Raw genomic sequence first — 71,067 nt, forward strand, 5'->3', positions numbered from 1 at the left:
TGAGACCTGTTCTCACCTATGACAGCCATGCTTGCCCCACCCCCACCCCAAGCCACTCTTCCCACCACTTGGTGGAACAGTGGGGATCAGCCAAGGCTGTACTGATGTCTTGTGAGTTAGCTGCACGAGAGCTGGGAGGAAGAAGTGAGGTGGAAACTATCTCACTCTGTCCCTTCTGCTCCCCATGGTGGTTGGAGAAACACTAGGCTTTTTCCATGGCGGTTTTGCTAATTATAAGAGGCAGTCATGGTTGGGGGCTTTGGCAGCCTTCACCCTTGAGGCGAGGAGAAGCAATGGTCTGAAGGTCATCCTTCTCTACAATCCCTCCCGATGAGGTCAAGTTGGAGCAAGTTGTATCTGTAGGGACAAAGCTAGACTCCTCCCGGAGTCTGGAAACACACAACTTTCAGTTTCAAACCTTTTGTTGCCTAAACTAGCCAGAGTGTTTCTGATGTCTCCAACCATGATTCTGATTGGCTACACTCATTGGAAACATGTGAACAGGATAAGACAGCTCTGGGTCTGTCCCTGCTGCCAAAAGCACTCCTAGCAGGTGAGTGATGAGCTCTTGAGCATGGCTGTGTCCACAGATCTGTGGCCATCATAGAAAAGTCCAGGACAGAGAGCTCGGCAGGGTGAGGTTGGGGCAGGGTGGTGTCCACAGAACTCAGCATGGAGACCACAGCAAAACCACTCCTTCGGTAAAGAAGGTGTGATAGACCTGTGTCAGCTGAGAGAGCCCCTCAGACAGCACTTGGCAGATCCAGCATCCTTTGTACAGCCTCTCGGCTCTGTCTTCTACTGCTCAGCCTGGAATGGAGGAGGGACCAGAGAGAAGCTTTGCACAGTCTGTAAGGCTTAGGTTTTGTTCAATATTCAGGCAGATGTTCCAATCACAGAAAGAATTATAGCTGTCAGATTGAACTTTTTTGAAATGGGGTCTGGCATATCAAAGATGATCTTGACCGTCTGAATCTTGCCTTTACTTCCTGTGTGCTGGTGTACAAGTAGACACCATCACACCCAGTTTTATACAGTGCTGGAGGAAAAAGAACCTTCTTTGAAAGACTAACATTTTCTCTCATATGGCTCTGCTCTACTAAGGAGGATGGGTAGTGTAAGTGCTGGGGCCTAAGTAGAAACCAGGCCAAGGCTCCCTATCTACTCCCAGTCACATACACACTCTCTTTAAGTTAAAAGAAAAAAAAAAGAAAGAGAAGGAAGGAAGGAATAAAGAGGCCTCCAGGCTTCCTGTGTTTGTGTGTGTGTTGTATATGGTGTGTGCCTTGCGTATATGTGTGTATGTTGCAAGAAGAGAGACACGTGCTAGTTCCCACTGCCCAGAACTGAAATAATCAAACAGAAACTATATTAATTAAATCACTGCTGGATCCATTAGCTCTAGCTTCTTATTGGCTAACTCTTACATATTAACTTAACCCATCTCCATTAATCGGTGTATCACCACACAGCTGTAGCTTACCAGGTAAAGTTCCCAGCGTCTGTCTCCAGAAGGGCTACATGGCTTCTCCCTGACTCCGCCTTCCTTCTACCTTGCTATTAGGCCAAGCTAGTTTCTTTATTCATTAACCAATAAAACCAACACATAGACAGAAGGACCTCCCACACCAGTGTGTAAACATTTGTGTGAGTATATGTGTATGTGTGTGCCTTGTATGCATGTGTGTATATATTTGTGTGTGTGTGTGTATGTGATTGAGGTTTGAACCTAGAACCTTGCACATGCTAGGCAAGCACCCTGTCACTGAGCTGCCACCCTGTTTCAGCTCCACATGGGACTTAGGCTTTCAATCAGGAGTAACCACGAAGCAGGGGCTCTTCCTGAAATGGTGCCCTTAGGATCTTGAAAAGAAGAGGAGACACAGAGTTGTCCTGAGGCAGAGATGGGAGGGACATGCAATTCTCTTTTGGGAGCCCTGGACTCCCACCTTGCTTATGGAGGGTCCTGGCAGGTGAGGGGCTTAGTCTGCCCCAACTGGACATGTCTTTAGGTGATAGGGAAGTGGGTGAGGCTACATGTTTTGTTTTTCAAATCCTGGGAACCTCAGGAGTCATCTGATGTCCCAGTTTTCTGCCTCCGTCTGGGCGAACTGATTATGGGAGGTGTGAGGGCTCTAACTGGCTGCAAAGTGCGATTCAATCAGACAGAAAATAGGTGAGAAATGCATTTTCCTTAATGCTCCAATTATCCCAGTCCCAACAGGACAAAAAATGTGCTTTTGCCTGCTCCCAGGAACACGGTGCTCAGGATCCCTGCCTGTCCTCGTCTGTGACACTTTGTGCTCGGGCCCAGGATGCAGCTGTGGAGAGATCACCCCATCCCTCAGAAGCCGAGGCACTGGAGAGGACTGGCAGGCTCCTTTGTGATACTCCCTGCAGCATCCTGTGTTTCTCCCCACCTTTGCCCCTCCCGAGCCTGTCTGGAATGGGCACTGCACTATGCTCCTGTTTGCCAGTGTTTGTCAGCTGCCTCCTCACTCTCTGCCAGGGTTAAAGCCGGGCTCCTAGGTCTTCCTGCCTCCACTGGGCTCCAGAAAGGTCTTTCTTAAATACCTTCCTCCTATGCTGTGACCCTGGCAACTGCCAAGGGCTCCTACTGCCTGCTGACCACAAATAAACCTATAGAAATCCCACCTTCTATCCCTTTCCCCACCCACAGTCCACTGAAACCTGGTCCAGTTGTCGCCCACATGGCTGCCCTCTCCCCAGTCTCTCCATCCTCATTGACTTCCCCAAACGAGCTCATACTGGAGGCCTCAAGACAACAGAACTGGCAAGTCCTGGGGGCACAGGTCTGTGATTTCAGCTACATGGATGTGGAAGCACGAGGCCCTTGAGATCAAGGCCTCTCTTGGCTACAGACAAGCTCAAGGCCATGCTGGATGATACCAGTTGAGTCCAGTTGAGTACGAGCAGAGTAAGCAGTCTTTGTGGACCTCCATATTAAGGACAAATAAAAAGGGAGCAGCTGGGGTTCCAAGAATACAGATGCTACTCTAACTCCCAAGCTCTTCCCATCCCAGCATATAAGAGGGACTAGGAGACCACAGGAGCAGTTCCAGAGCCCAGCGGAGACCTAACTGGGCTTCGAGGATGTCCAGTTGGTCTTTGCAGCACACCGAGGCGTCTCCTCCACTCCTAGGCGTCTCCTCCAAGAAGTCCTCCATCAACGACTTAAGGCTCTTTGGATCAGCACTGATCCTCTTCTCTTCCACTGCTCTGAGGGGGCCACCAACGTCTGATGGGGGAGGAGAGTGTGGGCTCCACCGGAGTCTAGACAGCAGGTGTCTTCAGCCAGGGTCCCCTGTGACACAGTGCTGCCCCTCAGTTGACATTTCTCTCTCGTTCAAGGGGATTACACAAATCCTAGGTGGTTAAGCTGCCACAGGGCACTCTGGGAACAGCACCTGCTCCGTCCACCCCCTCCTTCCAGCAGGCAATAATGACACCGAGGTGACTTTCCTGGCAAGACTGGTTATGCTAATGTGAGAGCAAGTGCACAATTCGATCTGAACCTGGCTCGTCAGAGGGGAGAAATCAGGTTATTTAGCAGCACAAACTTCAGAGCCGGAGCCATCGTCTTTTCCAGGACCACCAGGGGGACAGGGAGTGTTACAGGGCTGCTGAGTGTCCAATTCTATTCAAAAGATGTTCTGAACACAAATCACAGGCGATTTGCACATTGCCCAACTGCAGCTCATATGTGTATCTAGATATCTATATATCTACTATCTACACATTGGATGTGTATAGTAAAACCAGGTCTTTATTTCTATTATTTAATGTTATTATTTATTGGTTTAGTAATTAATCTGAATAAGTACATGCTCAAGGCACCTGAGTCTAAAGGTGAGGAAGCCTCCCACTCACTGTCTCTGTGTTATTGTCATGTGTCAATGCACACACGTACATGTATGCACACGCTCTTCTTTTCCTACCAAAACTTGCAGTACGTCACTCCACTGCCCACCTCTCCATGAGTCTTGGCTTGTTTCCTGGCTAACATACCCCATGGATGTTCTGCAATTTCTCTCACTAGCTCCCTACTCATGGCTATTTCCATCCCACTCCTTGGCCTGACTCACAGGCCGTAATGACGTCTTTGCATCAGGGAGGACACCCAAGGCCACACTGTCCCAATACAGCAACACCAACTACATAGAGCTATCAGCTAATTCCGATTAAAGAAATTTAAAATTTAGTTTTTTAACCACACTAGCCACATTTAAGAGCCATGTGGGGTATGTGTTCATGCTGACAGAGCAAATACAGAATGCTGCCATCTGGCAGAGTTCAGGGGATAGAACTGTTTACTGGATGGAGTGTTCCTACAAGCAATTATGAAGCCCAAGGCCCTGTGTAAGATACAGCGCCAGACACGGCCAGCCCTCCCTTCCTCTGAAGCAGCTCTGGCTATTTGTGCTGCTTCCGGAAGAGCTGGGGGAGAAGGCGCCCTCTTTTGTTTCCGTATAATCATATGAAATCTTAGAGAGAACAAGGAACGGTCCCTGTGTACCGAGTCCAAGGACATTTTGCTTCTGATTTGTCCACGCTACTCCCAGCAGCATGGCTGTTCCGGGCTTACAATGGGCACACCTGCCCTTGGGGGCTCAGATGACTGTCTGCCCTGGAAGCCTGATCTTCTGCCATTTTGTGGAGATTTGCTTCTTACCTCTAGGCTCCGTGTCCTCTCTGTGCACCACAAACCCATAGTTCACCAAGTCAGAGAGAGAGTACTGGATCCTCAAGATCCCATGACAGCAGACATCTCTTACAGACTCAGCAATCTGGCCTGGGTCTCCTTTCTCCTTCGTTGATGCCTCCCACCCTCTTCCTTTGGTCTCTCATGACCTTCCAGGCTGCTAGAGTTCATCCCACACAGCAGTTGGTTGACCTCTAGGCAGCATTCTGCAAAGGATGTACTGGGCCCCTGTGTCCCAAGAGGCGATGCTCTCCCATCTCTTGTCGCTCTATTCCCACCCCCTCCCTGGCTCACCTACCGCGTTTACAGACCAGGCCATCATCTTTCTTAGTTCTGGGCTTTTCCTTGGGCAGTCTCGTCTTCACTGTGGAAACAGGCATGCAGAAGGAGCTTTGGCTAAAAAGCATTGACTCTTCACTTGGGCTCCCAAGCCACCTTGGATCCCAGGAAGAATAAAACCCCACAGGACAGCTGCTGCACCTCCGAGGAGTTATCCAAGAGGGCGAGGCTAGACCCTGAGAAAAAAAAGCATCATCTTGCAGGGACCAGACAAGGATGCCTTCAAAATTGAGGAATGGATGGAAACTGGAATTGAAAAGACAATGGGTGGAACCGTTAGTCCATGAGACTTGGGCTTGTTTCTTGCTCCGGTTCTTTCTCTACTTAAATCTAAAAAGTCATAGTTTCCCTTGGCTCACATCTCATAATTGCTTTCATTATGACTTAGTTCAACTCTATTTAGACACCACGTATGATAATTGAACTGAGAATGACCCTTATAAGCTCATGTTTGAATACTTGGTCCCCAGTTGGTAGAACTGTTTGGGAAGGACTGGGAGGTGTGTGATGGGGTCAGGCTTTGAGGCTTCCCACCGTCCTCTCTGCCTGCTGCTTTCAGACGAAGATGTGAGCATTCAGCTCTCCCCGCAGCTATGCCTTTGTTCCCTCATCATGGACTCCCAAGTCTTTGAAACTGTCAGCCAAGTGAATACTTTCATCTGTAAGTTGCCTTGGCCATGGTGTTTTGTCACAGCGACTGAAAATTAACTAAGCTGCCATGTAATTAAATGTACCTCCTGTAAAGGGGCTGTCTCTAAGACCTGACACTCAAATTCTCTCCTGGCCATGGCCTTCTACATATGCACCCTTTCTTCATCCCATCAGTGGAGCTTGTCTTTATCCTCGGTATGACAATCAGTTTTTTCAGCCCGTGTTTTCCTTTTGGTCCCTTGTTAAGCAAGCCTCCCTTTCCAGTCTGTTTTCCTAAGCTTTTTAGCCGTTTCTGCTTGAGCCACAACCAGGTACTCCGGGTCTCTTCTCCATTTGAATAAAGGCCAAATCATAGCAAACCACAAAAGAGTGGTTTCCAAAGCCCCATTTTTAAAGTCTGTTTTATTTGAAATCTTTACTTTTATTGTCATCAATAAAAAATTGCTGCAGTTCACTTTCTCTTACCCAGCATATATATATGCATATATATGTGTGTGTACACATACAAATATGTATAGATACACACGTTACGTCAGGTGTGGTGATGCTGTAAATTGAGCACTCAGAAGGTTCAAGGTTAGTCTGAGCTATGTAGTACAATTCTCTAAGAGGCCAAAATGCCAGGTGGTTGTGGTGTACGACTTTAATTCAAGCACTTGGGAGGCAGAGGCAGGTGGATCTCAGTGAGTTCAAGGCCGGCCTGGTCTACAAGAGCTAGTTCCAGGACAGCTAGGGCTGTTACAAAGAGAAACCCTATCTCGAAAAACCAAAATAATAAATAAATAAAAATAAAGGCCCAAATCCTTCTGATGCAGTTTGGACAGTGTTTTGTTGAGATGCTGGTCCTTCTCCCACAGTGCTTTGAACATAAGCAGCCTCCAGCAGGCTTTAGTTACTGGGCTCAGGATACTCCTCACAGGTTCTGCTAAGGATTAAATGGAGTAGGGAGACAGCCCCTCAGAACCTGGGGCTTTGGAGCTGTGCCAATTGGTCTGCAAACATGTAGGTTCTACACCATCACAGTTCTCACTACCCGCACGTCTTTCTGCCAAATCCTGTTTTATACAACTCTACCGGCCTGCTTTCGAGATAACTTCCTTGGGTTTGGGGACTGCCAAAGTTGAGCGAGTATAAAGGATGGACACTCCCAGGAAACCTGAACTTCAGAGAACCCCCCTCACCCCCCTGCTAGGGCTAACTTCAAGCATGCCCACCACCTCTGAAATCTAACAGACTCCAGAGGACGGCAAAGAGCTCTCGCTCACCTGGGTAAATGCCCAGTTGTTGGCTATGACAGGATTTGGACACCCTGGTTAAGAGGCTATGGCAGTGTGAAAAGAAGGGGCACAGTGGATTGTAGCCCATTTTACACTATAGACTTCACGATCTTTCAGAAGTCTAACACCGGGAACAAAACCTGACAGCTACTACGTAGAATAGCCTTTTATTCTGAGAGCACAGCCGCAGCTGTGCCGACGGTTCCCACTCCCCCACGTCCGAGAGGTGAGCACTTCCTGCTCCAACTGCAAGTGGAAGCAATGTTCTCCTGCAGGCTTGAGCGCTGCCGGCCCCAGCAGCTCCCTCAGTGGCCTTAATGCAGGGTGGAGTGGAGACTTTAGGTCGGGTTCAAGTACACGCTTCCTTCCCGTCACAGCCTTCGAGCCTTCCGGGGCCGACAACCGTTGTGTGGGACAGGGGTGTTGTCTGTGACTGAGACCACTTCCAGACCTCCCATGGTCAGACCTTTGATGGCAGACTGGAAGGATCAGAAACAGGAAATTGGTATGGTCTCCAAAATGATGATGACCCAGCATCTTCAGATAGGGCTCGAGGAGGGAGGGAAGCTCATGGATACTACAGTTCCAGTGCCCGCTGCCTCCATCCTGGACTTCACAATCTGGGCACAGGCTAGACCTCTGTGTTCCAGCAACATGAGCATTTTCCTCTCCCAGGACACACACACACTCATGCCCCAAGGCCTCATTCTTGTAAAGCCGGAGAGATGTCACCTCCTAGCCCCACTGGTCTCAGGACCCCCCTGAAGGCCCCCAGCACCTTGGTCTACACTTCTCCACGCACCTACTAGTCTGTGCTGAGGATGTGTTTATGATGGTTCCCCAGAGATTCACTTTTCCATTCCCAGGGCTGGCACAGAGCAAACACTCAAGAAGCTGAGACAAATGACATGATCTAGGCTCGCTCTGAGGGGCTTAGATGATTGTAGGAGTAACCGAGAGGAACTAAGGGGAGCGTTCACTAAGGGAACATTTAAACTCCCCACACCTGGCTCTAAAGAACACTCACGCACACTGTGGAGAACCCTAGTTACTTACCCAGCGTCCTGGCCCCATGCCTTTCACCATAACTCTGATGTGGGTCACTCCCTTTCCTTTGGCTTTCTGGAGAGAAACAAGAGGTCAGTGTCCTAATCTCTGGCTACTGTCTCCAGAACACGCGGGGTAATGGCAGCAGCAGAAGTCAACAGGGAGGCAGAAGACAGAAGGAAGCAAAGCACAGAGGGTGGCAGCGGAGGTGAGCACCCAAAGAAGCTGGCAAACCCAGGCCAAGAACCAAGGCGACGGAGCTGCACTGCCACCTAGTGGACACTCTAGATATTGCCTCATTTCCCTCCAAATGCAGACCTGCCTGTCCACTTCTAAAGTGGGATTTAGCATCTTTAGAGTTAGGTATGTGTCCATATTATAAACACACTCATTATGGGTGCTGGAAAACACCCAGAACTCACTCAAACACTACTGCGCAGAGGTCCCACAAACACTGACTGTGTCTCTTAACTGAATGTCCTGTCTGGTCAGTAATTACATCATTCTGAGTTTTGATCACTACCACACAGCCATCAATAGTTTTCTTATGTCTAGCTGTAAAGGTCCAAGTGTCCCTCCAGGAAGTAGTTCTGTTTGTCAGTGCACACACACTCATGAGGTCTCCACTACAGCAGGAACATGCAGCTCTGATCCCAGGCTAATCTGGCTTCACATCAGGGTGCTGAACTGGCTGCCTGGCTTTGACCAATCCCACACAATCTGATTCTCTTGGAAGAGTAGGTAACAACAGGGTCTTCTGAAGACATGGTAATAATGAACTATCTGAAATGTAGTTATTAATTTGCTTCTAAATAGTCATTCTGGGACTTGTGTTATAAGACATGCTCCCTGAATAAAATGCAACCCCTCACGCTTGGTTCCTAAGCCTTCTTCCTTTTCTCCACTGAAGCTGAGAAAGAAAGCTGGTAACTTTCCCACAACGGCTTCTTTAAGCAGCTCAGAGTCAGGACATCTAAGAGGGGTAGGCAGAGCCCTCAGTGTTTCTAAATCAGGTCTGCTGAGAATTCTCCCCATCAGCCACAGGGAGAGCACAGCACTGTGGTCAGGGACTTACTGCGGCCGCTGCGATGCCGGCTGTCTGTGCTGCGATGCCGGTGCCCTTCTTGGCATTGCGAAAGCCTTCTGTGCCACAGGAGGTACGGGCCAGGGACACGTTAGTGGCAGATACTACCTGGATCTGTGTGCTTGGAAAAGGAGGCGTATAACTCTATTACTGCTCAGGGAAGGAAGGGAGCTTGCTACAGTCCTTAGGAGCCCGAATGAGAAAGAAAAGGTCACCAGCTCCCTCTCTCATGTTAAAGAAAGGCTGCCAAATCATACACTAGAGTACCATCACCCAATGGCAGGAGAGTACCACCAGAAGGACACATGTGTGCCTCAAGACTTTCCCAAGGCGGGGGCTATGTTGGTTTAATATCCTTGTCTAGTGTTCTGTTTAAAAAAAAAAAAAAGGACAACATTGGACAGTTTCAGGTATTTTCCACTATAACAACGAAAACAGCAGTGAGGGATGGCTTGATGGTGACAGGTGGACCCACATGGAGGAAGGAGAGAACTCATCTGTGCAAACTGTTTTCTGACCTCCACATTGTTGTGCACCACCCCCAACAAATAAGCAAGAATATAATAAAGTATTTTTAAAAAGTCTATGAATAAATGCCTGGAGACCTGTCGCCTAGCTTATTCAACAATAAGCAACTCACGTCCATTATAGTGTTGCCTCTAAACCCTGCTCCCATCCCCCCATCAGTGGACTGTTATGAGGTGAACCTAAGACCTATCAGTTCAGTGTCTATCTCTAAAACACAAAGATGCATAAAAAAATCCCACAAAACTATTTATCATGACAATTTATTACAGTGGATAATTTGAATGCTTATGACCACTATTCTGGGATCAAATTTATTTTAAATAACTGAAACTTTTTACTAATTTGGTATTTAAGGGCAAATTATAATTAAGAATGACTTTAAGAAAATCCTAAGGTGTGCATCCTGTCTCCCCTTTGGCTATCATCACCCCACTTTCTGCAGAGCTTTCCGGGCGCTCATGAGAAGGGGAAGTGAAGGGGATGCTATACACACTCTACAAGAGACCTGCTGGGCTAGTACTGGCACCTGCCTGTGGCCTTGTTATGGCTGTCATCCTCTCCAAGGGCCTCTTACATTTCCTACACTGGACAGAAACATTCTGATGCAGGGTGGGCTGAAAAGGCCACAGACACAACAACACAAAGAAAGCAGAGAAGTTGTGTCTGCATTAGTTCAAGAGGAGAAGGGAGCCTCTATGGGCCCTGTAACCTTTGTGCTACACACTGGAGGCCAGGACTATAGTCTCTGGTGCTGTATTCCAACTGTGTGGCAGGCAGGTTGTGACAAAACACAGACCACACTTCCAAGTGGGACTTGGCCTGCAAAGTTGTCACCATCACCTTGTACTTTTGTGGCCGAGAGCCTGCTTGGTACCTGTGTGCACAGCAGACAAGGGCTTTAGTCTTGCTGCTTTTATTCACCATTACACTTAGTCCTGCAAGAGAAGGGGCCGTGCACGGGACATTAGGGAAGAAGGCTGAAGGGTTTGCCCTTGTCTGGAAGTTGATATTCGGGTTGGTTTACTAATAAGTTATGTATTTGTAGATTGCTTCGCTCACAACAGGACCAGCTGCTTCTAATACAGCCCTTCTAACTCTTGCATAGGAATCCCAAGGAAGGCACAAAAATCTTAAAATTACAGTGTAACAAATCTATTTGATATTTTTATGAAACTTAAGTAGTTTCCCCAAACAAGATGAGGCTAGCATCTGGCAACCCGACTTCTACTAGAAGAAGGGCTAAGGCAGAAGCAGCTCACAGGGGACTTGGTCATGCACCCCCTTTCTTACTTGTTGTGGGATGCTTTAATGTGCGCGACTGGAACCTCCTCAAACCTCATCCCTGCCCACCGCAGAGGGCTTTCCTGTCCTGGAGCGGGAGGGTAAATGCTGCAATCAGAAGAAACATTTGGTTAATTTCCCAATTGTTCTTTAAACTAAAACAAACACATACATGCCTAAAAACAAAACAAAACAGGTTGTGTATAGTGAAGCACACTTGTGATCTGAGCATGGGGTAATGGTGGTGGGGGAAGCATACACACTGGGGGGTGGGCAGGATGGGAAAACTGAATCCAAGGCTAACCTGGGATACACACAGCTTAGACTGTAAGACTCTGTCCCTTCCCATAAAGACCTCGTTTGAATGTAATTAGCCCCCATAATTTCACAGGGAGTGGCACTATTAAGAGGTGTCCTTGTTGGAGGGGGTATGACCTTGTTGGAGGAAGGGTGTCACTATGGGGGTGGGTTTTGAGGTTTCCTATGCTCAAGACACCACCCAGTGTCTCTCTCAGTTAACTTCTTGTTGCCTGCAAGATGTAGGACTCTCAGCACCACACCTGCCGGCACGCCGCCGTGTACCCTGTCATGATGATAATGGACTGAGCCTCTGAAACTGTAAGCAAGTCCCCTCAGTTAAATGTTTTCCTTATAAGAGTTGCATGGTCAGGGTGTCTCTTCAGAGCACCAAAACCCCAAAGAGAAACCAGAATGAAAACTAAGAGTCTCTGGTTCCAGAGGGGCTCTCTGTACCTCTTCCCACACCTTCTGGACACCAGTGTTTCAGGGATGGGAACACTGGCCTCGATACTGTGCTGGGCTCGGGATCTTTTAGTCTTAGTCTAATTTGCTTGCTGGGTTTCCCTGGGGCCACAGTCTTCATCTTCAGGTAGAAAATTCAAGTCTGAACAGACACAGGACCAGCAAGAGAGGCCAGGCCAGGCTTTGGACCGAGGAGAGTGGTCTTGTGTCTGAGCTCTGTTCTTTAAAGATTGAAACACACATTTAACTGTCATTCAGCATTTCAGATGGGAGTAAACCTGCTGTTTCACTATGCCTACGCACCTAAATCAGGCGCAGATTTGTCCCCGACACCCACACTATGTTTCTACTATGCTGAAATCCGTTTTAGAAAATACGCTACCATTCAAGCACCCCCGGCTCCATCTGCTTCTTAAGGGTTATTTTCAAAAACTCAGCACAGTGCATTCTTTCCTGGGGGCCTGATTTTAGCGATGATGTGCAGCCAACTGATAGGTGGCTGGCCTATCAGTTTCTGTACTAAGAAGAGAAGTGTCCCAGTCCTGTGGATGACACTATTATTTCAATGATCGTTTTCCCACTGTTTTTTTTTTTTTTTGTTCCCTATACTGACTTGGGAATGAACAAATACAAGTCTACGTCTGAGTGAAACCAATATAACCCCCTTTAGATAGCAAGATTTTGAAACCAGGAGCTTGGGCCATTTACTCTAGGCGATGGCCAAGATCAGGCCTCTAAACTTCCCAGGTTCAGTTGGGCAGGGTAGTGCATGCCTGCCCGTAATCCCAGCCAGGAGGGTCACCTTGAGTTTAAGACCAGCTATGATGACAGTGTTCCTGGTCATCCTAGGCTACATAACAAGAGTCAGCCTCAAAACAGGCTCACTATGTTAGACCAGGCTGTCTTCAACTGCAGGGATCCATCTGCTTCTGCCTGCACGGTACCGGGATCAAAGGTGTGCACCACCAGGCCTGGCTTAATTACATAATCTTTAAAAATGCAAATACAAGCAACTAAAGAATGCCCCCAGGTGGGAGAAACAGAGTGTACAGATGGGCAATCCAATGCCAAGTGGTCAGCTCTGAAGTCAGATGCATACAAGTAACATTACATGGACTGATCAGGTTATATTTATGTAGTTAGGAAAACACTTCCCCAACAATTAAAAAAAAAAAAAGAGGCCTTAAATTTGAGAGAGAAAATGGGGGTATAAGGGAGGGATCAGGAGGAAGAAATGGGAGAGATGATATAATTATATTTTAATTTCAAAAAGTTATTTAAAAATGGAAACAAACTGCAAAAACCATAGCCAGGGCTTGGTGTTCTCTGGCACTACTTCTGTATAACTGCAGATGGGGTCAGCAAGGTCTCCAAAAGCCTGCACTTTAATTTCTAAACCTTGTCTCCTTCAACCACCATCTGTCCTCTGTCCGACCTTGACCCTTGGGGTCACAGCCAGCAGTTATCATTGCCAGCCATGCGTCGCAGCTTGGCTTCAAGCATCCCCTACCACTCTTGATGAGCCCATCAGATGTCTGTCACGCCATATACCTCAGGTACCTCAGCTGGACTAAAGTCTAGTCTCAATTCCCCTCTTACGTCATCACTTTCTCCGGCAAACTCCCAGCCCTTATTAAATCTGAGTCTGTGCAAACACTGCATGGCCGGCTGGGCTCTATACCAGGGCTTTCGACTGACAGCTGGGACAAGACACTGCTGGAGGAGGCTGTCCTGTGATGGCAGGGAGCGTGGTAGCATCCTTGGCTCTAGTCCACTAGATTCTATCTTCTAATTTAGGACCACTAGAGCTTTTAGACACCGCTAAAAGTCCCTACCAAGAACCGCTGCTTCGTTTTAATGACATTCCAGCATCAAGTAGGCTTTTGAGATGCCTGACAACCATTCTCAGTTCAATTATCCCTCCATTCTCCAGGAGGCCTCCTCTACACTTCCTTTTGTCTCCTTAACCACCCAGCTCCTTCTGTTTCCTCAGGGCCAGCTGATGACCTCTACAGAGAAATAGAATCAATTAGACTTTCTTCCAGCTTCCGCCACCAAACATCTGTGCCCAGGGCCGTCGAGGACTCTTCTGCCACAATGTTCCGGTTGCCTATTAGCCCCACAAGGACTCTGTTCCTGCAATGCTCCCACTTCAGCATCAGGCTTTCCCAGAAGCAAAACATACTGTCACGTCATAAACATAAAATCAAAACAAGAAGAACAACAACAACAAAAAAACCCTCCCCCCACTTAAACCCCAAGTTCCCAAGAGCTTCTCTATTCTCCCTTACAGCAAAACCTCCTTAAGAAACGACAATACTTGTTTTTTCTCTTTGAAACCAACCCACTCCAATTAGAAGTTATTTCCACTTCTCCATCAGGAAGGCAGCTGTAGTCAAGGTCACCGACCCACTCAATACTGCTCAATCCAATGAGCAATCATGCTATTTGTCTGCAAACCCAGCTTTTCTGCAGTCAAGGTAACAGGATTATAAATCTGAGCCTAACCTAGGCTGCACAGCAGGGCCATCTTTAAAAAAATAAATAAATTAAATGTCATCAACTCTCCCCAAAGCTGGACAGATGTGGCCCTGCTTGGTTGCCAGCTTGCTGAATAGGGCCTTTACTGTTGGAACTGGGATGTAAGGCTCACAACCCCCAAGTACCTAAGATTGCCTAACTGACTGCAACAGATTGGATTAACTTCTATCAGCAGTCCCTCACCGCCTGCAGAGGGTAAAGTGTAAAAGCGCCAGGGCGACAGGGAAGCCCGATGCCATGTGTCTCCTCCCAGAGGTATCACCCATCATGTTCTCCACAGCTTGATTTTCCAGACGGCTGCCTCTGCCTGGAATGATGCCTTTGGTCTTGTCCAGCTCAATTTCTCTTCCGATCACCTCTGCACTCCAGGGTACCTTAAGTCATGCTTGAGTTCCTCAAGAATGCCTTACTCTTTTAAAGGTCCAACCTGCTCTTACCTCTATTATTCTGATCAGATTAATGGTTAAAACAGATGTGCCTATATCTTTCTGGGAAGTCTGTGAACCACTTCGGGGGTGGAATAAACCTTCTGTATTCCAGTACTTATGGTACTTAAAAGGTATTAGATTTTTTCAGTAACTGTTATTAAATAGATGTGAAGTGAACGTATATGAAGAAGTTACATTTGCGGAAGACAGGATGTCACTTCCCAGGGCTAGGCGCAAAACTAATGCTGAGCCTTTGACCAACTCTAATGCAGTTGGTGTAGTTCCTCAAGTCATTTTGTGCTGGTGCAAGAGAAAGTTGCTTGTCGGACCTAAAGCCTACCTCACAAGGAAAGAAAACTGGTACTATGTATGTACGACGCTCAGTCAACAGTTGCTAATTCAACAGCTACTTTATGCACCTTTAGCTTCACCAACCCCTTTAAGCGTTATCTTCATTTTGAGAAGGATCAAACGCTGCTTTGCATAAACTCCCACAGATGGCAAATGACAGGAATTCACTTTTTCTATGACTCTGGAGGGTGGCGGGCAGAAGTCACAGGATGCAAGTGTCCAGAAGCCTGGACCCACTTAGCCCTCACCTGAAGCGGCTAGGAACCGCTTCCTTTTCAGTTTTCTGCTTAGCAGCCGCGTCTTCTAACCTCGGGGCTCCGGTGTGGATAGTCTGAGCTGGGGCAACCACGACAAGCCTGCAAAGAAGAGCTCGGTGAGGGACTGACTTTAACGGTCCTCTGGGAGGTTCAAGTGGCACATAGGCCTGGGAGGCAGGCGGGAAGGTTCGAGAGTGGCCGTGGGCTCGAAAGGGCAGCCTTTACCTGGTTATCCCATGTCCAGCCCAAGACCGCAGGAGCCACGATCCTGCTTTTCTTACAACCTGCATGATTGAAATTGACTCTCGTCAGCTCCCGTCCGCGGCGCCGGGCCGGGATGGAGTCAGCACCATGAGCATCTGCGGGGGAGCACACAGAAGGGAAATCACCCGATTTCTCTGAAATTCCCCCTTTGAGTATTTTTGTTCAAGTTTAAATGCTCTATAAAATCATTTATATGGGACTCTCTCCCTTTTTAATGGTTTAATCAAGAATTTCACCTCCCTCTCCCAACTGCAATGGTTCTGCCCCTTCGCCGGTCCGCGTTGCCTCATGGGAACGTGGGGTTGGCTGGGAGCCGCGCGGGCAGCCGCGATGCCTTGTGGGAAGGCGGAAAGATGGCGGCGCCCATGGGGCGTACTCTGTTAGGGGTGGCTAGAGGCTGGCGACGTCTCGACAGTCTCTGGGCAAGTAGCCCGCGTTCTCGCCGCCTGTCCCTTGAGGCTGCGCCCTCAGGCAGTCGGTCTCCATGGCGCCTGTTGGGTGCCTTGTGTCTGCAGCGGCCACCGCTGATCACCAAGCCGCTCACCCCATTGCAGCAAGAGATGGCAGATCTACTACAGAAGGTAAGGCGGGCTTCGGGGTGCTTTGCGGGGAAGCAGCAGTTCCAAGCAGGCTTCGATTCCGTGGTGACTCTGGTACTTTGTGTGACCTTGAGCAAATCATTTCACCTTTTGATCTTTAGTGACATCTCCAAGATGGAAGTTAACCTTAGTGAGTTCGGTTAGTTTAGAGCAGGTATGCGACAGAGTTTAATTGAATTGGCTTATTTTTTCCTGGGCACTTTGTGTGGATGGTTTACTTCTTACATTCAACACAGCAGGGAGCCGGTGGTGAACAGGAATCCCTTCCTGTAAATTAGGCGCTGACAGACGACAGCATGGTCTTTTCGAAGTGGCGAGTGTTAGGAAGAAAGCCTTGGAGACAGTGGGCACTCCGTAAGATGCACGTGCTGAAGTTTGCTTTGTTTTTAACCTCAGGGAGCAATTTCTGTGAAGGGCAAGTGAGGAAACATGGGCAAAACCGCAAGTGTCGTTGCTGTCAGGGTGTTGAGTGTCTGTAGATACTGATGAAAGATCTTACCTGTCCCTATACTTCAAGGGGCTTTTGTCTAGGGAATACGAATATAAGCTCTTTTCAGTGCTTTTTGCTCATAGATTTACTCTCTTGACCAGTTAGGGGTGGCCAAGTACCCCACAGGTATTCATAGCTCATACTGTGTGTCACTGTTCGAAGTGATCCATGCGCAGTTATGGATAAGATAGGCACATAGCTATAGGTTCCTCGAGAGTTTCCTGTACTAGAGTTAGGGGTGCAGCCAGTAACTAGGCATATGACTAATTACAGACTTTGGTAAGCGCTATTAAAAAAAAAAGGCCACAGAGTACTGGAAGAGTTTTACACAGAACCACATAGGTTTGATCTTCGTGAGAAGTGTCCAGGACGGCTTGATGAGAAAGCGGTACTTAAGTTGAGAAGGGAAGGATGAGTAGACATCTGGGAGGAATAGTGTGAGGGGGGATATTTGAGGAAGAAGGGCTGTTGTAGTGTCTTCGAGGCAGGAAAGTGCCTGAAGAGATGCTGACCAGAGACCCATAGACCTAGAGTGTGGGGTGGGGTCCACAGTGCCTCGCCACCCCTCTGTTCTTCCTGGCAATCTTGGTCTCTATCACATTCTGACATTTTGGCAAATTTCCCTCAAGCTGATAGTCCAGTGGGCCTTTTTTCTTCTTTGCATCTGTATAGTGTTTTGATTATATTTCTGAGTGTATTAAGTGATGTGCTTCCAAGCCTGCCTAGGATGCGATAGTTTTGTTTTTTTTTTTTTGTTTTTTTTTCTTCTTCTCCTTTTCCTTTTCAACTCTCCAGGTGGAGACAGAGAGAAGCCTGTATTCAGACCACGAGCTTCGTGCTCTGGATGAAGCTAAGCGACTGGCAAAGAAGAAAGCTGACCTTTATGACGATGACCAAGACGAGCAGGGCGTTACACTTGCACAAGACTTAGAAGATGCGTGGGAGCAGGCATTCCTACAATTCAAACCTGGAGCTCGAGTGACAGGTTTGTGACCTAGGCCACCCCAGGAAGGGAAAGTGAGGTATTCTGATTTTCAGGTGAAGGTCAGTCACCTCACTACTGCTTTACATTTTAATAGCAAGTAGCATCAAAAACAAAACAGTTTCCAGGAAAATAACATTTTCCCCCCTATTCCTTATAATCCCCCTAACCCAACATTTAAAAGACTTAAGCTATTTTTAGGGGGAGTAAAGTGTCTTTCTCTTTCTGTTAAAGCTTGCAATTATTGTTTGAATTTTACTTCTGCTCTGGATCAGAGACTGGGAGGAATTAAGTCTTCTCTCTCTAATGCCTGTTTTATAAGAAGTCACTTTGAGCCTCTAGTCCTTGTTTCTAGGACAAGGACTAAAGAACAGAGGCAGTGGGGTAGCAAGATCCCAGTCATGCTGTTAAATCCAATGGGCAGGTTTGCTTGTTTATTTGTTTTGTTTTGTTTCTTGAACTGTGTGTATGTGTTGCTGAGGACTGAACCCAGAGCCTCATGCTTGCAGGGGACGTGCGCTGCCTCTGAGCTGTATTCCAGTGCTTATGTTTGAATTGTTACAGGCATTGCTTCTTTTCCAAAGGCTTCAAGTGCACTGTGCTCATAAGAGAAGTTCAGCTTTGGTTATACTTTGGCTATGAGTTCTTAGAGGACAGGGCTTGAGGAAGTCGAAGGAAGGCTCTAAAACTCAAAATCCTTGGTTTTGGAAGATCAGACTTTTTTATTTTTTGTTTTTCTCTCTCTTCTGATTGTCCCTTTTGTAGAAGCTGATAAAAAAAATGACCGGACCTCGTTGCATCGGAAGCTTGACAGGAACCTTGTCCTCTTAGTCAGAGAGAAGCTTGGGGATCAGGATTTTTGGATGCTCCCTCAAGTACAGTGGCAACCTGGGGAGACCCTTCGAGAGACAGCTGAACGAATCCTGGACAAACTATCAGGTAACTTCTTTAACGTCCAAAGACTCCAGGTTCATTTCAGGTTGACTGTGATTGGACATAAGGATAGAGAGGGAGATGTTTAATGGACACAGATGAGTAAAATTCTCAACACTTCAGAAGCAGAGGTGGGGAATTCCCATGAGTTCAAGGACAGCCAGAGATATGTAGTGAGACCCTGTTTCACCCCCCCCCCCCCCCACAAAAAAAAACAAAAACAAACAAACAAAAAAAAACAAAACCCCAAAAAGCAAACAAACAAAATTCTGGCAAGGATTTTCCTTAGAACCAGTGAGTGCCCTGTGTTAGTGTACTGAGATTTTAGTGCACTGAACACCTTCTTAATTCTCCCCTCCCCTCCTCTTCCTTTCCCTTCCTTTTTCAGTCCCTGTCTTTTTCCTTCTCCTCTTTGTCCTCCTTTTCTTTCTTTTTTTATTGGTAGCCCAGGGTGGATTTGAACTTCCTTTGATGTACTTGAGGATAACCTTGAACTTTTGATCCTCTTGCTCTCACCTCCTGCATGTTGGGATTATATGCTTGAGCCACGACACCCAGTTCTTAGTGGGCAAGTTCATTCCTGTGCTGGGAGATGGATTTCTAGTTCATTGCCTTAACCACTTAGCAATGATTACATTAATCAGAATTATTTCTTTTTCTTCTTTTTATTTATTCTTTGTGTCTTTCATATCATACATCTCTATCTCATTCATTTCCTAATCACTTTGGGTTCACTCTCTGTCCTTGCAACCCCACCCCAATAAAAATAAAATAAAATTTAAGGGAAAAAAGAAAAAAAAAGAGAAGGAAAACCAGTTATTCTCATAATGTCATCATGGAAGCTGCAGTGTAACACAGTGAGTCACAAAGTGAACCCTTTTATTCTTTTATCTTTACTTGTAAGTGTTTATTGCAAAGAGTCATTAGTCTGGTTCAAGGCCTCTGGTTTCTGACATACTAGCGATGCTGGACCCTCACTGGAACTCCTCTTGGTTATCCTGCTGTGTGTTATCCTGCCCTGTGTCATGGAAATCCTGCAGCTTTGGGTCTGCAGGACTGACCCCTTCACATGCTCCAGCAGACCACAGATGGCATGGATGTTGGAGTGGGCCAACACATAACCCTGGTTCTGGGTAGTTGCAGGATTGGTCAGCTTGTCAACTCTCCCTTGTCTGCACCGCCAGGACGAGTTCTTCTGCATTGATATGCAAGGAAGGGGGGGGGCAAATTCTCCAGCTTTCCTGTCTTCAGGGTCGGATCGCTCACACCTACACCTTCAGGGCTGTTAGCAGAGGCTGCTTGTTCATTCATGGCTACCCAGACTAGGAAATAATCACACAGAAACTGTATTATTTAAACCACTGCTAGGCCAATCACTTAAGCATATTGCTAGCTAGCTCTTATCTCTTTGGTTAACCCATTTCTATTATTGGTATTTTGCCACGAGGCTCATGGTTTACTGGCAAGGTTCTGGAGTGTCTGTCCCTGCCTGTGGCTACATGGCTTCTCCCTGACTCCGCCTACTTTCTCTCTATGTATCTCTTCCAGCCTGGCTATATTCTGTTAAACCATTGGCCAAAAGCAGCTTCTTTATTCATTAACCAGTAAAAGCAACATATATACAGAAGGACCTCCCACACTACAGGGGCAGCTCTATTGTGTTGTCCAGGTGTGGCATAGGGGCCGTTCTCTAGTGCTGCAGCTGATGAGGGGCAGGGACAGTTCTCCTGTTCTTACGACCTCAGGGCCAGCTCTCCCACCTGTCTCAGGCATTGCTGGGCGGTGTGTATCTCTCTCCTGCCCATGCCGCCACATGACAGGTTAATTAATGGGTACAGCTATTCTATGCTCAGAATATCGGGGCTGGCTCACCCACGCCTCTGCCAATGGGGTTGGCTCTGTTGTGTTGCCCACTTGAGGTGCAGGGCCTGCTCTCCTGAGTGTTGGCAGTTGGTGGTGGGCAGGGGCGGGTCTCCTATCTGTCTTACCTCAGAGCCAGCTCCCTCACCTGCTTCAGGTATCGATGGGGTGGGCATCTCTCCCCTACCCATGCTGTCACGTGACAGGTGAGTAATGGGGACAGTTCTCCCGTGCTCACAACTTCAGGACTGACTCATCCGCACCTCTGCCTTAGCTCTATTGTGCTGCCCAGGTCAGGTAATCAGAATTCTTACACTCAGGAAATAAAAGTTTTGTTTCTCAGTACTAGAGATTGAGACTATGGGACCGTGGTACCAAGAAGCAGTGTTGGGAATATAGGTCAGTGATATAGTGCTTCTGGGTACCATGGTTTATCCACTGATTCAACTAGAAACCTCAGCATTACCCTGGACCTCATTCTGATGATTATTTCTCTGGGGCTTACCTGGTCTGTTCCAAACCATCCTGTCTTTGTTTTGACAGTTTAGCTGTCATGTCCTTCATGTCTCACCAGATTACAGCACTGTTAGTGTTTGGGGCCAGCTAATTCTTGTGAGAGGCTCTTCTGTATATTGTAAGGGGTTTAGCATCTTTGGCCTCTACTCACTGTTGTCGGTAGCAATATTTCATTCCCACTCCCAACCCTACCCCCAGTGTAACAACTAAAAAAGTGTTCCTACGTATTGCCCAGAGAGCAAAATTAACATGGTTGAGAAACACTGTACTGGGAATGCCAAAAAAAAACAATAAGTTCCTCCTTGCTTTTGTTTTATGTTCTCCACTGCTACCGACATGTGTTTTCTGAATAAAATCTCTTGTTACTTCTTTGCAAAGAATTCTTGTGTTCTCCATAAATATGCCAGTTCCCACACAGTTCTTATTCCGGTCCCAATCTCGGCAGCTTAGTGAATTAATCTATATTCCAAGTTCTAAGGCAGCAGAGCCTTGTGTTTCTTGAATCATTGGTTAGTCCCACATCTCTGCTGTGCACACACCCTCCCTTTAGGAGAGTGCTGTCTCCAGGTCAAGAGCTCCTCCAGCTCTTGCTCGTTTAAGCAGTTTACACAGCATACAGTTTCTGTGCCTGCTGTTTTCCAGGCCTGTCTGGTGATGGACTGGGCGCTCGGCCTGCTCCATGGCTACTTCTGCTGTAGCGGAGACTGTGTTCTTTTACTCATGACACTGCACCTAGTGGTTTATTCTAACACTTCATCCTGGCGAGAATTTTGAATTCCCCAAAGGTCGGGACAGACTCTGTTCCTCTTCATGAGTTTTCATCAGTACCTGGCACATAGTGTACACTGGCTGGTGTTGGATAAGTGGATTTGGTAATAGTGTAGGCACCTAGCCACTTGATTGGCTCTGCCACCAGAATAAGTGCTCCTGGAAAATGTCAAAAGTTTGCATGCTCCTTGGTCCTTTCTCACTGGGGCTGCTTTAGCCAGCAAAAGAGGCAACAGGGTACAGCGGAATGTGGGGCCTTTGTTTCCCTCAGCCTCTCAGTCATCATAAAGGAATTGGCAGTTGTACACACTCTCAGGTTCCCTCTTATGAGTGTGCATGACCAATGCTTGCTCAGCTCTGCCTTCTTTGTGCCTTGTGGAAAGGGTTCTGCCTTGGCACTGTGCTTTCTTTGAACATTCCTATTGAGTAAACGCTAAAGAAAGTAAAAAAGTATATCAATAGGTATGTTTATATTTAATATATAAAACTTATATTAATAGCAAATTTATTGCAAAGTTCCTAAAGTAGCAAATTTAAAATAGAATAGCAAAGAAAGTTTACACAATACATATGTAAGAAAAGTGAAAATACATTCCTTCTCCACTGACTCCACACTTTTTTGCAAGATGGGATTTCTAGAGTGGACTCACCAGGTAAAAGATGTGCACGTGGGAGGACTTGGGAAGTATGTCTGCTCGATTCCATTGTGCAGTGATGACCTCTTCAGGAACTGTTTATAGTGCCTGCTTACCTGGACCTCCCCAGCACATGAAATAGCCCAGTTTTAGTTTGTAGCTGTGCAGTCAGTAGAAATAATCTCTCTTGAATTAGTATTTACCTCTTTGCTATTGAGACTGACTGTCTTTTCATATGCTCAGGGGACTGGCTTATTTTGTGTGTTAACTTGACACAAGCTGGAGTCATCAGAGAGGAAGGAGCCTCAGTTGAGGAAAGGCCTACCTGAGATCCAGCTGTAAGGCTTTTTCTCAACTAGTGATCAATGTGGGAAGGACAGCCATCTTTGGGCTGGCAGTCCTGGGTTCTGTAAGAAACCAGACTGAGCAAGCCTGGGAAGCGAGCCAGTAAGCAGTTCCCCTCCATGGCCTCTGCGTCAGCTCCTGCCTCCAGGTTCCTGCCCTGTTTGAGTTCCTGTCCTCACTTCCTCCAATGAAGGACTATGATCTGGAAGTCTGAGCCACATAAACCTTTTCCTTCCCAGCTTGCTTTTTGGTCGTGGCGTTTCATAGAATCCCTAGCTAAGATACTCAGTGTATATCGTAAGTCTGTGAACTGTCTTGTTTGTAATGAAATGTTTTTATTTTTTGACTTGATAATATTTTAATCTGTGTTTTCCAGATTATAGAAAAATAATACGCTTTTTTTTCAATTAAGTTTGGAGAGTTGAGGAAAGTATAAAGAAATATACCAATATCATCCCACCTCTCCCAGACATTTAGTATAGCATTTAAATGCACATTGTATGTAAATCTATCTGATCTAGTAATGTTTTGCTAAGCTGGAGAACACTAATTCATACATTCGTTTAATGGTTATCAGTATTGAGTAAGTGTGGTACGAGAAGTATGTTTTCCTTCTAAGAGGTAATGCTTACTGACGATTTTTTCCTTGCATTCTTTTAGAAAATTTTCTGTACATGTTCAAGAGCATAACTATTTTTAATTAAAAAACTAAATTGCTTTCATTTGTGTGTGTGTGTGTGTGTGTGTGTGTGTGTGTGTGTGTGTGGTCATGCACATTCTATACTCAGGTCATCCACTTGGTGGCGAATACCTGTCCCCACTGAGTCATCTCCCAAGTCCTTTATTCCATTTTTTTTGAGATAGGACCTCACTGTGTAGCCCAGATTGGCCTTGAACTTACTAAGTAGTCTACTTTGGCCTTGAATTTGCAGTCCTGTTGGCCAATTCTCCACACTGTGGATGATAGGCATGTGCCACAATGCCTGGCTCCCAAGTGCTTCTTGGTACCTGAAGTTATTATTCCTTTGTTGGATGTGCTGAAAATGTTTTTTTGAGTCTGTCTTGCTGTTGTTCTTTGAGACAGGATGGAATGTAGTCCAGGTTGTTCTCAAACTCACTGCATGGCTGAAGATGAGCTCAAACTGCTGGTTCTCTTGCCTCAACCTCCCAGGAGCTGGTTGCTTTGGGAACCTTAGTGTCACTAATGCACACCACTCAAGTTTAAAATTTTGTCCTAGCAGTTTTCTGTGTGCTCTATTTTTTTCTCTGAAAGATATGAATTTTATGTGGGCAAATATAATGTTTTTTAAAAAATGATAATCTTGTTTTTGAAGGTTGGGGCCCCTCTTGAGATGTAAAATACCAACATTGCTTTTTTAGTGAAAAATTTGAAAATATATTGTAATTCAAAAAGTACAAATTGTTCATGAAATCATCATTCAAAGGGAACAAATCTTTTCTAAAGATTCAATTAAGTCTTGGGGCCACAGTGTCAGTGTGAGTTCTGAGGTTGGTCTCCAACTCTGTTTTTCTGTTTAGCTAACTGTTCTTCAGGTTCCATTTGGTAATTCTCTGTTTTGCCATCTTTGAAGTGCTAGATTTGGGTTATTAGCTCCTTCTTGGTTGCGGACCGCAGAAGCCAGATGCCTTCGATCCCAGTACTTGAAACGCTGAGGCAGCGTGATCACCACTCTGTGGCCTGGGCTACGTAGAGGGGCTAAGCTAGCTAAGGATCTTGAAGGAAAACGACTTTACTTCCGGAAGCTCCCTCATTCCCACTCCCCTAAAGGTCGAACTGGAGACCTAGAGGTGACGAGCCCCAACTTTCTCGGTCCTGTTTCAGCAGCTGGTGGCAGGGTTAAAGGCGGAAGCCAGCTGCTATGACTCCTAGATGATGTTAACAGCACGTGGACTTCAGGCCCACAGAGGCAGCCTGGCACCCAGACTAGACAGCATTTGGTTCGAGGGGAGGAGCCTCCTTTCAGGACTGCCACAATCATGGTGACCATCTTTAGCTCTCTTAGAAGTGACTTTTCTGAGTCTCCTGTGATTTGGGTGAAGAAGCAGATGGCTATACCCTAATCTTCCAATTCTTTTCTCTTCAGAAAACAACATGGAAGCCAAGTTCCTAGGAAATGCACCTTGTGGCCACTACAAGTACAAACTCCCCAAGGCAATGCGGACAGAGAGTGACATTGGGGTCAAAGTCTTCTTCTTCAAAGCTCTTCTGCTCACAGGAGACTTCTCACAGACTGGGAAGAAGGCCCGTCATGTGTGGGTCAGTAAGGAGGAGCTGGGCGACTATCTGCAGCCCAAGTACCTGGCTCAGGTCAGGAGATTCCTTTTGGACGTTTGATGGACACAGCTGCCTGTTGATCTGCACATAGTCAAGTGCTGGGACCTCAGGAACAATGCTCATGCCCATTGACGGGGACCATCAAGCACCAAACTAAGTTCTGAGAATTAAATGTGTTTGTCATTGTGTTGGATTTTGATTTGTCCTTGGGGGACAATTGGCTTTGCTATATATCAAGTAAAAGCATTATGTTACAGTGACTTAACAGACCGAGTGGGCCGGGAAGAAAGAACAGAGGAAATGAATTGGCCTAAATTCCCGAGTCCTGAGAACGTTTCTGGGCTCATGAAAAGCCCAGTTCTATAGCTTCTCAGCTGTTTTCCACTTTCCTTTTCCCATTCCACTTGATAGGAAGGATACACCTTCTTTCTCTCCCTCCGTTTCGGAGGCTTTATATTTAGACAGAGATTAATCACTTCTCAACCATTTAGTCATTTGAAAGAGAGTTCCCTTCTCTCCAGCCTACCAGTGGAAGATTCATGGCCAGGCCGTGATGAGCATCAGAGTCGTGGTAGCTGGCCGTGCCCAGGGAGCATGCTCTTTTGCCTCGGGTTGGGGCTTTGGCTAATGAGTGTGGTGTTTGGGTCATCACTCATCCCCAGGAGCCGGCATACAGAGCACAGTTCAGGCGACTCAGAGGCGGTGTCTGCTCCAAGTGGTCAGTCACAGACCTTCCTGGTCGCTGTCACTCTTCCTAGTCTCCTCTCACACAGACTTCTGGGTGAACTGCCTGGCCCTTCTGTGTGAGCCTGTGAAGTGTGATCTGTTTCCACACCAGAAGGCGCCTGCTGTTCTTGTAAAGGGTCAGGAAATTTGCTTTTTCTGATCGAGATTGGGTCCCTAATCCTGTTGCCTTTCCTTGCCTTTTGCCTCTTGATGACTTTTCTGATAACCGATGTCCCCTGGGGAAGGCTGACTCTTAGAATGGGCACAGCCAGAGGGTTGGAGTGCACTTTCAGGATTTACGAATGTGTCGTGTCTGCTCTGCCTGCTCTTAGGACAGTGGGCACCTCTCACCCAGAAGGCTGAGCCACCAGGGTTATTTTCATATACATTCGCAAGGGCCTGTTATATTGTTTCTGTGTTTTTATTTATTACGGTGCTGGGGATCCAACAGCACTTCACACTGCCACATGCTCGGCCTACAGCCATGCTTCTAGGGGTCAATAGCCATGTATGTATGTAAATAGCATGCATGCAGCAAATTGAGAAATGGTGTCGGGATGACCCAACATCTGCAGTCCCTGTGAGATGACCCCCAGAACATCAATATTTTGAGATACTCGGGACAAGATTTAGTACTTTAAGAAAAAGCTGAAGATTTTAGACACATAACAAACAGACTGACTTAGCAAGAATTACTAGTGGCCTTTCTAGGAGGTCAGCTATCTTGGGGAAAAAAGAGAGGAGGGAGTTGTGAGGGTACCTACCCCAACCTGCTCTGCTTGTTTTTAAAAAAAGATGATGAAGTCCCCCTCCCTCGTCAGCCCAAAGAGCAATCAGGGTTCCCTGCCCTGTGGGAAGTCCAAGGACCACCCACCTCCATCCAGGTCTAGTAAGGTGAGCATCCAAACTGCCTAGGCTCCCACAAAACCAATAGGTGCAGTAGGATCAAAAACCCATTGCCATTGTTCTTGGGGTCTCAGTAGTCCTCACTGGGGAGGCGGCGGTGGGGAAGAGACAGAAATCTTTAATTAATTAATTAATTAGTTAATTAATTAAAAATAAATAAATAAAAAAAGAAATCCACACTCGGCGAATAGGCAATTACCATTTGAAAGACTCTTGAAGAATCCACAGCAGAGAAAAGGGTGACAGACTTATTTCTAATATTGCTACCTAAATCTGCAAGAAATTTGTTAATTTACATAAATGACATTTAAAATGAAAAAAAGATGATGAAGATGTTTCCATCCTGGACTATCTGAATTTGCTGGAACTGGTCTCTGAGGATTTGTGTTTTAAAGGGCCTACATCTACTGTATGTGTCTAAGGGCTTGGGGGAGAAAATAGCATGCTCAGGATTCCAGGCTGAAGGTGGAGGAAGTTTAGCTGTGTCCATGTCTGCAGCTCTGGCTGCAGAATTTCATGGGTTTTGGGTAGTCTTCTCCACGGTGTTCTTATTTGTGGAGTGTGATCTTTGCAGGTTGCGAAGATTATCAGCATGGTGGTAGAAATGACTTCTGCCTCGAGCCTGCCTTCCACTGGCTGCCGAATGTGACCAGAAATAGTTTCTTGTGTATTTGTCTTACTATTGCTATGATGAAACACCATGGCCAGAAGCCAGTTGCAGGGGAAAGGCTTTATTTGGTTTATGCTTCCACATTGCTGTTCATCATCAAAGGAGGTCAGGACAGGAACTCAAGCAGGGCTGGAATCCAGGCAGGAGCTGATGCAGAGGCCGTGAAGGGTAGCTGCTGACTGGCTTGCTTCCAGGGCTTAGCTAAGCCTGCTTTCTTATAGGACCATCACCTGCAATGGCCTGGACCCTCCCCCGTTGATCACTAATTGAGAACATGACTTACAGGCTTGCTCAGAGCCTGATCTTAGGGAAGCATAGATGGCCTCAGTTGAGGTTCCCTTCTCTCAAATGACCTTAGTTTGTGTCAAGTGTCAAGTTGACATACAACTATCCAGCATAGTGTCCTGGAGAAGAAGGCGAGTGTCAATTTAGAAGTGATGGTTCTATTTCAGGGGCTGAGTGACTTCAGAGTAGACCATGGGAAAAAGAGAAGGTGCCGTGTGTGATGGTGAGGGGGTGCAACTATCAGGAATGGTGTGTAATTAGGAAGGGTGGGGGTGCACCTACATACGTGTATCTGTGTGTGTGTGTGTGCGCGCGCGCCTCTGTGTAACACATAGAACAGACCTTTGGGCTCCTCAGAAATCTTCAGCGGTATGGACACTTACCTTGTCCCCTACTTGTTCGCTCTGTTTCCCATGGTTCCCAATCTCCTGAGACGACTTTTCCTGGTTTGAAATGAAAACCCTGGCGTGCTTGTGAATTTGCTTTCACAGCCCCCTCCTGTTGGGCCACTTCTGCGCTAGTGTGAGCTGCTGCATGTTAACTCTTTACAGCGGGGCCGGTCAGTCTACGCTTGTATCTAACTGGACTTCAGAAACCATGTCAGGGAATCAGCTCTCTGTACGACACCGGGCTTGGAAACAGCGGGTTTTGAATTTTTGACATGCTTTGGGCATGGTGAAGGAACTCTTGTGAACTGGGAGCAGAATGAAGTTCCTTACCACAGGGTACATTTTATTTAAACCAGCCAAGCCGGCAGGCTTCTTTACCCCTGTTTTATTGACGAGGGAGTAGACTTGAAGAAGTAGTTACCTTACTCGGGGTTGCTTGCTAGGTATTGGGCGGCACTGAAGCTCATCTCTGCAAATAACCCTATCTTGCCTGTAAAACCAAGATGATGTTGCTTCTCACCCGGGTGATGTGCTAATTTATTGAAAGCTCTTTAGCACCCTGCATGGCTTGACGTAAACACGCGGAATTTTTCTCCCTCCATAGGCTCCCAAATGCTCCTTAGAGTAGCTGTGCAGCCCATATCTCGTAGGACTCCCCTCACCTTCCCTATGGTGTGTATTGTGATAGCCAAGTATTCCTGACCTCTTTGGAAAGGGACACGGTAATTTGTACATTACTGGGTTCTGCTCCAAACAGGAGTATGGTGGCTCAGCCCTGTAATTACATCTGGCTGTTAGAATACGTTAGCCTTGCCCCACCTCAGAACAGGGAATCCAGAGTTTCCCCGAGAGCCAATCTTATGGGGGCACTAAAAGCAGAGCAGACCCGGCGACCCATTCTATCATCCTACGGAGGGGAAACATGCCAGCTGAAAGGTCAGGAACCCAATTAGTAAGCGTTCCCAGATTGCCGAGCTCCAGGTACACAAGGTGAGATAAAACCCATTAGCCTGAAGTCTCAGTTCGTCCCAGCCCCCACCCTTCCTAGAGGCGTGGCTGATGGCCAGTCACTTTCACCCGCCTTGGGACTCCAGAGCAAGGGATGGGGCTAGGGAGGAAAAATGTTCATCTCATTTGTCCATTGTGAGTGCTGCCCAGGGCTCATTCTGGATGTCATCCGTGGCTGCCTCAGTTAAGGGGTCAGGCTGGCTGCTCCCCAGGAGGCTAGGGGGGCTTGACTAGTGCAGAAATAGAGAAATAGATGCCTGTATGTATGTACGCACACTTGACGGCATTGCTGGCATAGACAGACATACACCCTTGGTCACTGCAACTGAATCCTCTCTGCTTTAGTCTCCGAAGAAGGAGCTGATTTGGGGGAGGGAAAGTATCTTAGGGTTTCTATTGCTGTGAAGAGATACCATAATGATGAAAACTCTTATAAAGGAAACTACTTTCTTGGGGCTGGCTTGTAGTTCAGGGGTTTTGTTCAGTAGCATCACGGCAGGAAAGCACACAGGCAGACCTGTGCTGGAGAAGGAGGAGTCAAAGGTTCTACATTCCGACCAGCAGGCGGCAGAAAGAGACAGTGAGACACGGGGCCTGGCTTGAGCATCTGAGACCTCAAAGCCTATCCCCAGTGACACACTTCCTCCAACAAGGCTGTGTATCCTATTAGTGCCACTCCCTGTGAACCCATGGGGACCATTTTCATTCAAACCACCACAGAGAGCCCTTTAAGCTGTTCTTTGGCCCAGTAAGGGTAAAATCACCCGAAGTGGTCGGAAGAGGACTCGAACTACGTCCTTTGGGAGTGATGGGTAATAGGCAGAATGCACACACTGGTAGCAGGGGCTTGGGAAAACACTTCCAGAAGATGAAGTCCGGGCTAGATGAGTGGAAAACAGGTGGAGAAGTAGCTCCCAGCTTCTTCACTGGTGGGCGGAGTCATGTACGTAAGGGCCATAGGTGACATAAGTCTGGATGTGATGTGCACTTTTTTTTTCTTGGGTACCAAGGATGTCCCTGAAGACCTTCACCATACCTAGCCTTTCGAGCAGCTCTTGCCGAGTAGAGAGCCCCTTGGTGTCCTGACTTCTGGGCAAAGGGCAACTGGAAGCTGGCATCTTATCAGCCAGGACAGATTCTGGGCTCTCGTGACTATCTCTGGGTATATCACAGGTGGATGCTGTACCTCCAGAAGGAGAGGGGACCCAGACTCTGATGTATTGGGGCTATTTCATACAGCTCAGGGCATGTCTGCATGCCCACATTGTCTGCCTCACTCAGGTCAGCCCCGAGTGGCCAAGTTCTATTCTTGCCATGTGGAGATCAGTAGACACATTTAGGGAGGCAAAGAGACTTGTGGAGGTTTCCTAGGCAACATAGGGGAGGCAGCATTTGAACCCAGGGGTGTATAATTCTGAAGCCACCCATATCCCCTGCTGCCTGGACATGCCCCATTAAATCAGAATTCTTGAGATAGTAAGCAAGGACCAACCCACTGCAGGTTGGCAGAGTCCTGGATAGGTTGAGAGTCTGAGGATTTAGAGTACAGAACTGTGAGGCTGACAGGGCTGAGATTCTCAAACCTGGGGAAGAGAACAGTAAGAGTTGTGGTCTTCTAGTATGTATGACACAGGAGGCCAGCTCATCGTCTGGAGGAAGTAAGCTTAAGACCCAGCAGTAGGAATGCCAAGAAGGCACACAAGAGAATTCCTTCACACATGAGAGTGCATTCTCAAAACATTCCCGTGATCCTTCAATAAATATTTGCAGAGGAGATGTTTCACTGCCAAATGCTGGGGATCAAATGGCGATTAAAATACTGGCTGACTTCCTTGAGATGGTCCAGTTCCGCGGGGCAGGAAACAGACCCATCAACAAGTATAAGGGAGCGTGCGCCTAGCTCCCACCCCTGCCTGGCACAGGGAAGGCCTCCTAGTGAGGGCCGAGTGGAGCTCACGAGAGCCCAAGAATGAGGAGGAGGGAGCCAGGAGAGGACAGAGAAGAAATGGACACGAAGCCATCTACAGACACCCAGAGATTTCTGTGGGGTGTGAGGGCAGCCGGGGGGCAATCCATCTTGGTGACTTTGAGTCTTACAAACAGCTCGATTGTCTGAAGGCAAAGGGATACATTTCTTGATCTCGCATAGAAACATGTTTGGCATGTTGATTGGAATCTAAGTCACAATGCACATCTGTCAGAGTTGGCTGGGGAAACACATCTTAGGTGTCATGGCCAGTGTGTCCTCAAATGATGGGGCCAATCATGCTTATCTGATCGAGCCCAAGTTTAGCCAACTGATTTCTGTTTGGGGTCTGTGATACATAGACTACTAGGATCCCTGTATCTGTCAGTCAGGGTCAACTGACTACAGTTTTGTGTCCCCACATCTAGAAAGCATGGAATTCTGACTCTTTCTGCTCCTTCCTTCCTTCCTTCCTTCCTTCCTTCCTTCCTTCCTTCCTTCCTTCCTTCCTTCCTCCCTCCCTCCCTCCCTCCCTCCCTCCCTCCCTTCCTCCCTTCCTTTCTTTTTTGGTTTTTCAAGACAGGGTTTCTCATGTGTACTTTGAAATTGATTCCTTGGCACGTGTGCACATTCTTGAGCGTTCGCACCATGCATGCGCTCATGAATATTCACGTCACACATCTCAGGTCCTTTGCCTGTTGCTCTCAGATCCTGAGCGCACGTGTGTGTGTGTGTGTGTGTGTGTGTGTGTGTGTGTGTATGATAACCCCTGTAAATACCTCTCTCAAGCTTTCTTACTGACTGGATTCTCACTGGATTTCACCAGTAACATGCAATGGCAGGAGGTTAAAGGGAAGAGAAGCTGAGTATCCTCTCCACTCTGTATTATGCTGCCTGCTCAGTGTCTCTGTGGCCCCAGGTTCAGTTGGCAGCCTTCTTTGTCATCCATGTTCCTTCAGGATGACACGCTCCTGGTAGCATCATTTTCCTCCACTATCCCCGGACCTAGAGGTGATGGTGGTGGCGGCTTTACTCTTGCTACCCTCTGAACTTCCTCTCCACACCCTATTTCATTGTCCAACCCTCTTGACAGCTCTGTAACTCCTTCTCCATATTGAAAACTCTCTTTTGAATTACCTGACATGGGCTGCCTTTTCCAGACTGCATCCTGATTGATGTTGAGCCAACATCATGATAATAACGGACTTCACTGTGACACTTATACATGTATGTAATGTGTCCTGATCATATGACTCCCTCCTCATCCTTTTCTTCTTTCCTTGCAATCTCTCTTCAGTTTTAGGGGGCATCTCAATTATTTCTTTCTCTAGGGTCCATATATAAAAGAACATATGTGGTACTTATTTTCTGAGTCTGACTCATTTCACTTAACATCCATTTCCCTATAAATGACATGGTTTTCTTCTTTGCGGCTGAATAGTGCCCCATTATGTGTACATACTCCACTTTCTATGTTCATATGTTCTATGTTCATATGTGAACGGGCACCGAGGCTGATCCCCCACTTTGGCTGCTGTGAATACTTGGTAATCAACGCCGGTACTTAGGTGTCTCTGACATGTGCTAATTTTGATTCCTCTGCGGCTATACTCAGGAGCGATGTGCACAGGGGAATATTCTCATTCCTAGCCCACAGCCTTTTCTCCACTTGTGGCCAGATCTTGGTTGAACTGAACCCTGGCTCATACTATTCAATACCCACTGGGCGAATGAGTCCAGTGTGCAAGCCCCGACCCCTGCACTGCTCCAGAGTTCTTCTGGGATAAAGCTCAGGGACCTCAAGCCTCAAGGCAGTCCTGATCCTGGATAGAGTCCATTTGGGGAACGGACAGTGCTCGTGTGGAAACTCAGAGGGGCATAGCACAGGACCAGATTTTTGCATCAGTTGGCTAGATGTGGCTTCAGAAGCAAGTGGATCATCACTACCTGGCTCCCCAGGGAAGCATGGGGGTCACTGAATCGAAATCTAAATTCTCAGCTCTGACATGTCCTTGGCCAAACCACACTTTGCTTGTTCTCAAAATTATGAGGTATTGTTGCCAGTCATTTATTACTGTTTTCAAAATGCCAAGGGAACTGTTTAATCTTGAACAAGTTTTATGCCAGCATGTGGGCCTCGTTTTCTTCATTGGCAGCATAAGAAATTTGGATTCATATCCTGGTCGGGGCAGCTGTTGGTTCATGAGCATCTGAGAGCTGGCGGGTCTCTGCAGTACCCGTCATATTCACTGGGAGGCACCACACACAAATGTATTATATCGCCCAGGTACTCCCTGGCCAAAAGCTGGGCTGTAGGTCAGAAAGCCCAGTGGTTTCTTTCTTTTCCCATGTTTTCTACCACATTATTACCGCCAGGTGGCCATCCGAGTCAAGACACCGGTGGCCACTGCAAACACGCAGCTGTTTTGCAAGGAAGAAGTCACCAACCAAATCGTTAATGCATTAGCTTAATGTATTAGAAGGAGCTGACAGACTAAGCTGAGATCACTAAGAGGGTGCGGGCACTCAGGAGGGCTAAAACGTGAAAGGGTAGGAAGAACCGGGAAAAGGGGCCTGGATACCAGCATGCAAGCAGGTTACTGTGTACTTGAATTGACTTCATGTATTTTTCCCTGGGAGGGATGACTCGGTAGATTCACGCTGTGGTCCAGAGTCCCAAATTTCTCTGATACTCACGAGATGCCAGAGGAAAGCAGGTTGAAGAAGCATCTCTGATTGACAGATGAGGGGAGCGTAGGGCCGGGGAGTGAAGTGGTTTTGCTAGCTAGTCATTGGATCTTAAGTCCAGTCCTCAGGTGCCAAGATGCCAGGCTCAATCAGGACACCTACGGTCCTCGAAGCAGTCAGCATAGTGGGGGGTACCCTAGCATGGAGTGGGTTTGGGTGATTCTGTTTGTCACAGCTCCTGACATATGCCAGGGACAGAGTGCTGACCTTGGCTTCAGATGCAGCAGGGAGTGAAGGAAAGCAGAGTGGTATATTATTTGTGTTTTAATAAATAAAGCTTGCCTGAAGATCAGCAAAGCAAAGCAGCTAACCACTGCCTCTTACCTCTACCTTAGACTGAAAAATGGGCAATCTTGCCTCCATGAATCCTCAGATGGAGACTGAGAGAATCCTGTCCCCTTCCGTTTTATATTCCTCTCTAGTGCTGGGATTAAAGGCATGCACCACCACCACCACTGCCTGGTCTCTGTGGCTAACTAGTGTGGCTGCTAGCAATGAGGCTGAGAGAAGGTTAGTCATTCGACAAGGTCTTAGGGTGGAGGCAAAAGCAAGAGACGAGGAATCCTGATTCCCAGGTTTCACTGGGCTTTCACTCAGATGTTCTGTGGGGCCTGCTTGGTTTTAGCCTGGGATCTCTGGTGTTGCTGAGAGCTGATGGGCCTCCTCAATTGCCCTCATAAAGTAGCCTCCTAGGAACCAGGCCTATCCTTTGGCCAGTGTTACCTCCCCTGCTGGCCAAGTTCCTTGGCCTTGGTAAGACCTGTTGGGTAGAGCAGGGGATTACCCAGTATGCCAGGCCTGCGGAGGCCAGAGAACCAGGCTCTTGGCCTTGCACAGCTTTCCCTGGGATTACAAGATAATGCATCTGAAGAAACATTAACCCATCCAAGTTTATGGATTATATGGAAACGAAGTCGTAGTAATCTCCTTAGCCATCTGGTCCTGGATGCCACTTAGCCAGGACCTCCCAGAAACCCCTCTGGCCCCCCATTCTCCTCATCCTTTAAGCCGGGCCAGCATTTGCCAAGGGGCTTGGAAAGGCCAGGAGAGTTTGTGCCTTCAGCATCAGGGAGGTGAGCAGAACAGCTGCAGCGGAGCAGGGACGTGGAAAACCGTTCATTAACCAATCGGGCTGCATATGGGCCGCCGACCTGTTTTGGTAGTGAAAACCCGACTCTGCATTTTGGAAAGCGTCATTAGGCACACTTCTAGGGCTGGAGAGCTGGGAAGGGAAGTTTTCTCCAGATGCGATGCTCAGATTTTCCATCCTTCTGAAAAAATGCCGAGCCATGGAAGCCTGGCCCTTCTCTGCCCCCAAACAAGGGACGCGGGGTGTCTGTAGCTGGGAATTTGGATGATGCATTCATGGTTGACAGAGTGAGGAGTCTCCTGAAGGTTTGTTATGGGGAATGAGAGGCTCAGGGTAACACTGTGCAAGGGCAGAACACATGGAATTTTGGCTTTAGCCCACCCACTGTGAACTCACCTGTCTCCGTAAGATCCTTGACAAGTCCCATACCCTCTGGGGTCATTTATTATGTGGAATAAGTGTGTTTATATAATTTAAAATTTATTATCTATTTGTACGTGTACAGCAGTGCATATGTGGGGGTCAGAGGGCATGGGGGAGGTTGGTTGGTGTCCTCCTTATACCACGTGGGTCCCTGGGACCCAGTTCAGGTTGTCAAGTTTGGAAGCAAGCCCCTTTACTTGCTGAGCCATCTTGCCAGCCACGTGTGCTTGCTTGATCATTCATTCATTCATTCATTCATTCATTCATTTTGTAATGCTGGAGACTGGGCCCATAGACTCACACTTGCTATGCCAACACTTCAGCACTGAACCGCACCCGTAGCCCTTAAGTGACTGTGTTTAAAGGGAAATCTCCATTAGGAGACTGGCCATGGCCAGGGCCCTATTCATCTTACATATGAGTGTGGCTGTAGCCGCTAGTCTACACCAGTGGCATGCTCCTGAATAAGCAGTTGGAGATGGTGGGTGGTTGGTAAGTGTTGTTGAAATCGCCCCATGCTGAGTTCCATGGTACAAATATTTCCACCAGGTTTGGCTAACTCTGAGGTCCCACTAACTGGAGAGCTGAGAAGGTCCCCCCAATTGGTTGGCTCCAGTAAAGCTCAGACCTGCTACCCATGGGTAGGAGAGGGCTCTTTAACAAGTATTACATGGTTCTGATGTAGCTCAGAGGGCGAGCACTTGCCTTGCTTGCACAAGGCCCCAGGTCTGATGGCCAGCACTGGAAATAAAACGACAGCTGCTCCTACTGGCAGGTAAATGGTTCCTTTCTCGAAAGCCCCTCCCTGACGCTATTAGCCTTGGCCCTCCTCCAGTGAGCATCTTCATCTCTCAGTGATCCATCGCTACAACAGTGAGCCCCTGCGTCTGTCGTTTAGCCTGTGTTACTTCTGATTGGCCAAGGCTGTGATGGACCAGGAGATAAATGATTTGGGTATCACAGGTGTCCCCAAAGATGTCAGGTCAGTCTATCTAGTGGCGATCTGATTTACGGGCATACTGCTCGGATTATTGCTGTCAGCTTCTTTGTGAGACTCCTCCCCTTACAGCCCCTTAGGTGGCTCTAAGACAAAGGCCAGCCATTGTATCTGGAAGCTGAACTGGTATAATGGGGGATTTGTGTCTCCTTTAGAATAGAGTTTGTATGCTGTTTGCTCAAATGATTAGAAATACAATCAGCATGACCAGCTTCACTGGCTTGGGATGCCATATTTCTTTTATTTCTCCAATTAGTTGCTTGAGCGGTCTTGGTTATTCCGAAGTTTATTTAGAATAGCTCTGTTGAGGCTTCTTGCCCCATTGACTTGTTGGCTCCTTGTGAAGGAAGGCGTCCTCCTTTCAAATGCCAGGCAGAAAAACAATTCAAGTCGCATCAGCTGGCCCTGGCAGGCTGGGTCGGTGGCTGCTATTGGGCTTTGCTCAGGACTCACAGCCTGCGGCGGATGTGCCAAAGTCCTTGGATTCCGGCAAGACAGAGCCAGGCGGGCGGCAGAAACAGGCGGGACGGGCTGGAGGTGACGGCACCGTGAGGGTTGTGGTGGAGCAGCACATGTGTTTGGCCAGCGACCTGTGGCCATGCAGGAACATGGGTCCTGGGTCAACAGCCTGTCTTGTTTTGTCAAAAGAAACCACAGATATGTGGGGATTTAATTTTGAGGCAGAGTTGACATCCAATAAAATACAAACGCAATGAGGCCTCACATACATATACATTCTGTGTATGTAACCTTCATCCATATAAGGATGTGATCAATTTCCACACTGAGAAATGCCGGCCCCCCTTGCTTCTTTCTGGTCACTGGGTTCGTCTGCCCCTACCAGGGATAACTATCGACTTGAAAAGACAGAGATGAGTTTTCTTTGGTCCTGGAGTTCCGGCAACAACTGTCCAGGCTGTATTCTTTTGTATCTGTCCTCTCAGGCACTTTCTGATCTATGTAGACGGTTGGTTTTTATTTTGTTTTGAGACAGGTTCTCCCTATGTAACCCAGGCTGGTTTTGAACTCACAATCTTCCTGTTTCAGCGTCTCAAGACTCTGGCTTTCTGTGCCCAGTTCCACTAATCGGGATATATTCATGTTCCATGCACCACTGGGCCATTCCTTTCTGTTGCTGAGTATTACCACATGCCCATGTTTGTGTGTGCATGCTCTTGCTGAGGAGCTCATGTCTGGCTTGTTTCCCTTTTGTGGGCTACCATGAATAAAGCTACCATGAACTTTCAAGGACCTCTTTTTGTACACATGCGTTCAGTTTGTCTTAGATGCACACATATACATGAGTGGGCAATGGGATTAGTGCATGGAACTGATCGTTTCTTTCAAAGATTGCATTCATCACTACACTGCCAGGGTATGTGTGGGTTCTGGTGGCTACCCTCACCATGGGCACTCTCAGTCATTCTAGTGGCTGCATAGTGGTACGCCAATGTGGATTTAGTTTGTGTTTCCCCAGTGAATAATGGCGTTGATCACCTTTGATTACATATACTTATTGGTTAGTCAGTATCATCTTTTGTGAAGTTTGTTTTCTGGGGCTGAGGAGTTACCTAGTCCTAGATTTCTTATCTGGCAGGTGAGATTAGCCCTGGGTCAATCCTTAGCATTACCAGAGAAAAAGAAAAACAAAAACAAATTACCAAACAACCAAAATGAACTCCTGCTGTGATGTTTTGTTTGTGCTCTAACAAATAAAGCTTGCCTGAAGATTCAGATGGTGGAGCAAGCCACTAGTTAGCCATAGAGGTCTGGAGGTCTGTGCAGACAGGCAGGAAGTGATATGGCTGGGCAGAGAGAGGCATATAAGGCAGAAGAAAACAGGAGCTTAGCCCCTTTTTGGCTGAAAAGTTAGCAAAGTAAGAGTTGGCTGTGGCTTGTTCCTTTGTCTCTCTGATCTTTCAGCATTTACCCTGATATCTGGCTCTAGGTTTTTATTATTAGGATCCATTAGAACTTGTGCAACAAACTTTCTTTTTAGTTTCTTGTCTTCCCTTTTTTAAAACTTGAGGTAATTCATCACCATCATCATTGTTGTTGTTTAACATTTCTGTATGTATTTATTTATTTAGTGCATGCGCGCGCGCGCGCTCACACACACACACACACACACAAACGGAGCACAGCCTGTGGTAGTTGGTTCTCAACTTCTACCATGTGTGCATTATTTTGTTAGTGACTTCTGTTTTGGTCCATCATGGTCATATGCTCTATGATTTCAGTCTTTTGAGATTTACCAGTTTTTGTTTTATGTCCCAAGTATATGGGCTATTTTGGTGACTCATCCTTGTAATTTTGGGTAGGTTTATTTTTGGTACTGGGGATTGAACTTGGGTTTTGCACCGTACTAGAGAACGGCTCCACTTAGCTATACTCCCAGCCCTCTTGTATTTGAATTGCTCAAAAATTATTGTCCAGAGATGCTGAATATTGTTTTCTCCGGATGAATTTCATTTAGATCAAAGTAGACGTACCTGTAGTTAATGGTGCTGACAGTATTCGATTGTCTACATACTTCTTAACTTTTTGTTAGCTGTTCCATCCTTCATTGGAAAAATTTACCCAGATAGCCATGCTTGCAGATTTGCTTGTGTCTCCTCTATCTTATACTTGTTTCCTTTGGATCCTTTGAGGCTCTGGCTTGGATGCACAAGTGTTCATGATGTCGAAGGTTTTCTAATTAATTGATCCTTCCATTACAGTGAGTCCCAGTGACTTCCGGTGAAAGGACCTTTTGCCTGATGCAGACAAGATCACCAATTTTATGGATTATCTTTTCTCGTCCGTTTACTTCCAAGCTGTGTCCTTACGTTTAAAGTCTGTTTCCTGAAAATAGTATGATTTGAGCTTGTTTCTTTATCCAAGTAATTAATGACACATTCTACTTTTCTTCTTCCTCCTCCCCCTCCTCTTCTTCCACCTCCTTATTTCCCTTTTTATTTCGTGCCTTCACTTCTGCTATTTTTATTATTGACATGGCTTTGAGTTTACCGATCCTTTCTTCTAGTCTGTTCAATCCATTGCAAAATTGCTTAATTATTTCAGAGTTAATCTTTTCCTCCCTTAGATCTAAAATTTCTATGTGATTATTTTCTAAAGTTTCTGGCTCTCAAATATAATTCTCTTTTTTACATACTACCTTTATGCTTTTCACTGATTCCCTAGAATACTTGCTATTGCTACTTCAAAGTCCTCGTCTCTTAATTCTGCTACCCAGGCCACCCGCAGGTCTGCTTCTACTGACCATTTCCTCTCTTGATTCCAGTCGTCATTCTTCATTACATTTATTAGAACTTTCAATCACAGGTATATAAAACAAAAGTGGCAGAAATTAAATCAGGAAACATTTGCCTCCAGAAAGATAATGTTCTTCTTTTTTTTTAAATTTCAACAGAAAACAAAATAATGGTGCCATTGGTTTCAGATGTCTTGAGTGGTGTCCAACAGCTCCATTAGAATCTAATGATTGTGTGATATCAGTATGATATCTTTCCCTGGGTCCATATTTTAGTTATGTGGAAGGGCTCTTGCTCTGGTTTCTAGCTCAAATCTGCACACTGCAGTAGTCTCAGGGAGAGTCCTGTGGGGAAGAAAGGTCAGCCATGACTGTCATCTCTGCATTAAAATTCAATATGCCTCTCCAGGTAATCTTGGTTCTCCTTAATTCAGTGAAATACCCCTAACTCTGCAGGCTGCCTTCTCTGCAACCCCACAGATAATAAGGAAAAGTGGAATCAGCCTCTAGTCCCTGCTGACTTGTGAAAGACCTGTCTCCATCTTTAGGGTTTAGCGCCTTTAGATTTCTCTGCATCCTTAATTCTCCGTAGGCTTGACTTGTTAGTCCAGCTGGTATTTTCCCATTGTTACGATGGGAAAGAATGGCTATTTTCCATGGGTTTGTCCAATTTATCTGTAAGCCCATATCTTGTTTCTTTAGTGTGAAATCATTTCATTCTCAAGGTAATGAAAATTTCAAATATTAAAAAAAAATGCTATGCAGAAGAAAGGAAACGATTCTGTGTGCTAGGATAGCCCCTGAGCCTTCACTTTTGTAGCCCCTGACCTATATTTTCCTGAAGAAACAACGTAAAGGTTTTTGTTACGATCTGCTGGTACTTGAGCAATGTTGAACTTGAGTTCTTCGCGTTCTTCCTAAGTGTCACGGTAAAGAAAATGCTAAGAATATGCTTGGTGAGGTCATGGGTATTCGCAGACACACCTCCAGCCACTGAAGTCTCTGGGCTGCATCGAGGCTTACCGTGTTTTCTAGGAGAAGAGGAAGAGTTCAGATGACAGAGACACGCATAGCCCATGTACATGCGTTCCCCTCCCCACCCCCCACACTCGGGGACGCTACATAGCCAAGACTCTCAAGCATCAAGAGCTTTGTATTGTATAACCCCTGCATCTTGGACACCATGCCAAGCTGCCTTTTCTCCAAACCCGGTCTGTGCCTGTGGTGTGGTGCAGGATGTCTCACAGAGGACCCAGAGGGCAGGGGCTGATGGGAAATCACATTTCCAGGTGAGGCCCACTTCATCCCCAACAGCTCTTACCTGCTCTGATTGGGACCATCTCCCCATCAGTTTTACTGGGAACAAACAGTTAATCTTAGTCCTTTCTAATGAAACTTTTAATGAGTTGGATGACAAAACCCTTCACAGGGTATATCGTTCTTTGGGAGTTAGTGGAAGCTCTGTCAAAAGCTTTTCCCTGGGGCTTGATCAGAGAAAAAGAAAACCAGTAACCAGTTTTTTGGGGAGTCGGGGACAGCATGGTGAGCCCATGGGGATGCTCATCAGCCCACTACACTGACTAGAGGTGGCTGATGACTGGTATCTGGAATAGCCCTTAATCTCAACTCAGTAGCGTGTTTTTCTCCCAGCCTTTTCTCCACCCCAGCTCTCTGCTTCCCGTCAGTATGGTGGTTTTTCGATTCAGTATTGGAGTTCATGCGATTTCCTTCTCTGAAGCCGGATAAGCTGGTCCTCTGTGAGTTCTCAGAGTTCTTACATCTGATTAACCGTTTCTACCTTTCTCGAAAATTTAAAATCCTCAATTAATTAGATGCACTCGAACACACCCAATTTTGGTTAAGTAGATAAATGCTAAAAACAATATAATTCTCATGGATATCCTTATGCGGGCTGTTATGTGAGGAAGTGACATGTTTAATGAGGTGCTTCGCAGAAATCCAAAGGTTAATTCAGCAGATTAAATAAATACTCGGAAGTGCACACAATTCTTATAAACAGTTTTATGTATGGCTCAAAATAGATGACACATATTTAATACCAATGCTGTAAAATTCTAAATCTAATTTGGAATTATTAAATAAACAAATGCTCCAAAGCATATCAATTCTCTCAGAGGCAGTAACCAAATGGACAGGAATGTTTTTCAGTGGCTAAGACTACTTTAAAAACGCAGGCTCAGGGGAATCTTGGGGAAAACAAAACCTTGGATTTTATATTGTCCATAAATGAGGTGCAGAGCTCAGCTCAGACCTGGCCTCAAACTCAGCAGAGGCATGGAGTGGGTGCCAAGAGGGGCAAGTTCTAATAGATCCATCACGCCATATAGCACCGCAGGGCCTACTTGAGTACTTGTTCCTACTTCCAGGGTTCTGTGACATGACATAGAAACAGTACCAAGCCTCGATCTGTAGGAATGGAGTCTCGGATGGCCAGTGTATGGAGTGGAAAATGGCTTTTTGTGGCTGAGTCAGTCGGGGCTGCATCAGTAGGGACCCACGTCCTGGTGTCGATGTGTCTGTCAGACAGAGGAAAGAGCCCGTGTTTAGGCTGAGGCGTTCTGAGGTTCAGACTCCGTGTCAACACTCGCCAGTAGGCTGTACCAATCAGCTGGGCCATACAGAACGAGGCGTATGGTGTTTTTCTCCCAGGGCCTTTGGAATCTGTAATGGACATGAGTTCTTGGTAAATCATGTGATGTGCTTGCATATAGTGTTAATTTGGATCTACTCCACTGAAGATATTCAGTTCATTCCAAGAAAGCAGGCCCTAAGTACTTACCATGTACCTTGTAGGCCCTTTGTGGGTGGGTGGTAGAACAGCGGATAAGAAGTACCCATTGGTAGAGGATGCGATGTTAGCCTGTAGCTGCAATGGAGGTCTCTCCCCTGATTAATGGTCTATATCGGAAATGCACATTTACCAACATTCCAGCCTCATGTAACTTGGCACGGCAGACACATCATTCTTACTGTCCAAGTATACGTTCTCCAGTTTCTGGCAAGAACATTTGTCCACCCAGGACAGAGGGAAACATGGCGGAACACTTCCATAGAGACCCATGCCTCTGGCCACTTTCCTGTGGACTCCTTATTTCCCTATTTGGGAAAAAGGACCAACTGTCATCTCCTTGTTAAAGGTAGGTGGAATTTTAGAGACCTAGGACCTGGGCTGGAGTGGCTGTGTGAATGAGGTGGTGTCCATGCCCGGCCCACAGCTTGATTATTGGAGAGGAATGGGAGTCCCTGGAACAGACCCTCTGTTTCTGCTGATTAGACGTGATCTGCTCGGTTCCTCCATCACGTCAATTCGCCTATGAATCGGAAAAAAAAAAAAGGACCCTGAGAAGATGAGTGGGTGAGCTGTGAGGCTGAGGAGGGAAGCCCCAGGGTCTGAGCCAGTCAGCCTGGCCCCAGGATGGCCACGGAAGGTCTAAGTGATGGATGAGCTAGAATCACATTATCTAGATGAAGTCATTTACAGAGAGGCCTTGGGACAAAGGTACTGCTCAGAGATAGGAGAGAGGGAGGGAGAAACCTGGACTGTCTTTCTAGCTCCTGTGGTTACGTTCCCTTCCTCTTCAGTGCTTCCTTGAGGATCCCATAGTCCTTCAATTAAACAAACTCTACCTATTAAGCTAGTTTGGGAGGGAGTTTTCTTTTGTTGCAATTCAGCGATTCCTGATCAAGACGGTGTCTTACATGATGTATCTCCTACTTCATGGATGATTGCTGAACACACGTGTAAGCCCCCAAGGGCTGTGTAACTACAAGGGAGACACAAGTCAGTGAGAAAGAGGCATAGAAACAGATGCTCCTACCCTGCTGAGAATGCTGGGAAGGGACTAGCTTCCGCATACATCTGGGATGTCTGTAAGGGAGTGTTAGCTTCAGAGGACAGCCAGCCTGACTGTTTTCTGTAGAACCATGTGGTGCACGAGTGTCATTTGTCTCCAGAGTTTGCGCTTGCTCCCTTCCTTCACAGCGCTGGCACTCCACTGGCCTGGCCCAAGGTTCTCAAGATGCTCCCCATGCCCCATGGTGCCCTCCATCAGCCCTGCATTGATTCAATCTTACATCCTCTTCTTCCTCTTTCTTTTCTTTTGACCTTAACGCCTGTGTGCTAGTCATTAAAGGGCTTGCATGCAGGTGCCTGATAAGTTCTGATTTGTCCCTGGGTTTTCTGGGCCTTGCCAAGCTGCTGACGTCCACAGTTGGAACCTAGTGGACCCCCGTCTGGGGCTTTGTTTCATACCCTCTTCTGTATCAAACACATGTAGGTGCTTAGGAGATATCTGTGGAAATGAATTTAGGGACAGGTATTTGACGTAACAGTATGCCCATCTAGGGGCCTTTGGCAAGCTGAAGGGATCTGTAGAGCCCTAGGCTCTGGAAGAACAGAGAAAAGGGAAGAGGTGACTCTTAGCAGCCGTTAGGGACGGGTTTGGAGAGAGGTAACCAAAGATATGTTTTGGCAACTAAATTACTTGGGATAGTTCAGCTGCCAGAGCAGAGACACCACGACTGGAGCGTCTTAACACGATATAAGTTTATTTTTTGCTCAGATTTATGTGTGATATGAGTGTTTGACAGGTGGCCTGCCATGTGGTAATTCAAACACCCAGGCTCCTTCCACTTGGTAGCTCTTCACTCTAGGACTTCAAAATACTCAGCTAGAAGCTCTGAATTAGGGAGAGAAAAGGAGAGGGAAGGTTTCGTGGGAGCCTAGGCAGTTTCGTGGATGCTCACCTTACTAGACCTGGATGGAGGTGGGTGGCCCTTGGACTTCCCACAGGGCAGGGAACCCTGACTGCTCTTTGGGCTGACGAGGGAGGGAGACTTGACTGGGGGAGGGGGAGGGAAAGGGGAGGCGGCGGTGGGGAAGAGACAGAAATCTTTAATAAATAAATAAATAAAAAAAAAGAATGGAGGAGGAGGAACGGGAGGGTAAGGGACAGAGGGATAGAGGAGAGCAAGGGAGGAAGGGACAAGAAGGGAGAGAGATCATGGAAGGAGGGGAGAGAGAGAGAGAGAGAGAGAGAGAGAGAGAGAGAGAGAGAGAAGAGGAGAGGACATGCTCGCTATCTACATGGAAGGCTTCCATGGGCCAGGCCTAGAAGTGACATCTCTCAATTCTCTCTGTTGCCTTGAAATTTGACCTTGTGGTGTCTAACAATGTAGGCCGTGTACAGAGAGGTCAGTAGATCGTTAGATGACTGCCATTCCTGACTGCTGACAGTTAAGAGGTGGGGACATGCTGTGTATCATGGGGCCACTGGTGGAAACTGGGGTCAGTAGGGAGGAGGTGGAAGCAGGGAAACTTCAGGAAGGTATTATGGTTGACACAGGAAGGGACGAATGAGGCAGGGAGAGCAGGCTTCCGATTGGCTAAAATGAACATTTCAAGTGGGGTGGCTCTGGGGATATTGGACACATCATTGTGTGCTACCTAGTCTTGGGTAACTGGAACAGGAAAATGGTGTCCTGTGTCATCTGAGCCCAATAAAGCAAGTGCTTGAGGTGATGGCTTTGGATTGGTTAGTTTGCCATGAAAGGCATCTCTGGGGGTGTTGCTTACTAGCTCCAGGGTCTGCTAACTTTGGAGGGGCAATTTTCCCCAGGTCAGTAAGGTTCTGGATATCAAACCCACAGATTAGAAGGCTGTGCTGTGTTCAGGGACCACACTTAACAGTAGGAAGGGCAAGGGGCGTGAGCTAGCTGTGTGTGCAGGAAGCAAAGGCACCCAAGGTTGCCGTGAACTCAATTAGGGAAGCATCTTTTGCTGATTGGGAAGTCTGATGTTTGCAGTTAGAAGAGAACTGAGACCTGGCCTTAGGGCAGTTAACTGATAATGAGACCATGCCACCCTTTCCCAGAACCTCAGTTTCTTTACCTTTAACAGGGGTGGTTATCAGAGCCGCACCTCACAGGTTGCGAGAACCAAAAAAGATGTGGAATAAGACGCTTTTGGCAAACTCCCGTGCTGTTCAAATGTTAACCATCTTGTAGGTTTTCCAAGCTCGTGGGCCCAGCGTGCTTCTTTCCCTCCTTTTGGAGTGGAACGCTGCTGTCTGTCTACAAGGGACCCGCCCTCCAGCCTGCTTGGAGAGGTACCCCTGTAACAGCAGGGATGGCTTGGTTCCCCAAAGCCACACACAGCGGCTCTGAGGGTCTTTGCACGGATGGTACAGGATCAACAGCTGTGGCATGGAGATTTCATGATGCATCCAGCTGGGAACACGTGGGGCTCCGACGAGAGATGCTGATTACTGGCTCTGCCAATGCCTTAAAAAAAAAATTCTTTGTCCCGTTTTAAATCAATATGTGCTCATTAAAGAAGTTGGGTTAAATATAGAAAAATACAGGAGGAAAAAGAGTCAAGGCATTCAGCACAACACAAAGTCACTGGCAACATTTTGCTTCTGTCCCCACCTCCCAATTTGGTATTTCCCCCCTTGAAATGGCTTTTAATTCATTTATTCCTAATCAGAAATTCATTCTGATACACAGTACATACAAAATTCCAACCTTACAGAGGATTATGCATGAAAGAAACAGCACCCTCCCCCCCCAACTCCTGGAAGACAGCCTTGGTTACCAGGCCTGGCGTTTCATTCCAAAGTTAATCAAGTCACACAGAAGTATATGCATGCATATTCTTTTATTTTTACACACATTCTAGCATGGTATATACCCCTTTCAATAGCTTGCTCCTCCATATAACAATATATCCTGGAAAATACACCATGCCAGCACATGGAAGTGTCTTTTGCATTTTAAGGGCTGCACAATAGTCAGTCATATGGATTATATTGCAGTTGATTTAACCAGCCTGATAGCAAAGGATATTTAGGTTGCTTCCACCCTTTCGATTTCTGACGATGGCACCATGAATATTCTTGGGCATATGTCATTTCTTGCATGTGCAGGCAGCGCCATGCCATAGGATAATTTTCTGGAATTGCAATTACTGGATTAAAGAGTCTGCACATTTTAAATATTATGGTTTATTGCCTCCATAAAGGTCACATGCACAGAGAGGGAATATAAATGAGAGTGTCAGCTTCTCCGAAATCTCGCCAACAATCTGTTATTAAAGCTTTGTCAACTTGGCCAACGTAATAGGTAAAAATGGCATCCCATTTGAATTTGTAAATCCTTTTCATGTGTTTAAAAATCCATTTCATTTCAGTTACTGTTAACTGCTTTGTCTTTCCCACATTCTCCCATTGGATTATTGATCTCATTGATTTCTAGAAGCTCTTTGTATATTATGCAAATTGACTTTGGTCTGTGACGTGTTGCAAGCATTTCCTTTGGTTTATTAGTTGCCTCAGGACTCTCCCATTATTTTTCATAAAGATACTTTTTGCGTGTGTTCATGTGTATGTACGTGTGTGTGTGTATGTGCGTGGAGGTCAGAGGTTAACTCTAGGTGTTGTTCCTTGGGAACTCTCCCCCGTGGTTTTTTTTTTTTTTTTTTTTTTTTGGTTTTTCGAGACAGGGTTTCTCTGTGGTTTTGGAGCCTGTCCTGGAACTAGCTCTTGTAGACCAGGCTGGTCTCGAACTCACAGAGATCCGCCTGCCTCTGCCTCCCGAGTGCTGGGATTAAAGGCGTCGCCACCACCGCCCGGCCACCACCGTGGTTTTTGAGACAAGTTTTCTCATTGTTACACATAGCTCCTCACTCTGGATGGGTTGGCTGCTCAGCTTGCTGAGATTCTCTTGTCTGTGCCTCCTTTGGGCTGAGATTAGAGTAGGCCATCCCACCTGGGTGGGATGGGTGCTGGGAATTGAACTCAGGCCCTCCCATTTGTGTGGCAGACACTCTACAGACTTCACAGTCTTTCTGGTCCCCAAGCTTTCTATTTTTGAGGTTAATATAGTCAATCTTTTCCATCATAGGCTTGAGTTTGTATCGTAGTTTTGTGTGTGTGTTGTATTGGGATCAGACTCTAGGCCTTGTGCGTGCTAGACAAATGCTCTACTGTGCTCTCCCACTGAGCTATGCCCCCACCTCCTGTCCAACTTTGAGTGAACCTGTGAGGAGGGGAAGGTTAAGGCCAAATCAGGGGCTACAGCGGAGTCGGGAGAATCTACTAAAGCACAGTTCATTAAAAGACACTTTAATAAGGGCTGAAGAGATGGTTCAGTGGTTAAGGGCACTGACTGCTCTTCCAGAGAACCTGGGTTCAATTCTCAGCACCCACATGGTGGCTCACAACCATCTATAGTGGGATCTGGCGCCTTCTTCTGGTGTGTATGAAGACAGAGTACTCATATACATAAAATAAATAAATAAATCTTTAAAAAAAAAAAGGAGACCATAATAATGCCTAATAACTTGAATGCCCACTTAAAAAAATTAAAGCCCCTTTTTACTCCAGGAATGGAAAGTTTCAACTGGTACTTTTGTGGCCTTGTTTTATATTTTCAAATGTTTCTTCTATCAGGAATCTATGTTGGTGTAAATAATAAAGCTAAGAGCAAACTTTTTTTTTTTTCAAAGTCCAGAATTTTGTTATGTTTCTCAGGTAGGTCTGGAGCTCACTGAGGAGTCCAGGCTAGCCTCACTCAGAATCCTCCTATCTCAACCTCCTAAGCGCTGGCATTATAGGTGTATACCATCATACCTGAGTTAAGATTTTTGTTTAGTTTTGTTTCTGAGACCCATCTTTTCCCCATTTCAAGTTAAAGCCAAAGTTATCCCACTGTCATCTGTTGAACCCTGCGTCACTGGTAGAAAGGCCTCTTCTCTAGTCTGCAAGAGGTGCTGTGACATCATCCAAGCAGGGCGGCTTAAGCTTCCGAAGTTTATTCCCACAGAACTCGGGAGGCTGGAGGTCTGAGATGAAGGTGCCAGCTGGGCTGGTTTCCGGTGTGGCTTTCCTCTCTCTTGGCTTGCAAAGAGCTGTGCAGAGCTCATGTGGCCTTTTCTCTGGGTGCACATGCTTATGGCCTCTCCTTACAGGGAAGAGCTGTTGTATCGAGGCCCTGTGTATAAAGATCATATTCCCAGGCACTGGCGCCTTGAGGGACATTGACGGTTAGGGCTCCAACCTGTGATCTCCAGGGGGTCGGTTATACAGTTCAGTACATAACAGACAGGGTGAACTAGAGCAAAATTTCTTAACTCTTTCTAGTTTTTACCCTTTTACTGGAGTGTCACATGACTACATATGTAGTTATATAAATATCTCCACAGGTTGAACATGTACTAACTACTAAGTACATATTTGTTTTAAAATAATTAGTTGGTATCCATATAATTTTACTATTTATCAGAGACAAAAAATAAATTCGCATTTTAATGAGATGAATGTGCTTGTTTAGTTTTTTATTGTATACCAACCCAGGTCCTGGCTGAATGGACATACGCGGGTGAGACATACGGTATCGCAGGTGAGAGGACCTCTCTGTTGTTTTTCTGAATTGATTCATAGTTCGTCATTATCAGTACTGAGAACAGCATATATGTAGTCCAAAATGGCCATGTTAGAAATTAATATGAGACAATCCCAAGCCAGCATTCCCAGAAGGATTTATTCTGAGGCTCAGGTCAGCAACCCAAACAGCAATTTTAAAGTCAAGCATTTAACATAATATAATCCCAGTATACACTAATCTAATACTTAACATGATAGGTGATAATGGTAGGAAAAGGTGGAAAATCTTTGTTTTGCACAATGAAATAGTTAATGTTTCTCTAAGAGCAGACAATTTTGTACACTTAAAAACCCTTCAGTGGCCAAGAAGAAAGATGGCTCAGTGGGACACGATGCTTGTTGCTAAGTCTGATAACCTGAGTTTAGTCCCCGGGACCCACATAGGAGAAGCAGAACCATTTCTAAATATTGTCCTCTGACCTCCGTTCATAGAATGTGGTCACTGTGGCGCATGTGCTCGCACGTGCGCATGCGCGCACACACAAACACGTATGTAATAAAGTATTTTATAAAGTCCACCCGAGTTCATAGCAATAGTCTGGAATATGAGCTGCAGTGTTTGGGGTAGTCAGTGCTCATTGGCCCTGGGCAGTGTGACGGCTTATGCAGGGCAAAACTCACATGCCGTGTGTTCGGGGCCAGGGTTCCGGTGAAGTCAAGAGCTGCGCCTAGGGGTGCCCCCGAGCAACTCAGATTCAATAGACATTTGATTTGGTGTCGGCTTTTGGTCACTGCAGTCAAATGATTCTGGTCCCCCCACATTCTGTCATCTGACCCCATGTAAGGTTGCCATGCATGGTTTAAGAAGCTCGCGTTGGAGGAGCCCGCAGCTCTGTGCGGTAGGCTCCCAAGTCAGAAGCCTAACGGCACAAGATGAACAGGAGTAAAAGATTTGTGCTTCATCCTGTACTAGACCTGCATCAGGACCTGGGAAGGAGTGACCTAAGTCATACTAAGTATTTAAAAGTCTTTCTTCTAAAGTGCTTGTGGAGCAGATGAAGACGGCAGGATTGACTTCCTTCTCTAGTCCCTCCAGGGGCCTATCTGTTCTACCTGAAGCTCCAGCGCAGCCACCGGGCTCCTTCTCTCCCATGGCCTCCTTGTGCCGCGAGCAGGGAGACCTGAGTATTAGCCAGTAATTAGCTCTTAATTAGAAAAGCACAGCTTTGCTTCCATGAAGGGACAAATACCTTTAAAAATCGAATTACCATAATTGAATAAATCTCTTACCAGATAGTTCTGAAAATTCTAGTTCTTTCATTACAAACCCCATCGAGCAAAGCTGCGTGGAAACTCCCAGTTATTACAGCAGCTGCTGGAGCGCCATTTGGCATGCGGTTGTTTTTATCAGGAATGGTAGCCTGTTTCTGAGTAGTACTGGGTTCCTTGGGTGCTCCAGGCCTTCCCGTGGGTGCCCTTAAAGTGTGACCAGGTACCCGCAGCACCAACAGACCAGCTGAATCAGAACCTCAGAGTTGGGGGCAGGGTTAGGAAATCTGTTGTAAAAGCTCTCCAGGAAATTCCCAGGTACCATGCAACTGAGGAGCGAGCTCTCTCCTATCAGCCTGTCGTGTAGAGGGTTCCTAGACAAGCTGTCCTCACTCAGGATCTCTAAGGTGTGTTCACTGGATGTATGGTTAGGGAGCAACCACAGGACCCTGGGTGTTTCATAAGGATCGGGAATACATGGCAGCCTCTGTCTTCCTGAGTTTAGTCTAAGATGAAAAAAATTGCGCGAGTGAACCATTTAAGAGTGTTGTGCAGGATTCTTTGGGAGCCCATAGGTGTATCCAGGGTTTTGTTATTTAAATTTAAATCTTATTTATTTATATGTGTTTGTGTGCATATATGTACATATATACATATATATGAGAGGGTATGTGTGTATATTTGAGTGTGTGTGAGCCTGTGTGCTTATATATGTGGAGGTCAGAGGCCAACATTGGGTGTCTCTTTCATTCGTTCTCAGTTTACTATTTTGAGACAGGGCTTCAGTGAACCTGCCGCTCACTGATTCAGCAGGATGCTGGGATCCTCCTGTCTCTGATTTCCCAGAATTAGGATTCCATGTGTTCTGTAGGGATCAAACTCAGGACTTCAGGTGTGTGTGGCAAGAAATTTGCCAACAGCCATGCCCTCAGAGAGCAAATTTAGACTATTTAAAAATATTATTTTTAGCTTTTAGTTTACAAGATAGCAGATGAAGTCATTTTTACTTAAAAAGGAAAGCCTGCCCTCCCTCCCTCCCTCCCTCCCTCCCTCCCTCCCTCCCTCCCTCCCTCCCTTCCTTCCTTCCTTCCTTCCTTCCTTCCTTCCTTCCTTCTTTCCTTCCTTCCTTTTTTCTTTCCTTTCTTCCTTTCTTCTTGGGGATTCAACCCAGGACCCTGCCCATCCTAGGCAAGCACTGTCTCACTTTCTGTATTTTTTTTATCTGGGGACAAAGCCTTACAAAGTTACCCAGGCTCGCTGTGAGCTTGCTTGCTAGCCCAGGCAGATCTCCAATTTAACAACCCTCCTGCCTTCAGCCTCCCGAGTGACTGGAATTACAGGCCTGTGCCACCAAGCCAGGCAGGCTCTCACTTCCTCAGTTCAGTCCTACAGAGCATCAGAGAAAGGGGCCTACGCTGGGTACCTTATTAAAAGTATCTATGACTACCAGCTTCTTCTGAGGCTGTTCTTGGGAACACTGCTTTCAACTAAGGTAAAACTAAGACTTGGAGAGGACAAGTGTCCTTTTCAAGTGACCACTAATAAGAGATAGAAGAGGCTTCAGACTGCAGCTTCCCGTTAAAGAGATTTTTACAATGCACGGGTGCTCACATGTGTCTGTGTGGGCACAGGTGAGTGAGGGTACTGTGCAAGCAAATCCTTGTGTGTGAGTGTGCACTGTGTTTTTTCCAGGCACTGGTGGGCAAAAACAAAAGCCTTTTGTCCCAGAGGAGAGCAGGGTGGCCCTGCTTCCTTTTCTGTCCCTGGCAGTTCTGCCACAGAGGATGTGAACAGGAAGAAGTGATGGATTTCACATTCCTTCCCTAAGGACCGGTTCAGGCAGGACTGCTTCAGGAAGGAGGGCCAGGCGAGCCACGGTGGTCAGCCATCCCAGCTTTACAGGAACAGCCTCTGCCCTAAGAGGGGAGGGTCCAGATGGCACAGAGGGTCTGTTCTTATCCAGCATGAGGTGACCGAGTCATCAACAAATCAAAGCCCTCTGGATTTTTCCACGCAGCCAGTGTGTGGCCCAGGGCTTGCCAGTGTGTGTACATTCTGGGGTTGACAGGAGTCATTTGGCCGGGCCTCCCACTCACCGAGGGCTTCAGATGTAGGCTCTTGATATTATCCCCAAATGAGGTTACGTGTGCAGTCCGAGAGATAAGCTGACAAGACATGGAGGAAAAGGCATTCATCATCCGGCTCTAAGTACATTGCATTACCGAAGCATGCCGCCTGCCGTGCCCTAAGAATTAATAGTTCCTAAATCCTTTAATATTTTGAGGATAGCACAATTATAGGGCATTTAAAACATATAATGATAATTTGTTAAATGTAAACATCCCATATAGGCACAAATTTTGGAGCTTGGTAGTAGGAATTTCTCATCCGTGAATATTTTGCAGACTCCCAGATTGTACATGGTCTGTGGGTTCTAGCATTATTGAGGATCCCGGGGTGGGGAATTCATGTCAGTCACTGAGGGTAATTATTGACATGAGAGCCTGTGAGCCGTGGCATGTATATATGGACACGTTAGCATTTGAAATTATGAAAGTGTGTGTTCATATCCTCCTGGGAGACCAGGGTACAACCATCTTTAGCTTGTGAGGATTGGGGGTGGGCAGGTTGAGAGGGGGGGACTACTGTCAGACTGCTGCAAACCTAAGACGTCAGGGGCATAACTTGATTTGGCGATTTGGCCCGAGTTACCCTCTCAAAATAGAAAAATCAAGGGCCCAGCATGGAGGCAGCCTGTCTGGGCTCAGGCTGGTAATGAGGACTAACAAGAGTTGATGGGGCCTGGGAGCAATGGGCTGAGATGGCCCCGAGCTGCCTGGCACCCCGAGCCCTGTAGTCATCAAGTGATGCCCAGCCTGGCCTAATGCTATCACCCACAGGGATTCTCCTTGATAAGGACCCAGAGAAAGGGACAGGATCTTTGCCAGCTCCTGTGGAAAGGCACCGGGTTCTGCAGAACCCTGATGGATTGTTAAATTTGGGATCCCTACCCCTTTCTCAAATGCCCATAGAAAAGAGTGCCTTACCTGTCCTTTACAAATATATTTCTTAAAATACTTATATAATCTTGCTCATGTTTATTTTAAGGAAACTAGAAAATACAGACTGTCAGAAAGGAAGAAGAAACAGGCTTAGCTAGAGTCATCACTGTACACAAAACCTTCTCCGGTCAGGGGTGGATTAGGATCTGAAGTCAGCCCATAGAGAGAATAGCTGGATAGCTCTTCAGGGATGCTCCACACTGGGGGCAGACTCACCACCTCCAGACCCAGATGAATCAGCCATTTTCCTCTGGACTGGACAAGATCACTGCCTTGCTGGGCGAGCTGTAGAAAGAAATAGTTGGCTTGGTTTAGGGGACAGGTTGTTTACACTTCCTGAAACCTGAGCATCACACTGAGCAAGGGAGAAGTCTCACATTTTGGAAGGCTAATTGGGAGTGAGAGGGAATGAAATTCCAGCAGCTTTGTGTGCTCAGTGAGTAGAGTCAGGCTGGATCTCTTTCACTACCAGTCTCTTTCGGTCTCTCTGTCTCTGTGTCTCCCTAGCCCCTACCTTCTAGGGTCGAATTGAGGGAAGCTAAACGTATGCATTATGGAACTGCATCTTTTCCAACTGTCCCTGTGTATTTGAATAAATCTCTATGATTGACAGGAACAGGATCCCATTGTACATAATCTTCTCATTTATTATATCCTGGATAATAAATATAATATCTGTATTATTTTACTTGGGCATGCCACTAGAGAAATAATATCATAATCGGTGTAATTGTGCAATCAATCCTGTGTTGCGGGGCATTGTTTTCAAACCTTGGTTAATTGCATCAATATATTTCCTTCTGCAGGAATCTGCTTTCCCGTGCAATTACTTCCTTAAAGCAGATTTTCCCAGGGAGGAATTCTGTGTCAAATACCTTGGCAGTTCCAGCTTGTGGTCACTGCTAGTCTGCAGCTTTTGCTCCTGTCCAGGGGAGAAGAATAACCCCGGCCATGTGGATCAGTAGCCAGGAAAGAGGTCTATTGGGCACAACTGTGTGGCGAAGGGCGTACCACCATGGGCTCAGCCTAAACTCCACTTCTCTTGCGGCCATTCATCGTCAAGATGGCCATCATTGCCCAGCAACGTGGGGTTATTCACTGTCAATAAGAAGAGCTAGGCTCAAGTCAGCTTTGGTTTCCTTGACATAAGGAAGATGGCCTGATACATATATGGAGTGCTTTACAAACGTCGAGGGTTTTCTCGTGCCCATCTCGCACCCACAGCAGGCTTTGTTACTTCTTTCTGGAGAAGGGAAGAGAATAGAGCTGTGGGAAAGTGTAGGGAGAGTCTCAAGTTCACAGACACAAGGAAGAAAGACCTGGAGTTTAGCTGAGCGAATAGAAAGTGCTAATGGGATGGATCCTAAACCTAGAGGAGCTGGGAATTCAACTGTAGGGCATGTTGGCTACTATCTCATGTATAGCTTAAAGCGTACGGATGAGCCAGAGCTTCCTGTATCATTGACGATGCCGTTTCTACCCGTCCTCCGTCCATTACTGTTTTTCATTTGGCAGACTCTTGATAGATATTAAAATTGAGACAGGTCCTTGTATAGGCCAGTCTACTAGTTAACTTATTGTATGGCCCAAGGATGACCTTGAACTGAATGAACTCCCTGCCTCCACTTCCAAAGTGTGTGTGGGGGTTACAGGCATGTGCCAACCATGGCTGCTTGGTTTGAGAAGGATTCTCAAGTGGAGTGGTCACTAACAGAATATTTTACATTTTTTAGAGTGATTTTTTTAAAAAAATATTTATTTATTTATTATGTATACGATATTCTGTCTGCGTGTATTCCTGCAGGCCAGAAGAGGGCACCAGACCTCATTACAGATGGTTGTGAGCCACCATGTGGTTGCTGGGAATTGAACTCAGGACCTTTGGAAGAGCAGGCAATGCTCTTAACCACAGAGCCATCTCTCCAGCCCCTTGAGTGATTCTTCACTCAACTCATGAGGTGTCTACACTGGGGAATAACTTGAGTGTCCGCCTCCTCCATTTTATAAGACTTCTGAATACGGAAACACTAGAGGAGTCCATTCTTCAGACTTTACTCCATTCTCACTGTTTAGAGCATGCATCTTACCCAGGTCTGAATATTTGCTACAATCCTGATGGGCAGCTCAACTTCAAGGCCACCAGATTTCCTACCAGGTTTGACCATCATGTCTCTGCCAGGCTTGGCAATGAGACAGGAACTGTTTCTCAAAAACAAACAAACAAACAACCCCCCCCCAAAAAAACAAAAAAAAACCCCAAAACATTTGCCCCCTGAGAAAGGACATGATCTTGCTTCAAGACCCCAGACATGTTAACTGTGGTTCTTCGTTGGGGCTGGCCTCAGACTGCATTGCTTTCTGTTAGCCGCAGATCTACTGATAATGAAGCTCAGTATTAGAGTTTTACATCATATCTTGGCCCTCCCCGAAACTTCCCTTGCTCTGCAGCCCACAGAAAGTTGTTTGTCTGATGGTTTTTTGATGAACGGGTGTATTATGATCAAAGTATGATGGAATATGTTCTGCTGCTTTTAAAGTTGAAGAGAACGGTCAACCAACATTGCCTTCCTTTGGAAGTGTTGACATGTGGACTTCATTTTGGACTCTAAACTTTGGACTCCAGAAACTTCAGGGGATGATCTCTTCCTGCATTTTCATAAAATTTGTTTTCCACTGCTTGGCACACACTCACTCCAAAGCAACAATATTATTATTATTATTTGCTTACCAGCTACTATCAACATTGATGTATCAGTGAAATGGTCCCATGTGATGGTCTGGGGTCATATTTAATAATGAAAGCCCTTTCAGATCAAGTAGCACACAGGCCTTGAAGTTGATACGTCTCAGACTTGTGAAGGTGCTTGTGTATAGTTGCTTCACTCCCTGCCCCCATTGATTGAAAGTGAAAGCAAAATTTTCACTGGAACCCTCTGTTCCTGGAGATAGAGAAAACCATACATTTGAGATCATGGCTGAAGTACTATTTCCCAGGGATCAGGCTTAGTTACTCCCCAAAAAATATAACACACCTGGAATGGTAGCTGTGATCGGAATGATTAAATATAATAGCGTACTATTATTGCCCAAGATTTCTCTCTCTCTCTCTTTTATTTATAAAGGCCAAAAGGGGAACATTAAGTGGGACCTCCACCTTTGAAATCTTTGATGGTGGCATTCATCCCAAAACTGCCCCCAGGAATGCCATAATGAGTATTTTGTCGTTACGTTTGGAAAGAGAGTCCTGAGGACGCTTGCTTGACCCTCATTGCAAAAACAGCCTTTACTTAATAGCTCCCCGGATTAACGCGGGACTTCTGGCTGTGGCTGAGTATTACTTTTTTCAACTAGATAATCATAAAGTGGCGAAACAACCATGTTGGGACTCACAGCCAACTCCACTTAACCCTTGTATCCACAGCCTCTACCTTGGCAATAGACTGGAGCGATTTAGCAGTTACCAGCGTTAGCTGAAAGCCAGGGTTAACAACGTATTCTTTCCCCGTGCCCTGACCAAGGAACAACCACCCTGAAAAGCATTTGTATGTCCTTTTGGTAACCATTAGGTGAAAGATTTATAGTACACTCTGCGGTGCTACATAATTGTTCTTCAAGGGTACCCAGTCTCTTTTTCAATCAGAAAGCCCTGGCTCTGAGAACTGATTTTGGTCTGGGAATTGGGTGAGAGGTAGGGAGTCTCTCTAATGGCGGCTCGAATCAATCTCCCGCTTATCAAGTCCAGCATTTCTTTTTGACAGGCCCGTCGAGTAGAACCTTAGGGGGCAACACACTCTCCAGTTGCAGAATCTTCTTTATTTACAAGATCCTCATAGGCAGGCCGTTCTGTTCAGTGCTGGCCCAGCTGCCTGTTATGGGAACCAGGTCTATCTTTCGCTGGCAGCTGAGGACACCTAGGAACTTCGCCGCTCCTTGTCCCCGGTATTATTTCTTAAAGCAAGGGGCTTGCTTTCATGGCTGTGCCTCCTGCTTTCATAACTGACCATGATCTCATATCCTCAGAGGGGATTCTGAAGGATCCATGCCCCTATGGTTTACACACTTATCAAGGTCATGGTCCCTCCTGCACCCCTTTATCTCCGTGAGCACAACACAGTTTCTCACAGGTGCTTATAGCCTCAACTCTTGGGAATTTTCCTCCTTGATATCAGGTTCTGATATAAACTCTGGTTTTCAATCTATCAGCCAACCCAATGAGCAGAATAGACTCAATCAGTATATGAATACATGCTTTGAATCTAGAATCTCTGGCAGATGTCAGCATATGATCAAAAAATATGTTTTTCTCTTCATGCTCTGGATCCATGAGGCTTCATTCCCACACATGTTCTTTATATAAACATAGCCTAGGCTGGCCTCATGTATCCCAGGCTGGACTCAAACCTATTGTGTAACTGAGGCTTGCTTTGAATCACCGATCCTCTTTTCCTGTACACCCTCTCTCCTAAGTGCTGGGGATAGATAGGCAAGTACCACCATGTCCAGCCCTTACTATACTTCTAATTTTAAAGATGAACATACAGTAAAACTGACTTTGGAGAATATAATTTCCAGATTTGCGTAAGCACTGCCAGAATAAAGATACCGAATAATTCTACCACCTCCAAAACTTCCAGGTATGATGTCTTTCTGTTTACACCTGCATCCCACTCCTAACCCCAGCCAATGATCACTGTTATGCCTTCTTGAGACCGTCACGTGAATGGAATCATGTCCATGTGGCTTTTGATGGGCTTCACGTTAGATTTTCAGGTCTCCTGTAAGTTCTACGGAGAATGTTGATGCTTTGGTTTCAGTAGTCAAATGACCCCATTGTGCGCAGACAGTGAGTTCTAATCAGCCTCCCGTGGGCTGATCTTTCAATGCATGTTGGACTTTTAGTCTTTGCTGTTCATGTTACAGTGTTGCCAGCACCCAGAGCCCTGTGTATGCTAGGCAAGCGCTCTACCACGGTGCCGCATCTCTGTGATGGTGCTAACCCGATGTGGTCACTGAGTGGCCAGTCTGGCAGCTGGGCCAATGGTGGTCTGTTCTATAGCTTCAGCTCTTGGTCTTTGGTCTTTTGTTGATGGTCTGATCCACAGATGTGAAACTCAGAACTGCGCTCAAGATTTGAAGGCAACGTTGTAGGAACAGTTTGCTGGACTTTTCTGTTTGCGACCATACAGGGACTTTTCAGGTTCCTGCTTGTTTTGGTTCTCAGAAAGCTGTGACTGCATATACTGTGACTTGACCTCACATTGGAAGCTAAGCACAAGGGAAAGGACAGACACAAAAGCTACAGGGTTTCCTATTCCTCCTGGAACTACATGATTCCTCTGATTGGAAGTGCATGTTTCATTAGAATGTCCGCTGTCCATTCCTCATGTCCCCAGATCATGGCAACACCTGAGAGCTGGAGTACTAGAGGATGATTAAAAATGGCTAACAGGAGCCGGAAGTGGAGAGAATGGAGAAATTTCTCATGTTCCTTGAGCAACCTACCTTCTTTCTTTCTTTCTTTCTTTCTTTCTTTCTTTCTTTCTTTCTTTCTTTCTTTCTTTCTTTCTTTTTCCATGTGTGTATGTGTTGCGCGTTACATGTATGCGCTGCTGTGTGCACCCGTGAGTGTGAATGTAGAGGCCAGAGCAGGGTGCTGGGTGTTTCTCTGCCTTGTTGCCTTGAGGTAGTGTCTCACTAAATCAGAAACATGCCACTTTTGCTAGGATGGCTGGCCAGCTCTGGGGATCTGCCTGCCTCTTCTTTCCAAGTCTGGAATTATGTCATGGGCAGCCATGCCCAGGATTTTATGTGATTTATGCTGGACATTTAAACTCGGGCTCTCATGCTTGAAGATCTGTTGGAAAAAGGCTGCTTGGTGGTCCTGGCTGCTCAGCCCCGAAATAACCACATAGATATTGTATTAATTAAATCACTGCTTGGCCCATTAGCTCTAAGTTCTTATTGGCTAGCTCTTACATATTAATTTAACCCATCTCCATTAATCTGTGTATCGACACAAGGCTGTGGCTTACCGGGTAAGGTTCTGGCATCTATCTCAGGCGGGGCAACATGGCTTCTCTCTTACTCCACCTCTTTTCTCCCAGCATTCAGTTAGTTTTCCCTACCTAGCTCTGCTCCCCTCTGCTATAGGCCCAAAGCAGCTCCTTTATTAAACAATGATATTCACAGCATACAGAGGGGGAATCCCACATCAAAGATCAAGTGCTCTTAGCTACTGATCCAGCTTCCTAGTTCTGGAGTTTTCTTTCTTGATCTTTCACGAGACAGATGGCTCCTCCTTTGATTCTCTCTGTCCATGCCTGGCATTTGATTTTTGGTTTCTGGTATTCTGGGATTCAGGCTGGGGAATATCAGGGGTAACCTAGAACATTCTGTGAGTTCTAGTCTAATCCCTTATTTCTACTTCTTATTTTTTCAGAGAACTTACAATGTAGTTATCTTGCATAAGTTTGTTTTAGGGACTTTGCTTAAGGTGGAACCAATTTCATGACACAAGGAAAGAGAAGCCAGGTTTCATGTTAGAACACTCGGATGCTCCAGAATAACACTGTTCCGGTCCTTGGGGTCTTACTGTATTGTAACAACTGTCCTTTCTTATTTTTTACGGGGTAATTTCTTTTCTTTTTATTTTGTCTTCTTTTTAAAAAATTGTTTTTATTGAGCTATGCATTTTCCCAAAGACATGCTAAGGCTTTGAGTCCAAGCACCAGTGCAGTCTGGCAAACCGCAGCTCCAGACTCATTCTGGCTTTTAGTTGTACAAGACTTGCTAGAGATAAGCAGCTCAATTTTTTTTCTTTCTGAGTAGCCATAGAAACTCAGTGCTCTCACTACCTTAGGCTGAAGCTGTGAAAGCCCAGCCTTTCGTTTCTATCCTCTAAGCTTGCGCGTGGAGTGATAAATCGCGGGTCTGTCCTGCAGCCTCCGCATTTCTCAAGCCCCTGACAATATTCCGTCAGCGCTGCCGTGGCCCCGAAAGCCTTCCTTCTCAGCTCTGTGCTTCAGGTAGTCCTAGACAGCATTTAAGGAACAGCTTTGTTGCTCTGCATTTCAGGCTGGGGATGTGACATCCTTTATTCATTGCTGGACCCCTTTGCCATCAGACTTCACAGCCTATTCGTCCTACAGCCCCCTTTCCTCAGAGATCCGCTTCCTCTACTGTTGGCTATCATGTAGCAGGTTCTGCTGAAGACAACAGAATCCACGCTGCCAAGTTTAAGTGGGAACGGAATTAAAATAGTGCATGCGGTAGGCTGTATTCTAGGAGAATCCCCAATATCACGTCCCCGTGCCGTGCATACCTTGTCTAATCGCTCTCTTTAAGCGTGGGCAGAAACTTTGAATACGACAGGCTATCATGGGATTATGCTATATCATATGGAAAAAATTGGCTGCCATAATCATGATCTCTAATATATTGATTGTGATTATTAAAAAGCGAGGCTATTCTAGGTGAGTGTTATACCTTGAAAGATGCTAGAAACAAAGGCGGGTGTCCTTCTTGTTTTAAAGAAGCAACCAGACCTAGTGGAGAGAAGGGCACGTGCTAGGGACTCAAATGCATTCTATTAAGAGTGAGAAGTAGAATGGGTTGGTAGTTAAAGCAGACTGGCCCTGGGGAATCAAATTAGTGGTGGAGTTCTGGCTTAGCTTGCTCGAGATGCTGAGTTCAATCCCCAGTACCATAAAAATCCGCAAGGATACAGAGACTTCAGCCATAAGGTCACAGGGGAACTAATTTTGCTAACAGGCTGGGGACCTTGGCAGTGGGCCATGCCCAACCAAGCCTCTCAATGAGGAAACAACTGATGTCACCTACGTTTCCATGAAGCCAGATCCAGGGACTGCCAAGGATGGGCTAGACTTTTGCTACATGGAGAATTTGAGATAATAAATGTACCGTGTTTAGGCCTAAAATCCATGAGATACTTTTATACAAGAGAAAATGAATATATTGGCCACCTCCTAGAACTTCTCGAAGAAACGAGTTTGTAAGTCATAAGACTAGAATTGCTATGGGCAAAAGCTAGGTCCAACCATGAGGCCATTTGTTCTAGCCAACACTCGGCTGCTGCTTCCGCTTGGCACCAGGCATTTGCAAAGCCAAGGACTCAGCACCACGAGTGAAGGCCGCTGTCTACTTCTGTCGCACTCAGATAATGTTTGGGTGTTGTTTTCTTTCTATGATAGAGGAATAACATTAGTATTTACCTCAGAGGGTAATTATAAGGATTAAGTAAAATTACTCTTTTAAAGTGTTTAAAAGTAAACAATGCACAACCCTTCCTGTCCCATGTGTCTCGGGCATTATTTTTAATAGATAACTAGCCAGGGCCATGACAATAGCAAGTGGTTTAATGGAGATTTGGTTCCGTCTATTCCCCAAGCTCCTCATTCTGATTTTCATCCCCCGCCCCCCTCAGTTTGTAGCAGGAACAGTCATTAAAGGAATGCAGTTTTAAAGACACTTTGCCCATTTTTGTTTTTGGTTTCTCCCAGGAGAAACCCATCTGGAAGGGACAGAACACATCTTATACAATGGAGCAGGAAAACCATATGATCTGATGTTTACCGAGTAAATAAAATACGTCATTAGCACCCTTATTAACAAGTGCAGAAATCTGGAACCGTGAAGACCATTGGGTGGTACGCTAGCTACGGAGGCTCCCAAAGACGTCTGGAAACGCCCCAGATCGGCCTCCTGGCTTTCCCAAATACCCTCACTGTGGTTTCTGCCTCTTCTGTCCTACACCTTGTTTGAAATATCCATCTCTTTTTCTCCTCGACTAATTGAGATTCTCTGCCTGTCACTGTGAGGAAAGGGTGCGAACGTTTTGGAGCTGCCGCCTTCCCTGTCTAGGGAAGGCGTGTGTGTCTGTGTGTGGGCATGGGCAATGTGTATGGCATGTACGGAGGTGGAGAATAAGGCAGATGGCTTGGTGACGGTGCTTTAGACCTTCACTACTGCCGCAGAGAGGAAGAATTCTGACCAATCAGGAGGCAGAGCGAAGGTGTTGGTGGAGCACCGCGCAAACCTGTGGGTAAGATGACTTGCTGCTACCCAGAAGGAACGCACTTAGCTGTGCACAGAAATATGATCATTATAAAACCAGAATATTTTAAGCCGAGATGCTAATTAAAAATGGGGAAAAAAAGGTGGCAGTGATTGAGTTCGGTGTTTTCGTGGAGAGCCATGTGGCCAATCACTTACGGAGACCGTTGAAACGGCTCAAGGTTCGAGTAGCACATAGGTCAACCTTCAACCTAGATATCAATCAGTGCCCTTAATTAAGAGAACTTGCCTTAGCTAATTTAAACAAAATTGGCCTACTGGAAGGGTGTTGGTTCCCTCACCAAGTGACTTCGTTAGGGTTTCTGTTGCTATGATAAACCCCATGACCAAAAGCAACCCGGGGAGGAAAAGTTTATTCTGCTTGGGCTTCTGCATCTTGTCACTGGTCATCGAAGGATGTCAGGGACTCGCTCAAACAGGGCAGGAACATCGAAGTGAGAGCTGGAATATGAAGAGGCTGTGGAGAGGTGCTGCTCACTGTCTTGTTCGTCGTGGCTTGCTCAACCTGCTTCCTTCTAGAACCCAGGATGACTAGCCATGGAGTGGCTCCACCCACGATGGGCGGGGCCTTCCTCCCCATCAATCACTAATTAAGAAGATGCCCAACAAGCTTGCCTATAGCTAGATCTTTTTTAAATTTATTTTCATTTTTTTCCATTTTACATATCAGTTCCAGTTCCCCCTCCCTCCTCTTCTCTTGCCCCCCGCTTCCCTGATCCCATCCCCCATCAACTCCTCAGCGGGGATGAGGCCTCCCTTGGGGAGTCAACAAAGTTTGGTAAAGTAAACTAAGTTGAGGCAGGACCATGCCTCTCCCCTCTGCATCAAGACTGAGCAAGGTATCTCACCATAGGGATTGGGCTCCAAAAAGCCAGTTGATGCACCCGGATAAGTTCTGGTCCTAACAGTAGGAGAAGGGAGGAAAGAAAAAGGAAAAGGTGGATAGGCAACTAAGAATAGCAAGAGGATGAAGTGAAATCCACCACATCGGTGATATTTTTCTTCTTTTCTTTTTTTCTTTTTACACAGACAGGGTTTCTCTGTGTAGCCCTGGCTGTCCTGAAACTTGCTCTGTAGACCAGGCCGGCCTCAAACTCAGCAATCTGCTTGTCTCTGCCTTCTGAGTGCTGCATTAAAGGTGTGCAAAACCACACGTGTCAACCATTAGCAGAGTTTTTAAATGCCCGTGGGAATAAACACTCCAACAAAAAGACAGAGATCTCCAGGAAAAAAAGGAGGACAATCCAACTATATACTATCTGCAACAAATTCACTTTAAAACATCCGAAAACATCTGTGGATTGAAGGCAAAGTATTGAAAACTAAACAGATTATAAAGTCTTTGCATTAGAAGATTGAAATGGGTATTAGTATAAGAAAAGTTAAGGACTACTTCAGAGGTAAAAGAGGTCATTTTTATAATAACAGAAAGGCCAATTCATCAAGAATATAAAATATAACAACCCAAGTGCAGGTGCATCTAATAACAAACTGACATACCCAAAACAAAAACTGACGGAATTACTGAAGGAGAAGAAACGGTGATTGCTTTCACTGCAGAAAACAATGCCAGCTCCCAGCAACTCACAGAACTGACAAGGAAAACCTCAGCATTAGACAATCTTCTCTGTGTCCTCGAATGTATACTTGGCCACAAAATTCATCTTGATGAACTTGAAGAGACTGGAATTACGGAGACTGGTCTCAGAGCACAGCGAAATTGAATTAGAAATCAATAGCAGTGAGATTCTTGGAAAATCCCCAAATTTTTAGAATTGAAGCTATGTACCTCTAAATTACTCATAGGTCATGGAAGACATCATAAGGGAAATTAAAAAGTACTTTGATCAAAGCCAAAGTGACAACGTAGCATGGAAAAATTGGTGGGCTCAAGGTGAGCCATTATGATCTAAAACGCTCCGTCAAGAAGGGCTGAAAACCAGGGACTTGAACCGTAAGGATTCCCACCCCAGAGATAAACTTAACCTAAAATTAGTGGTGCAGAGGAAATAGTAACATCAAGAGAAACCAGCGAAACAGGGAACGCAGAATGGAGGTGATGGAGAGAGTATGCGTGAACTTGAGGAGGATAGATGGGTAGAAATTCTATAGTTAAGTAGAGAGAAACGATTGAATATTTAAAAAAAAAGAATAAGCATCAGGACATTTGTGACAACACCCAACAACCCCAAGCCTATAGAACTAAAGTCCCTGGAGAGAGTCCAAAAAAGATGGTGTTTCAAGTATGCGGCTGAAATTTGCTATTTTGTGAGGCCAGAAATGCACAAGTTTTAGAAGACTGGTAATCAGACTCTGAGGAAGCACACAGACGCACACACACACACACACACACACACACACACAGTGTCAGCTCTTCATAGTTGAACACTTGAAGAACCAAAGATAAAGAGAACATCTTGACAGCAGCCACTGGAAAATGCTAAATTCCCACCACCATGGTGACAGTGATTCAAACTACCGATGACTTCTCAGTTACCACGGAGGCCAGAAGACAGAGGGAAAACATCTATGATGTGCTAACTTAGAGACTTAGCCCAGAACTTGACATGCGGTGAACACACCATTCAAGCATGAAGGTGAAAGACCCGTTCACATATGAGGACAGAGGATTCATGACTAGGAAAGCCTGGTGCTGTGTGGAAGCGCTGGGTACTGCTCTCAGCTGAAGGGAATCACCACTCAGCTGGAAACACTGAATCGGTAGGGAAGATGAAAAGCACCACAAACGATAAATATCTGTAAATACAGAAGCTGTCACAAGCCGGGTTCAATGATCTCTAACAAGTAGATAAGAAACAAACATTACAAAATTTTCTTTAAAAATTTTATTAACATATTAATTATACACAATCAAAGGCTTTGTCAGGATAGTTCATATGCATGTATAATGTGTTTTCATCATATTAATCCCTACCCTCTCTTCTCTTCCACCCCCATTGACCTCTTTTCTTTCCCTGTTAGTTCCCCTTCCATGGTCTTTTGGTGGCCCAATGAGTTCACTACGGTTACTTACAGGAGATGATATCTTTTACCACGGCTGCACCACTGGAGAAATGTCTCTCCATCTCTACCAGCCATCTCCTACATCTAAATGCTCAGGAAGGAGCACGGGCATGACAGGGTGCAAGTGGGCCCGATCTTGTGCAACTGATCACAACCGCTAAGGGCTCAAGAGTACCTCTGCCATAACATGCCCAGAGCTCAGCATCCGCACTTCTTCCTCCAGCTTTTTCATTCTTTCTTCCCTTTTGCCACCGTGTTTCCTGAGCCAAGGAGTGGGTGACAGTGATTACATTTTTGGTCAAGCACCCAACAGTCATTTTTTTCTCATTATTTTGACCAGTTATGAGTCTCTGCCATTACTGCCACCCACCTCAAAAAGAAACAGTACTTGATCTATGGGCATAAACATAATGATTTAGAAGGCAATTTGATGGGCATATCACTTACATTTAGCAAAACAAGTAGCTTGACCATAGGGCCTCTAGACTCCTCAGCCACAGGCTTTTGAGAATCTTTAGCGTTTCAGGCATTTATTCTCTCTTGAGGAGCACTCCTTAAATCAAATCAGAAAGTAGTTGTTTACCCAATACCAGATTCGCACCAGTGCACACTGGTGGTTGGTGGTGTGAGGCACAGGGTCTTTACCTGAGCAAGACTATTGCTGAGAGTTTTCCAAAATGGGACACATTAAAATTGTTTTTCAGAGAGGAGAGGAAGAAGGAACCCTTACCAATTTATTCATAAACAATAAGAAGAAAGACATTAAAAGAAATTGCCCATATCCCTCAAGAATAGAGTACAATAATAAAACATATCAAACCATGGTCAAAATAGTAGCAAATACAGTCTATTGGTATATAAAGAATATCAAAGCCAAAGAGGATTATTTCAAGAATTTAGGATTACCTTGAAAATCCTCCAATTAAATTCATGACATGAATAGAAAAATGTAGGAAAAAAAACCCCTATGAACAACTCAGTAGCTTCAGAAAAAGGGTTGTCAATGTGAACAATTTTGTCACCTCAAGAGTGGAAAACTAGGGACCTTCACCTACTGTCCAGATTCTGTCAGCTCCCAGTCCCAGAGACCTTTGATAAAAAGTAGCTCAGAAGTTCCATGAACTAGAATCTGCAACTATAACTCGGAAACTTTGGTGTCCTAATGCAAGTGAAACCAGGATGAGGAAAAAATGATTACGACGTACGACTTGACTGACTCTGAATACCACAAGGAACCAATTTTTATCATCATAAAGGGGACAGAGAAGAGTATGTTAGGAATCAAAAGGATGCTCCGGGGCTGCGTTTTGATGTTCATGTGTCCCTAGCTCAACACGTCCAGGGAGTCAAGGGCTTAGACTTTTGCAGATGAAGGTCTAGGTCCAAGTCCTAGAGAAACAACACACACCAGTCATAATAGTGTGTGAGGATGATGATGATGTCCTGGCAAGGAGCAACAGTATTAATGACAGACACTCCCTTTGCTAACCTTTCTAAAAGTCTTTGCAGGAGAATGAAACTCAGCACCCTATGCATAGTTGGATCATGCCTTCATCCTTGGTATATGTTTTGTTCCAATATGAGATACATATATTACAGAGGAGCTTGCATACATGTGGCTTATGCTGGACCCAGATAGTGTGTCAGTTCGGTCTGTGTGGCCTTATCTTCCTCTTCCTTTGCCGCATGCCTTGCTCTCCAGTTGAGCAGCCTTAGCAAGAGCTCACACTGTGATTCCCACAGCAGGACATCCAGATTGCTGTTGCTGCTGTCGGCACCACTAGAGATGAAAGACTCTAACAGGTAGTACACATAACCCGGGAAGACTGGGTGCCCTGCCAACCAATGCCTTGGACACCTAGATTCTGTAGTGTTTTTAGAGATTGTGTGGTGAGGCCAGGTTACACATCTCAGAAGAGCAATAGAGCAGAGGTAGAGACAGCGTTGGCTTTGACAGTGGGACATGGGGATCAGGAAAGACCCAGCACTAAGTCCTTCCCACTCCTCCCTATACTTAACTCCTAAAAAAAAAAAATCTAAAGATGACCTGTAAAACTAAACTATTGGTTGTGTTTGTCACGAAACACACCCTTTCTGTTAAACACCACCAACTTCATCCTTCCTTCTTTGCCTCAGTCTCCCCTCCCCCGAGATTGTGTCCCTCAGAGAAATGTTAGCAGGTGGCTTCTCCCCCAGACAAGCTGTCTTCCTCAGGGAGGTTCGGCCAAGGCGTGCTTGCTGGCACAGAGGATGCCGATGTGGTTGAGACGAGGCCGATGAATGTGGTTGTGGTGATGGGGACTGTTGGTACTGTGAGTGTTGATGGTACGGATGGTGTTGGTGATGACACATAAATGAACAGTCATGCCAGGCAGTGTGGCACTTTAGTCCACAATGGGTCGCACATTGTGGTGGTTATGTAACATGGCTACATAACAGTAGTATAGTGGCGTTGAGGGATTCCTATCACTTAATGACATTGTAGCCATCTTAATGCCACAGGGTGGGCCTGAGGTGATGGTGAGCAGGCTATTATGTTTCCAGTCTTATAAAAGTGTAACATGGAATTATGTAGAGTGCATAAAAACTGATAAGGACGCGGTGCTATTGGTTCAAGTATTTATTGCACTGAGTTTTGTCATTGGGATGCCCTCCTCCTGCTCAAAAATAGTTTGCTTCAAAACAAATTGCTGTGGAAAACCAGCAGGAGTCTCATTCATCCCGTTTACTGTGAATCTTGATCACATGAAAAGGCCGGCTAGATTTCTCTAAGTACACTGATTGGTCCCAACAACGATGAAACTGCCAAGCGACACACTTCTCAGAAGCCCTTCCTGTCATGAGATAATGGTTGACTGTGTGGTAGGATGATGGAAGACTTCGAGAAGCCAGGTTACGGTGGGTCACGTCCGCTCGATTTTTGTGACCTTGTCTTTGGTTTTCTTCCTTGGGAGGCGATGCTGGATTCCCATCGTCTGGAAACTCAGCATGGCCACGGCTGATTTTCATGCGACAAAGAAGCAGTAAAGGCTAACACATGCGCGTCACACCTGCTTTCCTGCACATCCTGGCATGGGTGCAGCCTTGGTGGGGGTGCTCCTTCAGCCTTGGGCCTGGAGCACACGGCAGATGTGAATCATGGATGGAAGTTTGATTTTTCATCTTTATCATTGAAGATGAGTGAGATTTAGCCTTGGAATAATCCAGTGTATCCGCCTATCTGAGGTGAAAGAAAGCCGTATCTGAGAACTGTGCCTTTGGAACACTGGTGGCCAGCAGGGGAGACTGCTGTTTCACCAAGGCAGATTCTGCACTCCAGAGACGGAGGGCAGGATTGGGAGGTGATGGACCACAGGGCTACTTAATGAGTCCCTCTTCCAGAGGAAGTGAAAGTAGAAGGGGTGGAGGAGTGGAGGAGGGAGGGAAGGAGGAGAAGGGAGGGGAGAAAGAGAAAGAAAGAGAGGGGAGGGAGGAAGTAAGGGAGAGAGAGAGAGAGAGAGAGAGAGAGAGAGAGAGAGAGAGAGAGAGAGAGAGAGAAAAGGGAAGGAAGGTGAAGAGGGTGTCGGGTAGCCTCTCCATGTGTTACATCCTCCATGGTTAATATTTTGTCAGTGAGAGCCTGTCTTCCCTGTTTCCCTCACTTCCTTTACTAGCCCATGGGGGTTCCTCGGTAGAGAAGTTTGGGCTAATTCCCGCTAATGCTCTTCGTTTACTGGCAGGTGTGCTATGAATTACGGAAAACTTGGTTTTCTCTTATTTCTGTCTGCTAGACAGAAAGCAGAGAGCCCTGTCCCGTGAACAGAGTCTTTCTCAGGATGTTTAGTTTGGAAAGAGGGGATTGGGATGGGCTGTGTATTGAGGGATGTAAAGGGGCAGAGGGATAGAAGCTGGCTTCTTTAGGAACAGTCGTAGGGCGGGGACTTAGAGAGGTGTGATCTAATTGAGTTTGCAGCCTCTGACTTGCCGGCTTATCGCCACTTCACCCAGAATTTACAGTTCTGATTAAAACCAGGAACTGCGAGAGACGGTGCTCTCTGAGGAGGACCGCCACGCTCCCTCGCTAGCAGAAATAAGCACAGCTAAAGCTGCTTTCAGAAAGTGGGGCTGCCTCCAGGCGTGCACTCAAACTCCTTGACCTATATTTGCTTCATAAAGTAGTGTGTGTGCGCGTGTGTGTGTCTGTGTGTGTGTGTGTGTGTGTATAGGAGTGAGAAGCGGCAAGTTTAAGGGTATGTTTTCAAACAACATCCATCCACTGAACACCTGCCATGTTCTTCCCTACTAGGAATGGAAACACTTGGAACGGGGCAATTAGGACTTTATTTCATCACTGTGGGGTGAGAGATGCAGAGTTAGGAATGCGCATGGAGCTTCAGGTGGGGACCAGCCTTGTCTAGATGGTCAAGGAAGAAATGATGAAGAAGCGGTTGCAGTATGGGCTGTGCTGAATCGTATTGATTACATTGCTACACTGAGTGATTCGATGCTGGGAATCGAACCCAGGGTCTGGTGTGTGCTAAGCATGGCCTCTGTTACTCATGACAGCTCCTAACACACTACCGAATGAGTCTGTATCAAATGTGTACCTGTGTATAGGTGCGGGGATATACATATGTGCAGGTGCACACACGCACACAGGAAGAGCCCAGGAAACGGAACAAATGAAGTAGTCCTTGGAGAAATTTTCCAAATTGCCAAGTTTGTAAGCCACCAAGTCCCCCTGATGGTTTTTATTGACAATGAGCTAGATGTCAATTTCTAGAATATTAATTTTATGTTTCCCTGCCCTTGGAAGCAGCCCGAGTACAGCTTCCTTCTTGTGGTAAGGTCTTCCCCCTGACTTTCATGACTACATGGGGCTTAGAGGCTCTTTCCTCAGGAGGTATCGGGAGAATACAGTAACTGTATTCCACCGAGATGGCTCCGGCCCGTTTTGCTTTTGGAGCTCTTATGTCTGCTTTTTATAGTTTGCTGTCTCTTTCTGGGCTCTTGGGCTGTCAACTGTCACTTCCTGCAGCTGTCAGCCTGGCTTTCTGTTTCTTGGGGTGCACCACTATCAGCACCTGCCCCGCTCCCAACACACACACACACACACACACACACACACACACACACACACACACACACTTTCCCTCCCTCCCTCCCGCCCTCCCTTTTTCTCCCCAGTTGGATTAAGGATTGCTTAGAATCAGTGGGCTTGACTTAGGCAATATGTAAAGCAATCATGGCCTTCCCTCCCTACTCCTTAACTTGAGAGCAGCCCCTGGTTTGGTGACATCAGCTTCACCTGGGAACTCCTTAGAGATGCCAGTTCCCCTGGGCCTTGCTCTAGAGTTGCCTAATCAGAATCTCGGGGGTGGGGGTGGGTAGGATGGGACCAGCAGTCTGCATTTAACAAGCTGTCTAGTGATTCAGATGTCCCTCCAATGAGGAAGCAGCCCAGAAGGAAGGGGGAAAAAGGTCCAAGGGAAGGCTGTATTGCAGGCTGCAGGTGGTGAGAGCTTCAGGCTGTGTTCTCTGTCCAGTCGAGAGGCTTCTGTGCTGTTCTGGGTTCTGGGCTGGGTTCAGAGCCGTTGGACGGTTTCAGGAGAGTTGAGTTGTAGGAAGGTGTGATGTTGCGTGCATGCGTGTGAGCCTGCTGCGCACAGAGAGTGAGTAAAAGATGGAGAGACTGAGAAAGCCGGGCTCCACAGAGAGGTGTGTCTTCGCCACTAGAGTCTTCTGTGTGTGGCTTAGCCTCAGAATCCTGGTCGGCATCCTCCAGCCCAGAGTCCTAGTGGGCTCCTGCCTCCCTCTC

The 71,067-nt window shown here is 46.3% G+C and overlaps 2 protein-coding genes across 2 annotated transcripts; one reads left to right on the forward strand and one right to left on the reverse strand.

Annotated features, from left to right (window-relative positions):
- Positions 1–7,141: 7,141 nt before the first annotated feature.
- Positions 7,142–15,759, reverse strand: Mrps11 (mitochondrial ribosomal protein S11). Its single transcript, XM_050154047.1, has 6 exons — positions 15,495–15,759; positions 15,261–15,368; positions 10,940–11,038; positions 9,113–9,242; positions 8,047–8,112; positions 7,142–7,469 (listed from the first exon to the last, which is right to left on the reverse strand). Exons 1-6 carry the CDS (start codon positions 15,557–15,559, stop codon positions 7,362–7,364), a joined length of 576 nt encoding a protein of 191 aa, XP_050010004.1. The 5' UTR covers positions 15,560–15,759; the 3' UTR covers positions 7,142–7,361.
- A 100-nt stretch (positions 15,760–15,859) lies between these two features.
- Mrpl46 (mitochondrial ribosomal protein L46) lies at positions 15,860–25,150 on the forward strand. The gene is made up of 4 exons (XM_050154046.1): positions 15,860–16,114; positions 17,418–17,607; positions 18,370–18,543; positions 24,767–25,150. The coding sequence occupies exons 1-4, from the start codon at positions 15,887–15,889 to the stop codon at positions 25,015–25,017; spliced, it is 843 nt and encodes a 280-aa protein (XP_050010003.1). The 5' UTR covers positions 15,860–15,886; the 3' UTR covers positions 25,018–25,150.
- Positions 25,151–71,067: the final 45,917 nt, after the last annotated feature.

This window comes from Alexandromys fortis, unplaced genomic scaffold (genome assembly GCF_014885135.2).
Source record: "Alexandromys fortis isolate MF-2015 unplaced genomic scaffold, M_Fortis_MF-2015_v1.1 scaffold_86, whole genome shotgun sequence".
NCBI classification, from domain to species: Eukaryota; Metazoa; Chordata; class Mammalia; order Rodentia; family Cricetidae; genus Alexandromys; species Alexandromys fortis.

Bases quoted from the DNA above. Each gene is read 5' to 3' on its own strand.
- Mrpl46 (XM_050154046.1), top strand. From the start codon at position 15,887: ATGGCGGCGCCCATGGGGCGTACTCTGTTAGGGGTGGCTAGAGGCTGG. The intron at 16,115-17,417 runs GTAAGGCGGGCT...TCAACTCTCCAG, and splicing joins TGGCAGATCTACTACAGAAG to GTGGAGACAGAGAGAAGCCT. The intron at 17,608-18,369 runs GTTTGTGACCTA...TCCCTTTTGTAG, and splicing joins ACCTGGAGCTCGAGTGACAG to AAGCTGATAAAAAAAATGAC.
- Mrps11 (XM_050154047.1), bottom strand. From the start codon at position 15,559: ATGCAGGTTGTAAGAAAAGCAGGATCGTGGCTCCTGCGGTCTTGGGCT. The intron at 9,243-10,939 runs GTAAGAAAGGGG...TCCTTTTCCAAG, and splicing joins ATTAAAGCATCCCACAACAA to CACACAGATCCAGGTAGTAT. The intron at 8,113-9,112 runs GTAAGTCCCTGA...GTTTCTCTCCAG, and splicing joins CCGGCATCGCAGCGGCCGCA to AAAGCCAAAGGAAAGGGAGT.